Source organism: Hordeum vulgare, chromosome 5H, assembly GCF_904849725.1.
Source record: "Hordeum vulgare subsp. vulgare chromosome 5H, MorexV3_pseudomolecules_assembly, whole genome shotgun sequence".
Lineage (NCBI taxonomy): Eukaryota > Viridiplantae > Streptophyta > Magnoliopsida > Poales > Poaceae > Hordeum > Hordeum vulgare.
The window spans coordinates 240,938,209-241,009,992 of NC_058522.1; the positions used below are offsets into that span (position 1 = coordinate 240,938,209).

General features: G+C 43.2%; 3 protein-coding genes, 2 long non-coding RNA genes and 1 other non-coding gene across 6 annotated transcripts; 3 read left to right on the forward strand and 3 right to left on the reverse strand.

Annotated features, from left to right (window-relative positions):
* The first annotated feature begins 10,415 nt into the window (after positions 1-10,415).
* LOC123395712 lies at positions 10,416-11,465 on the forward strand. The gene is made up of 2 exons (XR_006609815.1): positions 10,416-10,764; positions 10,863-11,465. It is a non-coding gene; the product is annotated as an uncharacterized LOC123395712 (long non-coding RNA).
* A 25,180-nt stretch (positions 11,466-36,645) lies between these two features.
* TRNAR-UCU lies at positions 36,646-36,718 on the reverse strand. Its single transcript has one exon. It is a non-coding gene; the product is annotated as a tRNA-Arg (tRNA).
* A 4-nt stretch (positions 36,719-36,722) lies between these two features.
* Positions 36,723-37,360, forward strand: LOC123395769. Its single transcript, XM_045090798.1, has one exon. It carries the CDS (start codon positions 36,922-36,924, stop codon positions 37,111-37,113), a length of 192 nt encoding a protein of 63 aa, XP_044946733.1. The 5' UTR covers positions 36,723-36,921; the 3' UTR covers positions 37,114-37,360.
* A 215-nt stretch (positions 37,361-37,575) lies between these two features.
* On the reverse strand, positions 37,576-39,491 carry LOC123395768 (nifU-like protein 1, chloroplastic). The gene is made up of 4 exons (XM_045090797.1): positions 39,324-39,491; positions 39,164-39,248; positions 38,736-39,046; positions 37,576-37,982 (listed from the first exon to the last, which is right to left on the reverse strand). Exons 1-4 carry the CDS (start codon positions 39,393-39,395, stop codon positions 37,791-37,793), a joined length of 660 nt encoding a protein of 219 aa, XP_044946732.1. The 5' UTR covers positions 39,396-39,491; the 3' UTR covers positions 37,576-37,790.
* LOC123395771 lies at positions 37,870-41,023 on the forward strand. The gene is made up of 2 exons (XR_006609823.1): positions 37,870-37,958; positions 40,451-41,023. It is a non-coding gene; the product is annotated as an uncharacterized LOC123395771 (long non-coding RNA).
* On the reverse strand, positions 40,859-49,025 carry LOC123395767 (transmembrane 9 superfamily member 1-like). Its single transcript, XM_045090796.1, has 12 exons — positions 48,791-49,025; positions 46,801-46,993; positions 46,562-46,666; positions 46,428-46,445; positions 46,252-46,340; positions 45,961-46,113; positions 45,662-45,796; positions 45,371-45,537; positions 43,134-43,228; positions 41,987-42,360; positions 41,432-41,705; positions 40,859-41,344 (listed from the first exon to the last, which is right to left on the reverse strand). Exons 1-12 carry the CDS (start codon positions 48,905-48,907, stop codon positions 41,277-41,279), a joined length of 1,788 nt encoding a protein of 595 aa, XP_044946731.1. The 5' UTR covers positions 48,908-49,025; the 3' UTR covers positions 40,859-41,276.
* Positions 49,026-71,784: the final 22,759 nt, after the last annotated feature.

Consider the following 71,784-nt stretch of genomic DNA (forward strand, 5'->3'; position numbering starts at 1 on the left):
AAAGTTTCATCGAAATCAATTCCTTCAACCTGTGTGCAGCCTTGAGCTACAAGTCGTGCCTTATTCCTCACCACTTGACCATCCTCATCTTGCTTGTTTCGGAAAATCCACTTGGTGTCGATGATATTGTGCTTGCAAGGATTTGGTCGTTTGACGAGTTCCCACACGTCATTTAGCTTGAATTGAAGAAGTTCATCTTGCATGGCTTGAATCCACTCAGGTTCCATGAAAGCTTCAGCAACTTTTGAGGGTTCTATGATAGACACAAAAGAGAAATGCCCACAAAAGTTAACTAAGTGTGAAACTATTGAGCGAGTGAGAGGACCTGGCGCGGTGATGTCATCGAGGATTTTGTCAAGTTCTACTTCATTTGCAATCCTCGGATGAGCTGGTTGAGGATTTTGTTTGGGATGAGGAATTTGTTCTGGAGCAATTTCCTCAGGAGCACCTTCTCGAATTTCATCAGTGTTGGGGATGATTTCTTCAGCAATTTCCTCAGTAGGAACAATGTCTTCATTGGCTTTGAACTTGATTGCTTCCTCGGGAGACAATTTATCTGGCACAGGAGGCAATTGCTCTCTTTGCGAGCCGTTAGTTTCATCAAACCGCACATCTACAGTTTCAACAACCTTGCTGTGATGGGTGTTGAAGGTTCTGTAGGTGTGCGAATATTTTCCGTAACCAAGCATAAAAACCTCATGTGCTTTAGGTGCTAATTTTGAGCTATGGTAAGGATCTCTAATCCAGCATCTTGCACCGAAGACTTTGAAATAACTTACATTAGGTTTCTTCTCAGTGAGGAGTTCATATGAGGTTTTCTTGAGGAATTTGTGAAGATATACCATGTTGATGATGTGGCAAGCAGTGTTGATTGCTTCAGGCCAGAAGCGATGAGGAGTCTGATATTCTTCAAGCATAGTCCGAGCCATTTCAACCAGAGTCTTGTTCTTTCTTTCAACAACGACATTCTGTTCAGGAGTATAAGGAGCACATAATTCATGAGTAATACCAAGTTCATCAAGATAATCATCCAGACCAGTGTTTTTGAATTATGTCCCATTATCACTCCTGATGTGTTTGATCTTGACGCCGAAGTTCATCGAGGCCCTTGAGGAAAATCGTTTGAAGACTTCCTGCACTTCAGTTTTATACAGAATGATATGCACCCAAGAATATCTAGAATAATCATCAACTATGGCAAAGCCATATAAAGATGCTGCATTTGTTAGAGTAGCATAATGAGTAGGTCCAAATAGATCCATGTGAAGCAATTCAAATGGACGAGTAGTAGTCATGATGGTCTTCGAGGGGTGTTTGGATCTGGTCATTTTTCCAGACTCACAAACACCGCACAGGTGGTCCTTGAGGAATTTGACTGATTCGATGCCAATGACATGCTTTTTCTTCGCGAGCGTGTGCAAGTTCATCATGCCTGGATGACCAAGTCTTCGATGCCATAGCCAACCTTCTGAGGTTTTTGCTAGTAAGCATGTGGCTGGTTGAGGACCTGTGGAAAAATCAACAATGTACAAATCTCCTCTCCTAACACCTTCGAAGACTTTGGATCTGTCTGATTCCATGATGACTACACATATATATTTTCCAAAGATAACAACCATATCAAGATCACAAAGCATTGAGACTGACATGAGGTTAAACCCAAGGGATTCAACAAGCATCACTTTGTCCATATGCCTGTCCTTGGAAATAGCCACTTTGCCAAGTCCCAATACCTTGCTTTTACCTTTGTTAGCATATGTGATTTGCTTCAGTGGTGATGGAGTCAGTGGCATATTCATCAGCAAGCTACTATCACCAGTCATGTGGTGTGTGCAGCCACTGTTAAGAACCCACTCAGTGCTTTTGGGTTTGTCCTCCTGCAAATGAATTAGTGCAGCTTACCATCTCATATGCTTCACATATGAAGAATATGATATCAATTTCATCAGACAGGAATTTCATCATAAACAGTAATTTGGAGGACGTGTGAAATGTTATCATTTCATCAATTTTAGCTTGCGTCCAAACAAGTATTTTCCTCAGGTCTCTAGCAAATTCTTCATATGATGATTTTCATCTGGAGACCTAACCTGCAGAAGTGATTAGTTCAATTTCTTCACCACCCACATCTGAAGGGGTGGCAAAGAGTTCATCATCCTGCGAGCACCATATGAGAAAGGGGGCATTGAAGCTAATGCACTTCTCTTCACAGTAGGGGGTTAGAGTACTCAAATGAATAGGCGGAGAAGTTCTATGAGGATTTATGAACATAATGATTTGAGGTATAACGCTCATATTCATATCCCTTGTAATTTCCCTGCATATCAGAAGCATTAGCACGAGTACGAGCATAGTTTTGACCAGTTGAGGATTTTGATCCTCTTGAAGACTTTGGTCCTCCTGAGGAATTGGATGTGGGGTTCAGATTCTTCACAAGTGGTGTCATGAGGACATTCACGTGAAGATTTTCCAAGCAACTTTTGGGGACCCAGATTTTCTTCAGCGGTGGTCCATTCCTGCAGTTAGTTCCAATATATCGAGCAAATACTTCACTAGATTGATTTTTGAACAGTTTATAGTTGGAGTAAAATGACTCATCTGAGGAATAGGATAATTCACACACAAAGCCTGTTAGATTGGATGGATCAACAGGAGGTCCTTTAGCAGCAACCCATGAGGTTTTCAGATACTGCTCAGGTTTCCAGTATGATCCATCAGCATTCAGTTTCCTTTCAAAGGCAATTCCTTCTTTCCTCGGGTTCCTATTCAATAACTGCTTTTTGAGCACATCGCAAAGGGTTTGATGCCCTTTGAGACTTTTGTACATGCCTGTCACATACAATTCCTTCAACCCTGCATTTTCGTCAGTGACATTTGTGGTTTCCTCAAGTGAGGAATTTGATACCACATGAGCAGTTGAAGAATTTGTAGCAATAGAACCATTTGATGATTCTGGTGAAGAATTGGCAGTTTCATGCTCGATGCATTTGAGACATGGTGGAGTGAATTCAACCTGAGTGGCACTGGTCTGTTGAGCAAGTAATGAATCATTTTCCATTCGAAGATCATCATGAGACATCTTAAACTTCTCAAGATCAAGTTTCCTTTGAACAAATTCATACGAAAGTTTCTCATGATCAGCCAAGAGTCTGCCATAATGATCTTGAAGACTATCAAATCTGGACTGAAGAATTTTTCACATCTTCAGTGAGGATTTGGGTATGATTCATTTCATCATTCAACAGGTCATCGCTTCTGTCTAGCAGTTTTTGAAGCTTTTCAATGACACTTTGTTGCTTAGTTGCAATGTTGGCAAGTTTACTGTAACTGGGTTTTTTATAATCATCAGGTTCACAGTCACTTGAATCAGAGGAGGAAGTGTCATTCGATACCTTTGAACCTTTTGCCATGAAGCAATAGGTTGGAGCAAAGTCATAAGCATAGTCATTAGTGTAGATAGCGTTGTCATTTTCTACAAGGTTGAAGATTGACTTGCTCACGAATGTGGTAGCCAGTGCAAGACTTGCCACACCAGACTATGAGTCTTCTTATGAACCTTCCTCTTCATCACATTCTTCGGATTCTTCCTCAGAATCCATTTCTTTGCAAATGAGTGCCCGAGCCTTTCTGAAACTAGTCTTCTTGTGCGATGAGGACTTTGAGGATGAGGATTTTGAAGACTTCTTCTTTTTCTTCGAGTCATCAGAACTTTCATCCTTGTATTTCTTCTTCTTTGATTCCTTCACCCAGGGAGGACAATCAACAATGTAGTGACCTGATTTCTTGCATTTGTGGCGGGTTCTTTTCTTGTAGTCCTCAAATGAAGATTCTGATTTCCTCATATCTCGTCTTGAAGATTTACCAAACTGGCCACACCTTGTAAACTTCTGGAATTTCCTCACGAGCATTGCAAGCTCCTGTCCGAGTTCTTAAGGATCACCAATGCTGCAATCTGAGTCTTCTTCTTCAGATGAGGAAATTGCTTTGGCCTTCAGCGCACGAGGTCTAGAGTAGCTTGGTCCATACAGATCTCTCTTTTCTTCCTGTTGGAACTCATGAGTATTGAGTCTTTTGAGTATATCAGCAGGATCAAGCATCTTATAGTCTGATCTTTCTTGAATCATCAAAACAAGTGTATCAAATGATGAATCCAAAGATCTTCGCAGTTTCTTTACAACTTCATGGTCAGTAATGTCTCGAGCTCCTAGTGCTTGCAGTTCATTTGAGATGTCAGTGAGGCGATCAAAGGTATCTTGGCAGCTTTCATTGTCAAGCCTCTTGAAGTGATTGAAGAGATTGCGAAGAACATCAACACGAGAGTCACGCTGAGTTGATATTCCTTCATTGACTTTGGACAGCCTATCCCAGATAAGCTTCATTGTGCCCAAATCACTCACTCTGCATACTGACCTTTGCTCAGATGGCCACAAATAATATTCTTCACTTGAGAATCAAGTTGCTTGAATTTCTTCACATCACCGGCACAGACAGTAGCAGCGATGGAGGGAACGCCATGTTCCACAATGTACCAGAGATCATTGTCAATAGCTTGAAGATGCATCTGCATCTTGGTCTTCCAGTAGGGAAAGTCCTTTCCTTCGAAGGTAGGACATCCTGCAGTAATCTTGATCATGCCTACAGTCGACATAACTAAAACTCGAGGAGGTTAAACCAAAATCACACGGCACAAGGGAGTACCTCGCTCTGATACCAATTGAAAGTGTGTTATATCGACTAGAGAGGACTGAATAGGCGATTTTTAGAATTTCATCGCTGAGGAAATTCCTTTTGAGGAAATTCCTCACTGATGAATAACCTGCAGCGGAAATAGCGCAAGATCGGAGGTGCAAAGATTACAACAGCAGTTTTCTTGATGAAGATTATGAGAAACGGTTTGCATAGTATGCAGGCACAAAATAAGCACATGAAGATTAACTGGTATGAAGAATTTGAGGTTGAGGAAATTCAGAGAAAGTCTTCAACAAATTCTTCAAATAGAGACAATAAAAGTCTTCAACATACAATATTGAGGAATGGAAAGAGTTTAAGAAATAGAACCCGTATCACGATGAAGACAGTTGTTGATGACCCAGTTCCAACTGTTGTGATAGTCGTACGTCTGGTTTGGAGCGGCTTGGTATTGAAACCAAAGGACACACAGTCCCGGGACACACAGTCCCGACCGTATTCTCCTTGAGCTAAGGACACACAGTCCTCGCCCAACACTCATGGTAAGTCTTCACGGCAGACTTCCAAACCCTCACAAACTCGATCACCCGGCGATCCACAATTGACTGCTAGATTGCTCTAGACCATGACGCCTAACCGTCTGGAGGATGCACAGTCCTCAAAGGTAAAAGGCTTCGGTTCCACACAGGAACCAATTATTCAGTGATGCTCAATCACTTGGTTCTTGGTTTTTGGTTTGGTGTTTGGGGTATTTCCCCACTGATGATTTACTCTCGAAGACTCTGAGGAATTTGGGTTTCTCTAAATGACGAGTGTCAGTTTCTCACGGTCAGCCAACCAGCTAGTGGTTGTGGGGGCGGCTATTTATAGCCTGGGAGCATCCCGACATGATTTGACATAAATGCCCTTAAATATTATGACCGTTGGTGTGGATAATATCGGTGAGGTGGCGCGAATCATGGCAACGGTCAGGACTCTCAACTCTGAGAGTCCTCTTGTCTCTCATATTCCTCACTTGAGGCTTTTGTAGGTTTAGGCTTGGGTTGAGCATCATGAGGAAATTCATTCCATAGTATTACCTCGACCCCCTTTAACAGTACGGTGTTCCTATGACTCAAGAGTAAAGAAAATGAAACAAAAATAATAAATCTTCACGCTTCAAAGTCTTCGGACTGATTTTCTTCAGAACGCACCGAATTCCTCATCATCAATATCTTCATGAGGAATATCAATTTTATCGCAATTTCTTCGCGATCAAAGTCTTCGGCATAAGACCAATTTCTTCAGCCAAAGACATACATTTTTAGGGGTCGATATTCATCATATAACTCAAACTCCTCAGTGACTTATAGAGCCTGTGTACACTTATAAACACATTAGTTACTTAACCTATAAGTCCTCAAACCACCAAAATCACTAAGGGCACTAGATGCACTTACAAGTTCGCTACGCCTAGGGAGCATACTCGAGCGTCATTTCAATATGACAATCCAATGTACGATCGAGCCCGTGCGAAGCTATCCACAAAAATATCGTACGAAATCTGTGTCATATATTTGTTTTGGCTTGTTTCGTAAGCCTCATCCTTTGTTTTGTTGGAGTATGGTAATTCGAGTTTCTTCTATGTCAAGTGGTGATTTCATATCTTTTCTAAGTGGTGTTCTCATATTTATATGAGAGTGCTAATTCCTTTGCTCAATCAAAGTGTCTTATCAACTCTTGTCAACCGGAGTCGTCATGTCAATTCTTTCATACCGGTGTGCTTCTCTGAAGTAATTCTATCCTCTTCAAAATTTTGCAAGATCAATCTCTCATTCATTTCAGAGTTCATCTCATATGTCCCAAGTTGTCTTTGTTTCTCCCCACCCGCCCGCCCTTTTTCTTCAATGTTTTAATTATCATCTGAATATCTTCCTTTCATTATTGCTTCCGCTGTCTTTTATTTTCTTTTGTTCCCGGTGATTCATTGTGAAGATTCTCAGGAGTTCCGTGTTCATCATTTTTCTTTCTTTTTTTCTTTTCCAGTGGATTCAATTCAATTCAAGCTTTCATTGTTCATCAGATCCTTTTCATTCGTTCAATGATCTCTCATGTTGGAAATTCTTATCAAGTCTTTCTTGGTTTTGATCTCTCTCTATTCTATCCGGAGTGTTGAAGATATCTCAGAACTTTCTTGTTTTCATTCCAATTCTTTTAGTTATTTTGATGTGCTCAACCTCATCAAGTTTTTCATTTATCCGGTGCTATCTTTCTTTCCAATCAATTGTTTCAACGGTGGTTTTTTTGAGTGGGACCATAACCCACAGGTTCTTCTCTAGGATCTTACCTGGCTCTTCTAATCTTTTTTGGAGATATCTAAATCTTGTTAAAGGTGATGTAAGAATGATTTCCATCAGTCATATTCCTTCTTCAAGATCGCTTCAATTCATTTTCATCATTGGCTCAACCTTTTCCGTATTCTTATTCGGAGTGTCTTAGTTATTCTTGATGGTGTTCCTCGCCATCTTTCTAAGCTCGAAGTTCGAAGGAGTGCCTCACTCAATTCTTGTCCGTTCTTTTGAAGATTGTCATCTCAGCTTCGTGTTATCCTCTCATTTGTTTTCGATCATGTTAAATTCCTTCCGTAGTTATCCGGTGCATTTCAGTGTTGTTTTCATTTCTTGATCCTCCGAAGGCCATTATTTCAGAAGATTTCTTCGTTCTCAGCTTTTAGCTTTCGTTCTCAAATTCTTCTTAGTTGTTTTCTCTTTGTTCGTATCTAAATTATTGTGGTGTCTCATCCAAGTTTTTTGTTAGGCGGATCAATATCTCTTTGTTCCCATGTTTTCCATCCCTTTCTAATAGCCCCATATGTTCTAAACTCTTCAGGTTGATCATGATCTCTTCGTTCTCATGTATCTTCATCCATTCATGGTATTCCCATTCATTTGCAAATTCTTATCGGTGGATTGTTCAAGCATTATCTAATCAAATCATGTTCTCCTTGTCCTTATATAGCCCAGTTCCTTTGTATTATCCTCTTTCATTCCAAATTATTACCAGTGTTTCTTTCAAGAATTCTCCAAGTGGTGCCTTATCTATCTCTCTCTTCAATCTTTTTTAAAGAATAATAAGTGATATGTTAAATCCGTTGCTTATCATCAATTTAACTTGATGAAGGATGAGCATAACATAATTCTTATTCTTGTTTCTTCAAGGTGATTTCAATTCTTCTTCCGGAGTGGCTCATGATATCAATTTTATATTCTATGTTGTCCATCTTCTTTTTCCGGAGTTCCAAGTTTTCTCAAGCATCTCTTCGTGAAGCTCCGTCTAAATCTTTGCAAGGCCTTTAATCTTATCTTTTCATCCTTTCATTCCGGTATTCTTTAGGTGGTTTTCATGGAGGTCCTTCAAGGTTTCAATTCATTCTCAAGGTGTTCTTCAAGAATCTTGTGGTAGTACCTCAAGTATTCTTTCTCTGCATTTCCAAGTGCAATTCTTCATCCGGTATCCTTGAGGTGGTATTATAGCATTCTTGTTAGTGGAGGAATCTCGAAAAGAAGTTGTTTCAAGAATGAAATATTTAAACCAGCCAATTATTTGATCATGAGATATATTTTTAACCCATATTTTCTTCCACTAAGCTACCTTGGTTTAGATTTCACCTAAATCTTTTCCTAAGGATTGTTGCTATTATGGTGATTATCGGTGATCCAAGTTCTCAATGTATCCTCTTGTTGCAAGAAGTTCTGCATATCTTGTTGCATCCAAGCAATCCTTGTTTTGATTTGTGGCTGATTATCACCTTGTTATTTGAGATGGTTTTCATAAGTCCACTACAAGCTTCTTCCTTTTGTTGTTGATTTCCAACAACTCCGTTCAATTCTTCTTATCAGGATGCTCTTCTAGTTCAATTGTGGTAGAATGTGTCATTTTCTTCTCCATTCTTTTCTTCCATTGCTCTAGTTTATATTCTCTTGTTCCAGAGATGTTGTGATGTACTCTTTTATATCAATCATCTCGGGTTGTCAAGATCATGTTCTTTCCTTGCTTATCAATTTAGTTGGTTTCTTGTGAATCTTGTCAAGATCTTTCCATCTTATCAAATTTTTGTCCTCAATTTCCTACCGAAGTGTTGCCAAAATTTCTATTCAATTCTTGGTTGTTCTTCATCTCTTTGCAACCTTCATGGTTCATTGGTTTCACTCGTTTGTCAAAGAAGCGACTAAGTTTTATCTATTACTCTTTCCCTTCCTCTTCCCCTTTTCATTCTTAGATCTCGGGGTGAGATCTCTTGTTAGTGTAGGAGAGTTGTAACAGCCCGATACCGATACTAAGTTTTATCTATCATCTGCATAGCATCGGGACTCCGTTGATGTCTGTTTTCAAAACTTGCATCCGTTAGAAGTTGTCGGTTCTACCCGTTTCTGTCGTTGACCATTTAGAGACCAACCACGCACGCACACATCCGCGACATCATTTTTTTAAGTGTGTATAAAATTTTCTCGGATTGGTTTGAAGGTTGGCGTCCGGCATTAATATGGTGTAGGTAGGCCGCTTGCCAAATTTCGTCGCAATCGGAGTTTGTTTGATACCCGAACCGTTAACCTATAGCGGCACTACAGCCGGTCAATTGTCGGACGTTTCGGTATTTTAAACTATGTCACCGGGTTGCCCGTTTTCCCTCTCATCCCCACCTAGCCCTCTCCATAGTGCACCGACCTGCCCGCAACATAGTCTGGAACTTCCCCCGGATCCGAACCGGGAGGTCGTGACCGTTGGATCCGGATCAACCCCGTTGTACCGCAAACCGTCATCGGTTTGTCCACTTGACTCCCTAACCTAGCTATTTCCGACCATCCGATTTAATCAGAGGGTCCTAACCCTAATATATTTTGTTATATGTTTACCACCTAGTCTAACCCTAGACCAATCCCTATAAATTCTCCCCCCTGTCCAACCGCCGCCGCCACCCGCACCTGGTCTCCTCCTTCCTCGGGATCCAATCCCGTAACCGACCAAACTCCTCGTGCCGAGGACATGCCTCCTCTCCTCGATCCTCTTGGCTAGTGGATTAGCTCGCTGTAGCACCAGCGGACGCGTCTAGTTCCCCATCTCCCCGCTGTGCAAGTTTGTCGCGTCCATGAGCTCCAGCCTCGAGCTCCTTCCATGGAGCCCCATCTCCCTGCATGGGACGTCCTCCTCGGCCTAGACCAAAGCTGGCCAAATGGGCCGTGCTTTCTGGACCGGCCCGAAAGCATGCCAGCCAGGCACGACTTAAACGGGTCGTGCCAGGCACGCGGCCCGCCTCGGGCCGTGCCTGGGCCTGAGGGCTGGGCACGCGGGCCGGCACGGCACGGCCCGTTTACCATTTTATTATTTATTTATATATATATAGGATAAAAATAACCTAACAGACCAAAATCGTCCCAAAACACAGCTCAATATATTAAAGTCGGCCCAAAAAATAGCCTAACGGGCCAAAATCAGCCCAAATAACAACCTAAAAAACTAGCAGGCTAGCGGGCTTGGCGTGCCTACGGGTCGGTCCGTATAGCCTTCGTGTCGTGCCTCGGTCGGGAGGCTGCGCCAGTGGGCCGGCACGGCACGACCCGGCTAATAATCAGGCCCAGGCGTGCCGTGCCGTGCCTGGCACGATTGTGACGGGCCGGGCCGTTTGGCCAGGACTAGCCTAGACCCCATCTCCAGCAGGCCAGGACCCCACGTCCCTCCGGTCCACTTCTCCTCGTTTCCCTCCCCCTGCTCTCTCCCTCTCTCTGTGTGTTTTTCGCAGCTACAGGAGTGCCACGGGGCATGGCCATCCCCGCCTCTACCGCTGCTGCAGGCTGGCTCCGTCCCGTGCAGGTCCAGCCAAGCCACCGTGGCCGATGAACTCCTCAAGTCCGGTGCAGCCAAGCTTGTCATCGACTCATCCTCCGTCAACCCTGATTCGGCCTGGTTCTGTAGCCTTCCCATGGTGTCGCACCCGTCCGTCGCCTCCCTCAACAGAGCCGTCGCCTCCCTCAACAGAGCCGGCCATTGGACCCGTCGCCGGCGGCCAGGCCGTGTCCTCGGCAGAGCCCCGCGTCACCGGTGCCCGCCAGTCCACCCCGGCATCCCCTATCTCTCCTTCCTCCTCCTCTATCCGTCTCTCTCTCTCACCTTGTTTGTCTCTTTGTTCCTCTTGTCAGGTAGAAACCAGGACCATGGACAGGAGCCTGTCAGCGCCATGGAGCTCCATCACCAGTCGGGTTTGGAGCCCCGAGGATCGGATCCGTCCATCCCCAGCTGCCCTCGCCATTTTCTCAACCCTTCTCCGTCATTCCCTGCAGTCGTCTCACCATGGAAGCCGGTCTAGTTGTTTCCCTGATGTGAGCAAAATCCCCTCGTAACTGAAGTTGTTTTATTTTAGATCTGTTCTGGCTGTCATAGTGTCTAAGTATGGAGCTGCTTGTTGGCACAAAAGCATTGCTAGGCGAGCTGACCATACCAGCGTGCTATAATTTGAGGGGTCTGGGGTTTGAATCCGAGGCACCCATATTTGTCTTGTTGTTGTGCATAAGATTTAGCTTAGGTTTCACATATGTTCGTCTCGAATTTTTTTCACAAGCACATGTCCAGCCAAGCTGGCTAGCGCACGCACCCTATATCCATGGGGCATGAGGTTGGAATTCCATGAGCCCATGCATAATATCTTGTGTTGCTCGTATCTTTTAGTCCGTAACTTCGTTGGAGATGAGCTATATATGTAAACCGACTAGAATTCCGTGAAAAATCACATGCTTCGCCTCTTGCCATGCTTAAACAACATTTAATATTGTTGCGTACCTAAATGGGAGTGAACTAAATAATTTGTATGTGGAGTTTCGTCAATATGCAACTCGTTGCATATTGAGCGTCACTTAATGTGTAGTGTTTGACTATTCTGAATTGTCATGTCATGCCTTGCATAATTGAAATGGACGTGTGTGACAGCCCGAGACCGACGCCCCAGAAGATTTCCCCTTCTATTCCGTTTCCGTCGTGTGTTATTTTTATTTGTTGCATCATCATTTAGGTTGCATCGTCGCATCATGCATGGCATCTTGCATCATCTGTCGCGTATGGTGTTTTGAGTGTGTGTGCTTCAAGTGCGATAGTAACACCCTTCTCTCCTCTCTATTCTATTTTGTGGTTGCGTAAAAGATTTCAGTTTTAACCCCCTTTAAAAAGTTTGTCTTCTTTTAAAAATCCTTTTATTAGATGTGGGGGCAACCCCTTGGGTTTTTCTTTTATTTCTTCTTTTGTTTTATTTCAAAACTAGAGTCGCATTTTATTTATTAAAGGGGTTTTATTTTATTCTTTTGTAAAAAAGGGTTTTATTTTATTCTTCAAAAAGGTTTTATTATTATTCGTTAAAAAAATGCCCAATCTATTTTATAGTTGGGGTTTGTTTTAAAGGAGTCAAAAGTATTTTTTTCCTTTTCTTTCGTTTAATTTTTTTTCCCATTGTGTGTGTTTTCTGATTTAGAAAAAACAAAAGAGGGAGGGGAGCCTCCCAAGGCCCAGCCGGCCCCTCCAACCCTAGCGAGCGAGGCCTTCCTCCCGATCCCCTTCCCCCGAGCCGTCATCCTCCTGTGCCCGATCCCCTCGTCCTCCCTTGTGCGTCGTTGCCCCCTCGCCTGATCCCCTCATCTCGTTTCTCCCTCTCTCCCGATCCCCTCCGACCCCGAGCCTCCTACCCCGCCGCCGGCTTGCCCCTGGCCAAGGTCTCCCCGCGCCATGGCCGCGCCGTCGCCTCCAGCAGCTGTCCCGTCGCGCCGCCTGTGCCGGTTGCCCGCCTCATCTCCCGCGCCCCGCCGGTACGCCGCGCCCGCCTCGTCGCCTCCCCGCGTCCCCTGTCGTCGCCGCGCCTCCCGTCGTCGCGCCCGCCTTGGCCGCCTTGGCCCTGCTGTAGGTCACCTCGCCCCTGGTCTCCCGAGCTTCGCCTCTCCCATCGTCCTCTCCAGCGAGCCGCCACCTCTGACGACCGCTTCGGGCAGGCCGAGCAGTAGCAGATCGCCTACGCCGCCGTCCCTCGCCTGCGCCGCCGTTCCTCACCGTGCCGCCGTGCCCGGCCTCCTCCTCCTGACTGCTACGCCGCCATGCAGTTGTTGTGCCGAAGCTGCTGCAGTAGTTGCTTGTCTGCTTGCGCGGTTGCTATCGCGTGATGCATGTTGCCGGTTGTAGCTGCTGATGTGCTTTGCCTGCCGCTAGCTCTTGCCTCCTGCCGAGCTTTTGCTGCTGCCAGTTGCTGTTGGGGATGCTTGCCTGCCGCCGATGCTCTTGCTGGTGCCTGCATGCTGGTGTCACCGATAGTTGCTTAGGTGTTGTTTGCCATGTTGTAGATGTTAGTTGTTGTGCCGTAGGTTGCTGCTAGTAGCTCCTGCCTGCTGCCGCTTTGTCTTGCTAGTTGCTGCTTAGCTGCTGCGTGCTGTAGCTTGCTGCTGCTTGTAGTTGCTAAGCTAGGTTGCTAGATGTCAGTTGTTGCCGCTTCTAGTCGTGGCCTCCGCTCGCCTTTGCCTGTGCGGCCTGCCGCTATGTTGCCCGTCGCCGAAGACCCATCTTCTGACGCCTAGTGTTCGACTACCGGCGAGAAGAACCGTGATCGTCTACCGTCGCGAAGGCCCGTGTACCGACGCCAAGAGTACGACTACCGTCGACCATGACTTCCACGACGTCTGCTACGAACCTATACGCTCCGACACGCACGCTTCGATGGTATACCGATGGGATGTGTCGTGTACCGAATGCAAATGTTGTATGAGTTGAACCGTATGTATGTGCCTATATATGTTTGCTCATTGCACGTTGTCTTCCTTTTTGTCATGCCCTCGACACATGGGAACCCAGTAGCGGGATCACCCCATCTTTATTTGGTTCGTCATGCACGCGCTCCCTATACGTTGACACCGATATCTCGTTGAGTTATTGGGATAGGACCGTTGCTGAGGCATCGTTTCTGTTTTGCCGCCATGGTTCCCTCTCGCTCGCCGTGGCGACACATGCTTCTTTATCTTCTTGCCCGTGTTGTCGTGAACTTGCATGCATGACACATTCATGGCATAATTATCATGTGTTGCACGTCTCTTGTAACCGTAGATCCGTTCTAAGTCCCGCGTGTTAACCGACTAGGATGACAAGTAGAATCACCCGCTTCACCCCTTGCCATGTTAACAACAATTTAGTATTGCCGTGTAAATAAACGGGCCTGAACTAAATAATTAAATGTGGAGTTTCGTCGATATGCAACACGTTGCATATCGACCTTAACTTAATGTGTAGTGTTTGCGTGAGGTGAATTGCCATGCCATGCCTTGCATCATTGATCTGTTCATGCATCATAGTAGGTTGTGCATCATGTTGTGCATCGTGTGGTGAATTCCTGTGTTGATGTTTGTTTCCGGTTTGCTCATCTCGATAGAGTTCCGCAAGCGTGTCGGAATGTGAGGACCCGTTCGTCTACATTGGTTCGCCGACTTCACGAGTCATTCTTCTTCCAAGCGGGATCTCAGGCAAGATGATCATTTCCCCAGATACAATTATTATCATTGCCATGGTAGTTTTATCGCTTCTACCGATTATGTCTTGTTGCCTACCACATGTTAAATATCAGCCTCTCAACAATGCCATGATACCTTCTACCTGTTCGACCTAGCAAACCACTGATTGGCTATGTTACTGCTTGCTTAACCCTGTTGTTAGTGTTGCTAGTTGCAGGTGTAGTTGCTTCCATGTGAAGACATCGGTCCCTTGTCATATCACCATATTAAATGCTATTTAATTTAATGCACCTATATACTTGGTAAAAGATGGAAGGCTCGGCCTTTCTAGCCTGGTGTTTTGTTCCACCTTTCCCCCCTTAGTTTCGGCTACCGGTGTTTTGTTCCGTAAATGAGCGCTCCTAACACGATCGGGGTTTCTATGGGGACCCCCTTGATAATTCGTTTTAGATTAAAGCTGGTCTCGCAAGGCCCAACTTTGGTACTACATTTGCCTAATAACTAATGAATTGCATAGGGAGTAATTAACCCGAGGATAATTTAATCAACCCCCGGGCCAGTGCTCCTCATGAGTGTTGGTCCAAAACAGAGCAGCTTATTAATGCTACCCGGGGCAACTCGGCGTTTGGCATGGTAACCATCGCTCATCCGTCGTGTCGTGAGAACGAGATACGCGGCTCCTATAGGGATCGTCGACACGTCGGGCGGCCTTGCTGGATTAGTTTTACCTTTGACGAGATATCTTGTGCATCGGGATTCCGGTGATGCTTTGGGTAATCTCAGAGTTGAGGTTTTCCACTAGGGAATCCGACGAGATCGCGAGCTTCGTGATTGAGGATTTCTATGCGGCTTGTGGCAATTTGTGATGGACTAGTTGGAGCACCCCTGCAGGGTTAAATCTTTTCGGAAAGTCGTGCCCGCGGTTATGTGGCAACGTGGAAACTTTGTTTAACACTGTTTCTAGATAACTTGAAGTTAACTTAACTAAAACATGTCAACTGTGTGCATAACCGTGACTGTCTCTTTCGTGAATTCCTTCTCCGATCGAGGACACGGTGGGGTTATGTCTGACGTAGGTATGTGTTCAGGATCATTCATTTGATCATCAGTAGTTCACGTCCGCTATGCGTAGATCTTCCCCCTGTTATTTCTTGTACTCGTAAGTTAGCCACCATATATATATGCTTAGCCGCTGCTGCAACCTCACCACTTAACCATGCCTCATCTATTAAGCTTTGCTAGTCTTGATACCTTTGGAAATGAGATTGCTGAGTCCCCTGTGGCTCACAGATTACTACAACACCAGTTGCAGGTACAGGTAAAGGTTACTTGACGCGAGCGCGTTGATTGTACATTTGGAGTTGCTTCTTCTTCTTCTTCATCGATCTAGGATGGGTTCCAGGCCGGCAGCCTTGGATAGCAAGGATGGACGTCGTTCTTCTTTTCTCGTTTGTTTTCGTCTGTAGTCGGACCCTGCTCTTATTCATGATGATTATGTATTGTACTGCTGTGACTCTGATGTAGCTTGTGGCGAGTGTAATCCAACTCTTTATATATATCTCTTCTTTTCAGTACATGTACTTGTAACGATATCCATTCTTGCGACACGCAAGATGCGCTTCCATCCCTGACGAGGCCCTCGTGCCAAATTGAGGATACGATCGCATCTTGGGCGTGACAAGTTGGTATCAGAGCAGTACCGACCTAGGAGCCCCCTTGATTGATCGAACTTGGCCGAGTCGAGTCTAGTGAAAAACTGCTTGAGTCTAGTTATATATCGGAGAGTAGGATTCTTTTTTCTCCTTTTCTATGCTCTCGTGAGGAATCTTGACGTAATATTTTAATTCTACTCCTCTTCTCACTAAAAAAATTAGGATCACGCGGATATTTTGGGATCTATATGATGCCGATGTGACGGAGTTCTGTCTTGGTGCCTCCTGTCTGACTTGATTTCTTCCGGGGACTTGAGCTCTAGGAAATTCTCGAGCACATCGTTATCATTCAGATTTCTGAGTATCTCAGAACGAAGGATGTTCGTAATTGCTTCAATACTAGTAGTAGCGAGATAACCCCGATGTCCCCAGTACTGGTGCAGATTGTTCGGGAGTACTGCCATACTTTGTATCGTTATGATCACGAGGGTCTGTTGTAGATGAAGGTCCGAGATTCTGGTTGTGTGTTGACAGATGTGATACAGGTGACGGGTTAGTATAGGAGTTGTGTGATTATTACTCCTTGTATCCGTGTACCAGATTGCATGACCAGATATTTCGGGAATTCTTAGGTGGGAATTCAAGTAGTAACTTATAGGACAATCTTCCAACAAATGCATGATGTTAGGTCGGGGTTCGACATCTAGTGGATTCGTTTGGTGACGGTCGACTTACAGCGGTTCTCGTTGTGTCTTAAAGAGTCCTTGTAGCTTGCTACGACTCGGGGACGCTTCGTATGTTGGGTGCACTGCCTTACACTTGATGGCTACTGTAAGGTTCGAGCCCGTGCGATCCTGTCCACGAAAATATCAAACGGAGATCTTTCTCATGAGTTTGTTCTGGCTTGTTTCATAAGCCTCATCCCTTTGTTTTGCTGAATATGGTAATTCAAGTTGCTTCAATGTCAAGTGGTGATTTCAGATCTTTCCTAATCTGTGTTCTCATATTTTTATGTGAGCGCTAATTCTTTTTCTCAATCAGTTGTCTTATCAATTCTTGTCAACCAGAGTTGTCATATCAATCCTTTTCCACCCGGTGTGTTTCTCTCCAAGTGAATTCTATCCTCTCTTATTTTGCAAGATCAATATCTCTTTTCTTTTCGGAGTTGATCTCATCTGTCCCAAGTTGTCCTTGTTTTCCCCGCCCTCCTGCCCTTTTCTTCAGTGATTGGATGTCATCCAAGTGCATTTCATTTCATTGTTCTTCCGCTGTCTGTTCTTTTCTCTCTTAGCCGGTGATTCATTGTGAAGATTCTCAGGAATTCTAGTGCATCATTCCTTCAATCGTGTTATCTTTTTCAGTGAATTTAATTCAGTTGTCTGTATTCATTATATCCTATTCATCCTTGTAATTCCTTCCTATGTTGGGAATTCTTATCAGCCTATCATGTTATTCATTCATCTCTTTCCTATCCGGAGTGTTGAAGATATCTCTGAGTTTATTGTTTCAGATCTCTCATTATTTCGAGGTTCTAAACCTCATCTACTTCTCTTATACCGGTGTAATATCTCTCTTCTAAGAAATCTTTTCTAACGGTGATTTCTTTGAGTGGGCCCATAACCCACAAGTTCTTTCCCAGGGTCTCTCCTGGCTCTTTTAATCTTTTCCCGGAGATCTCTAAATCTTTTCAACTATGACGTAAGTATGATTTCCATCAGTCATATTATTTCTTCAAGATCTATTTGAATTAATTCTCATATTTGGCTCAACCTTTCATTATTCTTTATTCCGGAGTGTCTCATTAATTCTTGGTGGTGTTCTCCTCTTCATTCTCAGCTTGGAAGTCTGAAAGAGTGTTTCTCTCAAGTCTTGTTCCATTCTCGTGAAGATTGTCATCTCAGCTTCGTGTTTTCCTCTCATTTGTTGTCATTCATGAGCAATCCCTTTCGTCCTATCCGATGCTTTTCTGAGTTGTTTTCATTCTCGATCCTTCGAAGGCCATCATTTCAGAAGACTTCTTCGTTCTCAGCTTGCAGCTTTCGTTCTCTAATTCTTCTCAATTGTTGTATCTTCGTTCGTCTCTCGATTATTCTGGTGCCTTGTTATAGTTTTCTCTCAGGTGGCTCATCATCCCTTCTTTCTCATGTTTTTCCATTCATTGATGGTTGCCTCGTTCATTTCAATTCTCACCGATGTTTCTTGTATAAATTCTTCTAGTTTGTGCTCATATCTCTCCTCAATCTTTTTAGAAGATTAAGTTGTATGCTAAATCCATTGCTTGTCATCAATTTAATTTGATGAAGGATAAGCATCACATAATTCTTATTCTTGTTTCATCAAATGGTTTCAATTTTTCTTCCGGAGTGGATCATGATGTCAATTCTTTCTCAAGTGTTCTTCAAGATTCTTGTTGGAGAACCTCAAGCATTCTTTCCCTTGCATTTCAGTGCATTTGTTCTTCTTTTATCCTTTGAGGTGGTATTATAGCACTCTTGTTAGTGTAGGAGCCTCGAAGAGTTTTCCTTTCAAGAATGAGATAATTAAACCCACCAATTCTTTGATCATGAGATATTTCAACCCATGATTTCTTCATTGAGCTATCTTGGTTTAGACTCCACCTAAAGCTTTTCCTATGGACTGTTGCTATCATGTTGCTTGTCATTAATCCCAGCTTTCAATGTGTCTCTTGGTGTAAGAATTGTTCATATCTTGTTTCTCCCAATCTATCCTTGTTTCTTTTAGTGGTTGGTTGTCACCTCATAAATGTTGAGATGATTTTCGTAAGCCCACTACTGTATTGTTCTTCGTTGTTGGTTTTCCATCTACTACGTCAATCCTCTGTCCGGAGGCTCTTCAACTCTATTGTGATGATAGTTGTCATTCTTTTCTTCATTCTCTTCTTCCGCTTGAGCTAGTTCCTATTCTATTGTTCCGGAGGCATTGTGATGTTGCTCTTTTGGGTCTATTTATGTTGTTCTATCAAGATCATGGTGTTCCCTCGTTCTATTTAGTTGTTTGTTATGTATATTGTCTAATTCTCTCTTCTTATCGAATTTTTTATCCCATTTTCCTACCGAAGTGTTGCCGAAATTTTCTGTGAATTCTTGCTTGTTTCTCATATCATTCTTCATCGCTTTGCAACCTTCAAAGATCGTTGGTTTCACTCGTTTGTCAAAGAAGCGACTAAGTGTTTACCTCTTGTTCTTTCTCATCCTCTCCCCCCTTTCATTCTTGGATCTCGGGGCGAGATCCTCTTGTAGTGTAGGAGTGTTGTGACAGCCCGAGACCGACGCCCCAGACGATTCCCCCTTCTATTCCGTTTCCGTCGTGTGTTATTTTTATTTGTTGCATCATCATTTAGGTTGCATCGTCGCATCATGTATGGCATCTTGCATCATCTCTTGCGTGTGGTGTTTTGAGTGTGTGTGCTTCAAGTGTGATAGTAACACCCTTCTCTCCTCTCTATTCTATTTTGTGGTTGCGTAAAAGATTTCAGTTTTAACCCCCTTTAAAAAGTTTGTCTTCTTTTAAAAATTCTTTTATTAAATGTGGGGGCAACCCCTTGGGTTTTTCTTTTATTTCTTCTTTTGTTTTATTTCAAAACTAGAGTCGCATTTTATTTATAAAAGGGGTTTTATTTTATTCTTTTGTAAAAATGGGTTTTATTTTATTCTTCAAAAAGGTTTTATTATTATTTGTTAAAAAAATGCCCAATCTATTTTATAGTTGGGGTTTGCTTTAAAGGAGTCAAAAGTATTTCTTTTCTTTTCTTTCGTTTAATTTTTTTTTCGTTTGTGTGCGTTTTCTGATTTTAAAAAAAACAAAAGACGGAGGGGAGACTCCCAAGGCCCAAGGCCCAGCCGGCCCCTCCAAACCTAGCGAGCGAGGCCTTCCTCCCGATCCCCTTCCCCCGAGCCGTCATCCTCCTCTGCCCAATCCCCTCGTCCTCCCGTGTGCATCGTTGCCCCCTCGTCTGATCCCCTCCTCTCGTTTCTCCCTCTGTCCCGATCCCCTCCAACCCCGAGCCTCCTGCCCCGCCGCCGGCTTGCCCCAGGTCGAGCTCTCCCCACGCCATGGCCGCGCCGCCGCCTCCAACAGTTATCCCGCCGCGCTGCCTACGCCGGTTGCCCGCCTCATCTTCCGCCCCGCTGGTGCGCCGCGCCCGCCTCGTCGCCTCCCTGTGTCCCCTGTCGTCGTCGCGCCTCCCGTCGCCGCGCCCGCCTTGGCCGCCTTGGCCCCACTGCAGGTCGCCTCGCCCCTGGTCTCCCGAGCTTCGCCTCGCCCGTCGTCCTCTCAAGTGAGCCGCCGCCTCCGACGACCGCTTCAGGCAGGCCGAGCAGCAGCAGATCGCCTGCGCCGCCCTCCTCGCCTACGCCGCCGTTCCTCACCGTGCCGCCGTGCCCAGCCTCCTCCTCCTGCCTACTGCGCCGCCATGCAGTTGTTGTGCCGAAGCTGCTGCAGTAGTTGCTTGTCTGCTTGCGCGGTTGCTATCGCCAGATGCATGTTCTCGGTTGTAGCTACCGATGCGCTTTGCCTGCCACTAGCTCTTGCCTGCTGCCGAGCTTGTGCTGCTGCCAGTTTCTGTTGGGGATGCTTGCCTGTCGCCGATGCTCTTGCTGGTGCCTGCATGCTGTTGTCACTGATAGTTGCTTAGGTGTTGTTTGCCATGTTGTAGATGTTAGTTGTTGTGCCGTAGGTTGCTGCTAGTAGCTCCATCGTGCTACCGCTTTGCCTTGCTAGTTTAGTTGTTGCGCGATGTAGCTTGCTGCTGCTTGTAGTTGCTAGGCTAGGTTGCTAGATGTTAGTTGCTGCCGCTTGTAGCCATGGCCTCCGCTCGCCTTTGCCTGTGCGGCCTGCCGCTATGTTGCCCGTCGCCGAAGACCCATCTTCCGACGCCTAGTGTTCGACTACCGGCGAGAAGAACCGTGATCGACTACCATCGCGAAGGCTCGTGTACTCACGCCAAGAGTACGACTACCGTCGACGAGACGATGACCACGACTTCCACGACATCCGCTACGAACCGATACGCTCCGACACGCACGCTTCGAAGGTATACTGATGGGACGTGTCGTGTACCAAATGCAAATGTTGTATGAGTTGAACCGTATGTATGCGCCTATATATGTTTGCCCGTTGCACGTTGTCTTCCTTTTCGTCGTGCCCTCGACACATGGGAACCCGGTAGCGGGATCACCCCATCTTTATTTGGTTCGTCACACACGCGCTCCCTATACGTTGACACCGATATCTCGTTGAGTTATCGGGATAGGACTGTTGCCGAGGCATCGTTTCCGTTTTGCCGCCATGGTTCCCTCTCGCTCGTCGTGGCGACACATGCTTCTTTCTCTTCTTGTCTATGTTGTCGTGAACTTGCATGCATGACTCATTCATGGCATAATTATCATGTGTTGCACGTCTCTTGTAACCGTAGATCCGTTCTAAGTCTCGCGTGTTAACCGACTAGGATGACAAGTAGAATCACCCGCTTCACCCCTTGCCATGTTAACAACAATTTAATGTTGCCATGTAAATTAACGGCCCTGAACTAAATAATTAAACGTGGAGTTTCGTCGATATGCAACCCGTTGTATATTGAGCTTCACTTAATGTGTAGTGTTTGCGTGAGGTGAATTGCCATGCCATGCCTTGCATCATTAATCTGTTCATGCATCATAATAGGTTGTGCATCATGTTGTGCATCATGTGGTGAATTCCTGTGTTGATGTTCGTTTCCGGTTTGCTCGTCTCAATAGAGTTCCGCAAGCGTGTCGGAATGTGAGGACCGGTTCGTCTACGTTGGTTCGCCGACTTCACGGAGTCATTCTTCTTCCTAGCGGGATCTCAGGCAAGATGACCATTTCCCCAGATACCATTACTATCATTGCCATGCTAGTTTTATCGCTTCTATCGATTATGTCGCGTTGCCTACCACATGTTAAATATCAGCCTCTCAACAATGACATGATACCTTCTACCTGTTCGACCTAGCAATCCACTGATTGGCTATGTTACTGCTTGCTTAACCCTGTTGTTAGTGTTGCTAGTTGCAGGTGTAGTTGCTTCCATGTGACGACATGGGTCCCTTCTCATATCACCATATTAAATGCTATTTAATTTAATGCACCTATATACTTGGTAAAAGGTGGAAGGCTCGGCCTTTCTAGCCTGGTGTTTTGTTCCACCTTTGCCCCCTTAGTTTCGGCTACCGGTGTTATGTTCCATAAATGAGCGCTCCTAACACGATCGGGGTTGCTATGGGGATGTAATGCCCCAAGTGTAGGACTTTCCCTTTTTGTAACCTTCCATGTGGGACCACCTTGACTTTGACATGAGAGTTTCTATGCATGTATGATTTCATGTGTCACCTTCTATTTTGCTTTTGCATGCATGCATCCATGCCATATCATTCCTTGCCATACCTTATGATTGCATGTCATGATCATGTTTGCATATGTTCTTACTAGGAGTTAGTTTGTGGTGTTATGATTGCATGTGATCTTGCTAGGTGTGATGTTGTGGTTTGGTAATTTCTTGTGTTGATGCACATGTGATGATGGTGTGTGGAGTGTAGGAGTGAGTGCTATGTAATCTCAAAGTTCCTTGCTATTTCAAACCCTTTTCCTTTCCTTTTATCTCATGTCAAAATTCTATCTTCCCAAAAGTTGCTCTAAAAATGTCTTGTGTTTAGGGATTAAGGTGAGTGTGTAGTTATGCTAGTTTGGTGATTTTTGAGAGTGATTTATACAGGTGGCAATGACACAAAACAGCAAACTTAATGTTGTTTTGTAAAATATTTGCCTACTCTAAAAATCTTGTTCTTATTTTTTTAATTTAGGTCATATTTTTCTATAACCAGGGGATTTTTCCTTTTAATTTTATTCCCACCAGATTATTTGTTTTATTTATTTTCCTTCTGGTGTTTCTTTTGTTTGGGAAAGGCCACTGGGGCCTTTCTTATAGTGGTCGCCTGTGGGCTTCCTTCCACTTTGCTGGCCCAGCTGCTCTCCCTCCCGGCGCTAGGAGCCCACGCCAGCAGCCCCCTCCTTCCTGACGCCGTCACTCCTCCCCGCGCGTTTTCCTTTCCGTCAGAACAAGAGAGAGAGAGGGGGGAGTTGACGCCGTGAGCAGCAACGTCGAGGTCCCCCTTTTAAGCGCGTTGGCGTTCGTGCCCTCTTCCCTCATCTAGGGTTCCTCCTTCCCTCCCATCTCGCGCCGCCACCATCTCGTTCCCCATCTCTCTCCCACTCTTCTCTGTCAAGTAAGGCAGTGGTAGGAGTAGCATAGAACATAGAAGGCCATCGCCGGCGACCGTCGCACCCCCGCCTCCGTTCGTCGCCGTCGCCATGTCCGGGCGCTCGCGGTGGATCCCTGCGATCCATTCCCGGCGCTAGAAGCCCCGGAGATCGGCCACACCGATGACCCCGAGCCCGTCGAGGACGTGCCCGCGGTGTCTCCTTCCTCTCCTTCGGTTCTGCAGTGCAAGAACTTCTTCATCGACGGCCTTCTTCCCCTCCGTCGCTCCTCCTTCCCGTTCGGCGCCCCCTCTTCTCCCCAAGGTGAGGATCATCGCCCCTTGCCTCCTCCTCCTTGGTTCGGTCAAGATGCGAAGTAGGGTCTACGTTTCTTCTCTGTTCCCGTTCGTCAGGTAGATAGCGAGTTGTGCGTGTGCGTAGTGGTGTGGTGGGGTGTCGCTGCTGTTTGGTAGAGGTAGGAGCAGGAGCTCGCCTCCATCCAGCGCGATGAGCCGCTGCAGCAGAGGGCGTGCGCCTTCTTCTCTGTCGCCAGGCTTCTGTCCGTCAGGAACCAAGGCAGCAGTTGTAGCGGGTGTTTCATTTTTTTCAGAGCGACTGGTAGGCTCGAAGCAGTAGAAGTGGATCTCCCCCCTCGTGCCAGCAGCGACGCGGACGGGGTGCTTCCCTGTCGACGTCAGAGTGAGCAGAGGGGTCTGCGTATGTGCCTGCTGTGTCTCTGTTGAGTAAGGTAGATCAGAGGGCAGATCAGATCGAGAGTATCCCTTCATTTTCTTTTCTCCCACGTACCTGTTCAGACATCGATCCGTAGTGCAGTGGTAGCGAGTGTTTGTGCCTGATGAGAGGGCGCGGGTTCGATTCCCCCCTCGGCCTCTTTTAATTTTGCTATTTCTTTGCACACTCATCAGTGAATCAGCTTACTCTGTTTCCTTCCTCTATCCTGTCGACTAGATGACAGTGGTGTAGTGGTTTGTTGCTGTTGCTCGAACCAGAGGTTCTGGGTTCGAGTCCTAGGAGCCTCTGTTTCTTTCTTTTGCTGTCTTTTCTTTTCTGCCTAATTCTTTTCTGTTTCTCTAACTCTTATACAAAGTGACTTGTTAGTTCTGTTAATTCTATTGTTTAGCTAACTCTTTTACACAGTGGTGTTTTATTTCTGTTTCTGTGAGTATAGTTAGGGTAGATTTAATTGTGTGTGTGTTTTCCACACTAGTGTGTGTTAGATGATGTTGCTACCCTTGTGATGCTTATGGTGGTTGCACCTTTGTGGTGTGAAGTTACCCTTGATAGGGGTTGATGCTAGTTGTTTTGCTAATTGTGTGTGTTGTGCTTTAAGGTGTGGAAGTTGCACTAGTTAATCATGTATAGCCCCATCTTTGGAGCTTTAGTGTGGGCTAAGTTGTTCCTGTAGTCTTAATTTCTTGTATAGGTTTAGTGGGGTGTGGATGCCTCCCCCCCACCACATGTATTTGATGTGATGTGATGCACTAGGTGGCTAGCTATGATAGCATGTGAAGGTGGAGCTTACTAGATAAGCAAGGGTAGATTGTTGTGGGGGTTGCACCTTGAGGATGACATGATTCCTAGTGTGATCCTAGTGATGCATGTGAGAGTGTGTACCATCACATGCCCATATGTGAGGGTGTGCAAACTCTCTTGTTAGCATAGGAATTATATTTTGTTGGGCTTGATGCTAGTGATATTGTGATATATGAGTGGGTGTTGTTGATGTGCATGACACAAACATGGGGTTCAAACCCCCATGTCACTTTGTCATTGTGCACATGAAACTCATCCTATGTAATTGTCATCTTAGAAGTATATCTTATGGAGTTGCATTTACAGTTTTGTTGGAAGTTTGGTCCTTGATTCCATGATATATATGGAGCCCAAGGGCATGGGGTTTGTGTGTTAATAGTAGGGGTTTGTGCTCAACACCATAGTGGTTTCAGTTACCTCTTGGTGACATGTGTGTGCAAACTATGCCTAGACAAAGTGGGCATGTGGCTGGAAAATTCCAGATTTTTGAACTCTGAAAATTTCACTAAGTCTGGGATGCTGGAAACATTTTCTTCCCCTGTAGATGAGGATGTGCTGGTCATTCTGTTGAGAACTGGCCTTGGTTCAGTGCTAGTATTTTGAACCTGGTATGTTTGTGAAGCTTCCTGTTAATTTTCCAGTCATTTGGAGTCCAGTATCTTGTGTGTTTATTGCTGTCAAAAACCTTCAGAACAGAAACAGAAACTCAGGTGCAGGAATTTTCACTAAGTCCCTGAGATCTGATGGTTTTGGGAAAGTTTGTGGCCTTGTATCTTCTAGAGTTTAATTACTTTTGCTGTGACTCTTGCTGGGGCTTGTGGTGTTCTTGGTTGGCAACAGACACATATATTATTTGTCATGTTTGAAGACCTGTAGCTATGTTGCATGTTGCTCCCAAACAGCTAAGATGCAGAAACTGGCAGATTATGTAGTTTTGCCATTTTGTTCAAAGTTTGTGCTTAATTGATGTTGTGGTGTTCTACCTTGTTCCATTTCATTCATGTTGGGTTATTACATGTCTTGGCAACCTGGGAATACCAGATTTGTGCCAATTGTGTGTGTGGTGTTGAATCTTTCACGTAGAGCTTCATACCTTGTTTCGTTGATTCCCGTTGATCCGTAGCTCCGTTTGCAATGTACTTTATATGGTTTTGCACCATTTTTACGAGCTGCATCTGTTCATGTCATTCCCATGCATGTCCAAATAGTTTAGTGCAAGGTTCTGTCCAGAAACTTGTTGTAGCTTATTTTGCTTGGGCTAGTAATAGAAATAGTAGTGCATGCTCAACTTTCATCTCATGCATCATGTGATTGTTGCATTTTGTGGTGCTGCTGTTCATTGGCTGTTATTCTTATGTTGGGTAGCACGGGGAGCGGAGATCGAATACGTGGAGTCAGGAGAGTACGTGCAGGACAATCCAGAACCATTCCAAGCTGAGGATATCACACGCAAGATGATATGACCTTGATTCCATCTCTAGACTTGTTATGTTAGTTTCGATTCCATGTCATATTGCTCGCTGCCTACTACTGAAATTAAATTGCCTCCTCATATGTCGTGAGCCTAAACACCGTACTCTTTCCTAGCAAACTTGCATGGCTAGGTAGGCTTGCTCAGCTACTAATGTTAGCATTGATAGTTGCAGGTGTTTTAAACTCATGTGGTGGCATGAGCTTGATATCATTATATTAATTCTGTTATTTAATTAATGCACCTATATACTTGGTGAATGACGGGAGACCTAGCCTTTTGTCGGGTGCTTTGTTCCGTTATTGCCGCCTTAGTTACCGGTTACCGGTGTTTGATTCCATAATGATCGCTCCTAACACGTTCGGGGTTGTTATGGGGACCCCCTTGATAAATCGCGTAGTGCTAAGGCTTGTCCGGCAGGACCCAACTTTGGTGTTAATTTGCTAATCACTTAATAATAAACTGCATAGGGAATAGCTACCCCGAGGATTCTAATCAACAACCCGGGCCAGTGCTCCTCATGAGCGTTGGTCCAAACTTGAGTCGTGTGCGGGGCCAACCCGGGGCAACTCGGGAGATGTCTATCAGGCCACCGTACATTGTGCTCATCCGGCGTGTCCTGAGACTGAGATACGCGGCTCTTATCAGGGTCGTCGACACGTCGGGAGGTCCTGCTAGCCTTGTCTTACCTTAGCGGTATATCTTGCGTATAAGAATCCCGGTGAAGCTTTGGTTTCACCCAGAGTTGAGGTTTTCCTCTAAGGAATCCGACGAGATCACGAGATTCGTGATAGAGGATGTCTTTGCGGCCTGTGTTCGTTTGTGATGGACTAGTTGGAGCACCACTGCAGGGTTAAATCTTTCGGAAAGCTGTGCCCGCGGTTATGTGGCAACTTGGAATATTTTGTTAACATCTGGTATTAGAGAACTTAAACATAAACTAATAAAAGATGCCAACTGTGTGCGTAACCGTGACTATCCCTTCGAAGATCTCTCTTCGTTCGGGAACATGGTGGGGTTATGAATGCCGTAGGTAGGTGTTCAGGATCACTTTCTGATCAAGTAATCCCGACCGTTAACGTAGACCACCTTCACTTCTCCTTTGCGTAAGTTAGCCACTTATTCGTCCATAGGTTGCAGCAGCCTGAAACACTTCATCCCTTCCTTACCCAATAACATGACTAGTTCTGGCACCAAGGTCCTAGATTGCTGAGTCCCCGTGGCTCACGGATTCCTCCGAAACTCCCAGCAGGTACAGGTACCCCAAAGACAGATGGTCCCGACGGCACCGAGCTGGCGTGGCAGTACGACGAGGAGACAGATCGCCTTTACGTGAACTATCCAGAGGACTGAGCCGTGGTCGTGATCGTGGGCCTGCAACGGGTAGCATAGCATTTTCCTTGTTTTGTAGTCCGTACCGGAACTACCTTGTTTGTATCTGCGTTGTACTCTGTATTATTAATAAGAAGACAGTTGAATCCCAGATTGTCTACTGTAATTATTATTATTCACTATGTTTACTTGCTTGCGAAACGCTTAGATGCGCTTATTTCCTATTCGGGGGCCTCGACCCCCAGATCGGAAAGGACCGCATCTTGGTCGTTACAGGGGACCCCTTGATAATTCATTTTAGATTAAAGCTGGTCTCGCAAGGCCCAACTTTGGTACTACATTTGCCTAATTACTAATGAACTGCATAGGGAGTAATTAACCCAAGGATAATTTAATCAACCCCCGGGCCAGTGCTCCTCATGAGTGTTGGTCCAAAATAGGGCAGCTTATTAACGCTACCCGGGGCAACTCAGTGTTTGGCGTGGTAACCATCGCTCATCCGTCGTGCCGTCAGAACGAGATACGCGGCTCCTATCGGGATCGTTGACACGTCAGGCGGCCTTGCTGGATTAGTTTTACCTTTGACGAGATATCTTGTGCATCGGGATTCCGGTGATGCTTTGGGTAATCTCAGAGTTGAGGTTTTCCACTAGGGAATCCGACGAGATCGCGAGCTTCGTGATTGAGGATTTCTATGTGGCTTGTGGTAATTCGTGATGGACTAGTTGGAGCACCCCTGCAGGGTTAAATCTTTTCGGAAAGTCGTGCCCGCGGTTATGTGGCAACGTGGAAAGTTTGTTCAACACTGGTTCTAGATAACTTGAAGTTAACTTAATTAAAACATGCCAACTGTGTGCGTAACCGTGACTGTCTCTTTCATGAGTTCCTTCTCCGATCAAGGACACGGTGGGGTTATGTCTGACGTAGGTAGGTGTTCAGGATCATTCATTTGATCATCAGTAGTTCACGTCCGCTATGCGTAGATCTTCCCCCTCTTATTTCTTGTACTAGTAAGTTAGCCACCATATATATATGCTTAGCCGCTGCTGCAACCTCACCACTTAACCATGCCTCACCTATTAAGCTTTGCTAGTCTTGATACCTTTGGAAATGAGATTGTTGAGTCCCCTGTGGCTCACAGATTACTACAACACCAGTTGCAGATACAGGTAAAGGTTACTTGGCGCAAGCGCGTTGATTGTACATTTGGAGTTGCTTCTTCTTATTCTTCTTCGATCTAGGATGGGTTCCAGGCCGGCAGCCTGGGATAGCAAGGATGGACGTCGTTCTTCTTTTCTCGTTTGTTTTCGTCCATAGTCGGACCCTGCTCTTATTCATGATGATTTTGTATTGTACTCTTGTGGCTCTGATGTAGCTTGTGGCGAGTGTAAGCCAACTCTTTATATATATATATATATATATATCTTCTTTTCAGTACATGTACTTGTAACGATATCCATTCTTGCGCACGACGAGATGCGCTTCTATCCCTGACGAGGCCCTCGTGCCAAACTGAGGATAGGGTCGCATCTTGGGCGTGACAACGTGTATCATAATTGGTTGTGCATCATATCGTGCATGTGCCGTGGTGAATATCGTGTGATGATTCTTGTTTCCGGTTTGCTTCTTCTTGATAGAGTTCCGCAAGCATGTGGAATGTGAGGATCCGTTCGACTACTTCGGTTCGTCTGCTTCACAAATTCGTTCTTCTTCCAAGCGGGATCACACGCAAGATGACCATTTCCCTAGATACCATTACTATCAGTGACATGCTAGTTGTCTCGTTTCTTTCACCATGTCTTGTTGCCTACCACCTAGTTAATAAGCCTCCCAACATTGCCATGAAACCTCTAACCTTTTCCACAACCCAGCAAACCACTGTTTGGCTATGTTACCGCTTGCTCAGCCTTCTTATAGCATTGCTAGTTACAGGTGCAGTTGCTTCCATGTGCCAACATGGGTTCCTTCTCATATCACCATATTATTGCTTTTTAATTTAAAGCACTTGTATACTTGGTAAAAGGTGGAAGGCTTGGCCTTCTAGCCTGGTGTTTTGTTCCTCCTTGCCGCCTTAGTTTCGGCTACCGGTGTTATGTTCCATAAATGAGCGCTCCTAACATGCTTGGGGTTGTTATGGGGACCCCCTTGACTTTCTTTTGGGATAAAACTCGTCTGGCAAGGCCCAACATTGGTGCTATATTTAACCAACATAATAAAACTGATATTAATCTGACGCATAGGGAGTTAGCGCTACCCGAGGAGTAATTTAACATAATACAGGGGGCAGTGCTGCTCGTGTTGGTCCCAAATAGAGCCACTTGTGGGGCCACCCGGGGCTACTCGGGGGATTTCTATCCGGCCACCCTATGTATTGCTCATCCGTCGTGTCCTGAGAACGAGATATGTGGCTCCTATCGGGATCGTTGACACGCCGGGAGGCCTTGCTGGGCTTGTTTTACCTTTCTCGAGCATCTCGTGTGTGGGATTCTGAGGATACTTTGGGCTATCTCGAGGTTGAGGTTTTCCAATAGGAACCCGAGGAGGTCACGGGTTTTCCTTGATCGAGGTCATTCCACGCAGTGTGTGGTGGTTTGTGATGGACTAGTTGGAGCACCCCTGTAGGGTTAAATCTTTCAAAAAGCCATGCCCGCGGTTATGTGGCAAACTTGGAAACTTTGTTTAACATCCGGTTCTAGATAACTTGAGGTAAACTTAATTAAATTATGCCAATTGTGTGTGTAACCATGACTGTCTCTTCTCGTGAGTTCTGCATCCGGAAGAGGACACGATGGGGTTATGTGTGACATAAGTAGGTGTTCACTTCACGATCATTCATTTGATCATCATTAGTCATGTCCATTATGCGTGGATCATCCCCTTCTTATTCTTGTACTCGTAAGTTAGCCACCTCAAATAAATGCTTAGTCGCTTGCTGCAGCCTCACCACTTAACCATACCTCACCCATTAAGCTTTGCTAGTCTTGATACCTTTCGAAAGGAGATTGTTGAGTCCGTGTGGCTTAGAGATTACTACAACACCAGTTGAAGGTACAGGTAAAGAGTTACTTGGACGTGAGCATGCTGATTGTGCTATTTGAAGTTTCTTCTTCTTCGATCTAGGATGGGTTCCAGGCCGGCAGCCTGGGATAGCAAGGATGGACGTCGTTCTTTTATCGTTTGTTTTCGTCCATAGTCAGACCCTGCTCTTCTACATGGTGATTGAATATGTTGATGTATTGTTGTGATATTGTTGTAGCCTGTGGCGAGTGTAAGCCAATTCCATATACTCATCTCTTCAATACATGTACTTGTAATGATATCAATTCTTGCAAAACAACGAGATTCACTTCTATCCCTGTCGAGGCCCTCGCGCCAAAATAAGGATAGGATCGCATCTTGGGTGTTACAATAGCCTACAAAGAACATGGTGAAACCAGAACTTGGGTTACATTATCTCGAACATGATCTATATGGAAAGCCAAAGGAGAACAACAACAGAGTGTGCAGGTGTGAGTTGTTGGAAATATGCCCTAGAGGCAATAATAAATTAGTTATTATTATATTTCCTTGTTCATAATAATCGTTTATTATCCATGCTATAATTGTATTGATTGGAAACACAAATACATGTGTGGATACATAGACAAAACATTGTCCCTAGTAAGCCTCTAGTTGACTAGCTCGTTGATCAAAGATGGTCAAGGTTTCCTGACCATAGACAAGTGTTGTCACTTGATAACGGGATCACATCATTAGGAGAATCATGTGATGGACAAGACCCAAACTATGAATGTATCATATTTATCGTGTCGTTTTATTGCTATTGTTTTCTGCGAGTCAAGTATTTGTTCCTATGACCATGAGATCATATAAGTCACTGGCACCGGAGGAATACCTTGTGTGCATCAAACGTCACAACGTAACTGGGTGACTATAAAGGTGTTCTACAGGTATCTCTGAAGGTGTCCGTTGAGTTAGTATGGATCAAGACTGGGATTTGTCACTCCGTGTGACGGAGAGGTATCTCGGAGCCCACTCAGTAATACAACATCACACACAAGCCTTGCAAGCAATGTGACTAAGTGTAAGTCACGAGATCTTGTATTACAGAGCGAGTAAAGAGACTTGCTGGTAAAGATATTGAAATAGGTATGCGGATACCGACGATCAAATCTCGGGCAAGTAACATGCCAAAGGATAAAGGGAATGACATACGGGATTATATGAATCCTTGACACTGAGGTTCAACCGATAAGATCTTCGGAGAATATGTAGGATCCAATATGGGAATCCAGGTCCCGCTATTGGATATTGACCGAGGAGTACCTCGGGGCATGTCTACATAGTTCTCGAACCCGCAGAGTCTGCACACTTAAGGTTCGATGATGTTTTAGTATAGTTGAGTTATATGTGTGGTTACTGAATGTTGTTCGGAGTCCCAAATGAGATCGAGGACGTCACGAGGGTTTCCGAAATGGTCCGGAAACGAAGATTGATATATAGGATGGCTTCATTTCGTTACCGGAAGGTTTTCGAGCATTACCGGGAGTGACGAATGGGTTCCGGAAGTTCACCGGGAGGGGGGCAACCCTCCCCGGGGAAGCCAAAAGGCCCTGGGGGTGGCGCACCAGACCTTAGTGGGCTGGTGGGACAGCCCAAAAGGGCCTATGCACCAAGGATAGAAAACCAAAGAAAAAGGAAAAAAAGGTGGGAAGGAAGAGAAGGACTCCACTTTCCAATCCTAGTTGGACTAGGATTGGAGTAGGACTCCTCCTCTCCTCTTGGTCGGCGCCTCTTGGGGACTTGGTCCTCAAGGCAAGCCTCCTCCCCCTCCTTCCTATATATAGTTGTGATTTAGGGCTGATTTGATACAACTTTTGCCACGTGCAACTCAGATCTAGGCACCATAGTTTCGCCTCTAGATTGTATTTCTGTGGAGCTCGGGCGGAGCCCTGCAGGAGTAGATCCTTGACCACCACCGGAGCGTCGTCATGCTGTCGGAGAACTCATCTACTTCTCCATCTTGCTTGCTGCATCAAGAAGGCCGAGATCATCGTCGAGTTGTATGTGTGCTGAACCCGGAGGTGCCGTCCGTTCGGCACTAGATCAGAACGGATCATGGGACGTATCGCGAGACAGTTCGTGGGACGGTTTGCGGGGAGGATCGAGGGACGTGAGGACGTTCCACTACATCAACTGTGTTTCTTAACGCTTCCTGTTGTGCAATCTACAAGGGTACGTAGATCCAAAAATCCTCTCGTAGATGGACATCACCATGATAGGTCTTCGTGCGCGTAGGAAATTTTTTGTTTCCCATGCAACGTTCCCCAACATGAGTGTCCCATGCTAATTCGAATTATGAGAGCAGCCGGTAATAGTTGGTACATAGTTGATCACATTGAGAATCATAACCACTCTATGTCATTGACTCGGGGAGAAATTTCACTGCCCATCACACTAAGAATCTGATAAAATAGTTGAGGGGAAATAAGGTGAACTTTGGTAAAGTTTATAAAATCATAGGATGCTTCTTTGGGTCAGTGGACAAAGTACCATTCATGTAAAGAACTTTGACGAATATATGTGGAAAGATAAGTCGTGAACAAGCAAAATATGACGTGGGGAAAACCTTAGAGGGTTTTGCGTGCATCGTTGCTGGAGACCCTGATTGTACATACAAAGTTCTAGCATATAGTGAGAGTGGGATTAGGAATTTGATGCAGAAAAATGGTAGCAACACGATGCAGTACAATTTATTTGGTGATGTAGTCACTTTGATACTACGTACATGACGAATCTGTATGACATGCCTTTCGGTCTTTTTGTTGGGGTGAACGACCATTTCCACAGCATTATATTGGTTGTGTCTTGGTAAGAAACGAGCAAGCAGAAAGTTTGAGTGGGTGTTTGCGGAATTTTTTATGATGGGTGGCCCAGTTTCGAAAACAATACTCAAAGGTTGTGCTTTCTACATAGTTTGTGTAGTACCCCTCCGATCCAAAAAAAAGCATGACACTTATTTTGGATGAGAGGGATTACTATTTTTAGTTCTTATTGGCTTACATTTTCATCTTGCTGAGTATTTGTGGTGTCAATCTTTGCAGATCGCAACAAAGCTATGGAGATGGCAAAGTTGACTCGGATGACATCCGTAAGATAATGGACTCCAGGCTAATGGGATACAAGATTGAGTGGCGAAAAAGTTAAACCCATATGTCTCCCGTGCATCCATTTAGTTTGGATGCCCTCACATTGATGTGGTAATGTTGCAAATACTTAATTTCTGTTTATGTTCTTGTTACACTTCATGGATTGTTGGTCCTTGTATATCCTCGACACGAAGAAGACCTTCATGGTGTTGCACCCGACTGAGACACAACAAGTGACCATATGGAAAGGAAACACAACACCTTTGCAAAGAGATTCCAACGCCGAGTATGCTTCAACAATATGTTCAATTGATAGTTGGTTGACGTGGATGGATGGACTTTCGTGTATCCATTGGTGTCCAAGCATGATCCTTGCACAAGGTAAGTGAATGTCAAGAGCAATTTTTCGACTGTAGTATAAAAGAACATTGTGCAGTACATCCATGAGTTCAATAAGTTGTACATGTGGTCTCCATTCAGTAGGGTAAGAATCAGGGCGTCTCATTTCATTAATGTTGCAGTATCTTGTGACGAACATAGGATAGAGTAATATGTGATCTCATTTGTGTGGGCAGATATTGTTTGATGATTTGATGAATTGCATAAAAGTATTGAATATGAGATCATGACTATGAGGGGGAACCAGGTGACCTGCCAAGTTTATGTGCTCCAAAATCATAGACTGAAGGGGTGAAGTTAGAATAGTTGCAAGGTAGCCTTATCTTTTGACCCTATTATCTGTGTGTTGCATATCGTAGTTTATCATTTTTTGTTTTCCGACATGCATTGTAAAACCAAAGTGTAGGTGTTGTGAATGACGGATTTGAATGTATAATGTTGGACCTAAAGTGCTAGTGGAATGTTGGTTTCGCATCATTTCCTTGAAATTTCCGTGAAATGTTGAAGTCATACCTAAAGTTCTACTATATATAAAAAAGGACGGGTAGTGGTGTGTCCGTTAAGCAGTCTATGGCTTCCCCGTGGAACAATATAGCTCGGGATTAAACCTGAGCCGCGTGGGACGGGTTGTTTCCATCTGGATGGTGAGGATGCTTATCGCAATAAATGAGCCAAGGGCTCATAATATTTATATATCACGTATAGCGCAAATACCAGATGGACTACAAGTTGTGACGCAAACCCACATGTGACTGGGCAGTTGAGATATATCAAGTTCAGATGAACCCGATCTCATAAACAAATATTCATAATGACAACCCTCTTGTAATTCGTTTCCTTGACTCACAACCCTCTCTAATTTGTTTCCTTGACTCCTATGTTGTTACATTATAATGTTACCCAATCTCGCCCTCATGCAACCATATATAAGGAACCACGAATAACCAGGGGACAAGATGCAGAGTGGTTGTTCAATTATAACAAACAAAGGGCATGTTCGGGCGTAGGGAGGAAAACGGGGGATTGGGTGGAAACGGAGGAAATGAAAAGGAGCAAAAGTACAAAACAAAGGAAAGAAAAGCGATGTACGACACTACAAAGTTGGCGTTTGAAATAAATAAAAAAGTAATCCCAGAAAATCAACCAATGTGTGTCCCATCTGGCATCTTTTAAATGCTATAAGGACACTCCTAATGCATTGGCTCTTAATGCCTCGTCATAGGTAGTGAAAAAATGTAGAGACAGTCACCACAATGCATTTTCTCTTATGTGTTATATCTAACTAATACTCACTCCTTTACCTAATGTTGTGCCTATATATTTTCTGTAAAGTCAAAGTTCACAAACTTTGCATTAGATTTGTGTAAGGATTGTATTTTCATCTCAACCTTATAGCCTAAGTGTGTAAAGAGAGAAATGAGTGAAAAATAGGAAGATAGGCCACAACAATGGAGTAGAGGATTGATTACACTGCATAGAAAAACAAGCTAAGAGTCGTGTCTCCACTAATATAAAACTTCAATTTCTCGTGTTTAAATACAATGTCATCTCAACATTTTACCTATGATACAGTGTTAAGAACCAATGACTAGGAGTGCCCTGACTGATCAATATATGCTTCAATTTATGTCTATGTGGGTCCTAACATGCATAACTCAACAGAATATGGGTCCCAATTTGCATGTTTCATCGCCTTTTTTCCTTCCACTACCTCGAGCTTGTGTGAAAACATGCCATGTGGGTGGATATTTAATTTCCTAAGGAAACGCGAGCTATAGAAATTTCCACGTGAATGATAAGGATGATTCCTAACGGTGCTAATGATGAAGATATAAGGATGATTCCTAACGGTGCTAATGATTAAATTTAACAATTTTCTTCTGTTTTTCCTTTAGTTTTTCTACTTTCAAAACATGTGACACAAAAAAAAGACCACTACAAAAAAAAAGTACAAACAGAGCCAAGCTAAGGGATAGAGCTATGATCGAGCATCAAAGAACCACCATGAATTAAAAAAACTTAAATTTAACTCTCGGTCCTATAAATTTATCTTTCACACAATTAATGGTATGGCCTTCATAAAGCTTTTGGACCTACGGTAGAGGACGGCTCAAGAAAAGAGATCGAAGCTAAGATATTTGAAGGAGTACCTATCGTCCGGAGGATAAAGAAAGCAACATGATTACATACATTCATAGAAAAGTGTTTAATACATCAAATGAAAAACAAGGCAAATTTCTTAAGAGATTTGACTGGATGAAATTTTCTACAAGATTAAATTAAAAAAGTACTCCCTCCATCCCAAAATAACTGTCTCAACTTTATACTAGCTCTAGTATAAATTTGTATTAAGCTTTTTAATACAAAATTATACTAACCTTAAGACACTTATTTTGAGATAGAGGATGTACTCGTAAAAAATCTTAATAATTTCAATCAGATGAATAGAATATCGAAACGTGCACTAATAAAAACAACAAAATAAAAGTTGACACGTTTAGTGGGACTCGAACCCACAATCGTACTTTCTCCATCCAAAATAAGCTCTCTAGTATAAAATTGTTCTAAGCTTAAGATAATTATTTTAAATCTTAATAATTTCAATCAGATGAATAAAAATATGGAAACGTGTACTAGTAAAAACGACAAAAGAAAAGATGACACGCCTGGTGGGACTCGAACCCACAATCGTCTGATTAGAAGTCAGACGCCTTATCCATTAGGCCACAGGCGCAGATATGATTTCGTCGAACCCACGCATATTCTTCTTTTGTTTCCTTTGTTACGCAGATCTACGCAACAACTGCCCCGCCGTCCTCTTGAGTCTTGTCGTCAGATCCGCGTCATATATCCAATACACCGCCTTCCCCGTCGTCTCCGATCTCATCACATCACCGTCGCCGGAGCGAGGTGGAGAAGAGGTCGTCTGCGCGCGGGATGGAGTCAGCGGCGAACAAGCGCAGCAGCATCGAATCCGGCGCCACGGCGGCCGAGGAGGAGGAGAAGGGCCGCAAGAGGGGCCACGGATCCACCGCGCTGTTCGTAGCGGTGGACTACGCCTTCCTGCTCGCCTTCGCCGGGTTCCTCTCCTACCTCGTTGTCTCCCAGATCCTCCCTTCCGCCACCTAGATAGGTCGCCCGTCGCCGTTTGCTTCTGGACGCGATGCGTGTGAAATCCCGAGATCTTGGCTCGGGATACGGTCACCTCCTCCTTTGCCTCGTTTGATGCAATGGATTCTGCCTCTGTAACAATCAAAATATGAGATGACAAGTAGCTCTGATGCTGTTTCTTTGCTATTTTGCATGACGAATTGTGATGCTCCAGTCTTCCCGTGTTCTAGTAGAATAATAAAATGCTCCAGTGTTCCTTTGTTCATGGCTTGAACTCTTCACTGGATGGTGTCCACTGTATATCAGATTGATTGTTCATGTTTACGTTATTAGTATGTTGGAGATGGATAATATTTCCAGGAACAAGAAGCTCAGGTGAATCTGAAGCGTCCCTTCTTCAGATGAGCGCACAAGGCTTCCTGCTTTCCGCCTTTGGTTCTTTCAAAATCGCGCAATTTTTTAGGCAAAGCAACGACTTAATTTCGACCAAGATTGACCTTTTCCATTTCCTTCCCAAGGGGAAGAGACCAAAAGAACCTTGTTACAACATTTCACATCAATAGTCGCATAATATCTGACTAGAGATGAGAAACTCTCCATGAGGCTACCAGCTAACAGCTACGGTGGTGATTTGATCAGTTAGCACATTCATAGCATTTTCCTGGATAACCACAGCATTGTTTTGCAGTTGAAGTCTAAGGCAATAGCTGAACAGCTGAGATGGATGGGATCTTCTCTCTGAGCTTCTGTGCTACAGCAACTCGGATGGCCGCCACACCTGCTGCAGGGCCCCTGAGTTGGACTTTCACGAAGAATCTGTTGATCGCGACAAACCTGAGATTACCGCCTCCTGCGCCAGTGAGGTATGGCCTGATCTCATCGAGTACCTGCCATTGGGTGAAAGGATGGAATTTTCAAATAACTTTTGTTGGTCTGGTTTTCGCCCATATTATGGAAAGGGCAGATAAAAGTTAGATAATCTCAAGGTGTAGGACAATGTGCAACAAGGAGACAATGTATAATGTCCAACAATTACTTGCACTATTATATTTATTTGGTATTGTAGATGTTGATAATTTTTAATATGAACTTAGTCAAAGTTTTGACTTAAGAGAAACCTAATACGTGGAGTAAAAAGAAATGGAGGGACTGCATGTTCTGCATTCTGTGCTGGAATGTCATTCTAAGCAAGGATGGACGACAAGCAACCACATGGAACAGTCATCAATTTGCCACAAAATTTAACAGACGAATGGCAAATCCTCTTATCAATTGAAGATGGACGGGGATACTGTCCATGGCACGAGGGTTGTTGCTCCAGGTATATAGTCCCCACTCCCCAGAATGGTATGTGCAATTAAAGACAACACATGGTATGCTGTTGCATAAAAAAAACTGCAACACTAGCATTCTATTTGAAGATAACAACCTATGTTTAATTTAAGAAACGCTTTTGGTAAACTATTCCTAACTAGCTCAAACTGACGCTGCAAAGACCCTCCTACAACCAGAGAATCTTTATTTGCATTTCATATATGTACCTAGTCGAATTGTACGTGAGAAAAAAAGAACTCAAATTGTCTGCACAATTAAAATTCTGATTATTCTCCATGGTACCATAACAAGTACAGTAACAGTACCTTCTCAACATTCTCTTTCTTCAGCTTAAGCCCAGCCTCGTTGTCCGTGATAGCTTCAACTGCAGCAATCTCTGGTATTTCATCCATCAAACGCCGCTGAATGCCCATCCTCATGGTCATCACGGAGCCCGGGCACGCCCCGCATGCTCCTTGCAGCTTCAGCCTCACCACATTCCCGTCGATCTCATGCAAGGCAACGTTGCCTCCGTCTGCCATGAGATACGGCCGGACTTGATCCAGAACAAGCTCCACATTTTCAGCGGTTAATGACGAATCGACCACTGGATTCGGGTCGGCAATGGGTTGAACAACTGCAGCAACAAAGCGTGATAGATGGAACTTTGGAATCCACCTCTTATAAGGACCATCATACTGAAGTATCAACTATGCAAAAGGGGGAGAAGCTGCGGCAAGGACGGAAGCCTCACCTTGTGGCGGCGCGCGAGTGGACACGGCTACCGAAGTTGCCGCGGCAGAGGGCGTTCTCCCGCGCAAGCGCGACGAGACGACGACCTTGAAACGAGCAGCTCCTCATTAGACAAGATGAAGCGGACAAGCAAGAAGAGACGGAGGAACAAGAGGCCTGACCTTGAAGGAGGAGGAGGAGGTAGAAGGCGAGGTGGTCGGCGCCCACGTCGACGCCGCTACCGCCGCCTGCATCCCCGGTGCCCGACTCCAATCGGCCCTGGAGATGCCGCCGCTGTTGGCGTGGCCTGGGTGGCGGGTGGTATTTGTGTGCCCGCATTCCCGCTCCAGCGCTCGTTTCTTTTGCTAAATTTTGTGCGGTAACCCAAAGCAAGCTGATGGCCATGCAGACATGCTACGAACGTGCTGCTCTCTAACCAAACATACAATATGTCAACATACAATATGTCCCGTTTTGCAAACTACTTCCTCCGTTCCTAAATATAAGACTTTTTAAAGATTGCATTATAAACTACATACGGATGTACATAGACATATTCTAGAGTATAGATTCACTCGTTTTGCTCTGTATGTAGCTTTCTAATAAAATCTCTAAAAGGTCTTATATTTTGGAACGGAGGGAGTAGGTCAGGTGGGGAGACAGGGGGTACAACCTCTGCAATATTGGCTCGTTATCGGAGTATATTTATTACTCCTTCCGGTCCAGAATATAAGATGCATTAGTATATATATACAAAGTCGAACTTAGGTATGTTTGATCAAAATCATATAATAAAATATTAACATTTACAATACAAAATAAAAAAATATGAAATACTTCTTATACGTAGATTGAAATGAGTAAACAAACACACTAAAACTTGTCTACATGCTCCCTTTGTTCCAAAAGACATGTTGTGGTTTTAGTTCAAACTAAAATCATGATAGGTATTCTGAAAGGGGGGAAGACATTCAATTGAGAAAAAAAGTTGAAACGTCTTATATAGGAAAGGTAAGTAGTTCCTCTGTAAAGTCATTACTTTAGTGATCTAAACATTTTTTTTTATGGAGGGAGTAGTTTGGAAGGTTAGTAGTTTGGACTTTAGAGGGGCGTAATTGTGTGGGGATCACAAGACTTGTCACAATGGAAAGTATAGTACACTAATATCTTTCATATGACATATATCAGTCTACATACTGGTACTACTTTGTAGTGTGTGGCATCATATGTTGATATTTTAGATGACTTATTTACAAAGTGTCAAAAAAACGTCTTGATAGCACCGTACTTATTATGCACACTGATGCAGAGGAGGGCGGACTGATCCAGGACGGCGCATGTCATCAAGGACTTAAGCTGCAACGGCGCCGCCTGTCTATGTAAACGTGATGCAGGAGAGGGCTGTGCATGGCTTTGCCACGCTTGGCAATGGTTGTGAAGATCCCACCAGGTGATCTGGGAGCAAGACGGTTCCAACTTTGTGTTGCTGTAATAAGCTGTAGTGGGCGAAATGCCCCAGTTGCTTTAACCTCCAAAAAGTGATTCATGCTTAAACATGTTTCTCATCATAGAAACCCCCACAAGGTGGAAAATCAAATGTCACTCAAGTTACCTCAAAAGTTACAAATAAATAGACATCACAGTTACAAAAGCACCGCTACATCGAAAGGATTTTCACAGAATTTTCCCAACATGATAGAGGACACACATACTCTCATGCATTAAATGTTGATATATATAAATACACAGATCTCACGTAGTACATGATATCCTTGAATTGGACGCAACAATTCAGAGGGGAAGTCCAGACAGTGCCGCATGGATACTCACTTCCTATTTCTGATTTGAAAAGGAGGAATGCAACAAAAGAAACAAAGAAAAATAAGAACCTGCACCAGGCACTTGTACTGAACTCCTAAGCTACCACAGATGTATACACTATGAGAGCAGCTCCAGGGAACAAATAAGTATGCAAAAAGAAGGGGTGTGATGGAATAAGCGAACGGGGCGTAGTTCTGAAACCCTAATCAGGAACTAGCATTAATCCATTTTGAAGGCCTCACTTCCAAAGCAATGGCACGTATATGATTTCTTCTGATACTGCTCCGCCCCCACCCCACATATGTAGCAGGAAATTAATCACATTTGATGTTTCTGTAGATTCTCCTCACAAAAAGAGTTGACCCTACATAGCCAATAGCACCTGAATCACCAAAATAGATGTCAGAACATCAAAGTGGCCTTTAAATATTGCAATGTATAGCAATCATTAGTGGTAAAGAGAGCTTACCGCAAAGTATGCCCAGACCAAGACAGAACATCAATGTGTAGCCAAAGTAGAAACTTGTCTGGAAAAAGCCGGACATCTTTGTCTTCACATGATAGTAGTAGATGGAGTACAGATACACATATAGCGCTGTTGATGCGGCAGAGAAAAACGAAGTCCATTGCCAATGATAGTTCTCAGCATTCAGCAAGAAATAAGTACCAACAATTGTGACACAGATTGTAACTATTAGAAGAATGACAAAGACCAGCAACATGAAGCCGTAAACATAATACACCTGCCAAGAACCAAATAACATTGCATAATAAGATGCTCATACAATGGAAATTGCAGGAAGGTGCTTCAGAATAAGGCATGGACAAATGTAATATGAAGCAAGGACAGTAAAATCCTTTCCACACTGATAAGTGGCTAACATGATTTTGATGATTAAAAAATACTACTCCGTCCCATAATGTAAGACGTTTTTTGACAATACACTAGTGTCAAAAAACGTCTTACGTTATGGGACGGAGTGAATAGTATTTTGTACAAAATGTCTACAATTTCCTTATTTACCTTGTAGTTCCAGAATGAGGTGAACACAAAGTACATCTCGATGAAGATGCTGCCAAAGGGAAGAAGCCCGCCCATCAATGAGATGACAGAAGGTGTAAGGTACCACTTCCTCTCAGGAATAGGCCGTGGAATAGTCTTTACTCGGCAGGGATTGTTAGGAGCCCCACTCCAGTTTCTACCAACGACCGTTCCCAAAAGTACCAGCGGAAAAGATATGAAAGCCCAAAGGACAAACATGACAACCATTGTACCAAATGGTATTGCTGCTAATGACCCGTAGAAGATTGCAATTGTATTCAGCGCAAAGCCAATGGCAAAGTGCAAGAATGGAAAGAGGGATGCTGTAAGGATCATAGCCTTTATCCAGTTTTTACCTGCCATGGAATCAAGTCAAGGAAGTGAGAAAATCGTATAAAAACTCTAGAATCTTCTAGAAAAGAGTTAGATGCCATGATAACATGATGAAACTAGAAAGAACAAATCAGAAGAAAGCTGAGACTGTCCAAACAAATACTGATAGTCTAAGAAAGAAAGAAGGGTTTTTATCATTTATGCCACTAGTTGTGCCCCCACTACTCAGTTTTGCCATTAGAAGTTACAACTGCTCAAAAATGCCGTCGTTCTGTAAGATGCTTGCTCAAAAATGCCATTAGATATCTCAAAAATGCCATCGTTCCATTAGATGTTTGCTCAAAAATGCCATTAAACATCGTTATTGTCAGGTCAAAGCCATTGACCATGTTATATGACAAAATTACCCCTAGACCCACATGTCAGTTCTCTCTATCTCACAATGATAAGTGTGGGGCCCACTTGTCAGGAGTAAGGAAGCAAATAATTTTAGAGGAAAATGAGAATGCTGGTGGGATCAAGTGAGACCCACACTTTATTGTAGTGAGATAGAGGGAGAGCTGCCATGTTGGTCCATAGGTATTTTGGTCATTATAACATGGCAAACGAGATTTGAGCTGACAGTAATGGTGCAAAGTGGCATTTTTTAGCATGCGCCTAAAGAAGGGATGTCATTTTTGAGAAGTTGAAATTCTTAATGGCAAAACTGAGTAGTGGGACGTAACCAGTGGCATAAATGATAAAATCCCAAGAAAGAAAATTGTGCGACTTGTCAACAAGAAGTGAAAGACCATACCGCCATTCCTCGAGTAAAGACCAGCACTAACATATCCAGAAATAAAAGATGTAAGAGCATAGCACACGATGAAGGTTGTGATGATAGCCCCTCGCCTGAGAAACATTGGCATGTAAGTTAAAGAATGGGAACCGCATGCTCAACATGCAAGAAAAAACACTCCATGCTAAAAATAACGAAGGCTTTTTGTAAAACAGCATAGGTTTTTTGACATTTCAGGATTCGTTCACTTCTCGGTACCCTATCTCCATGGGATCAGTGCATCTCAACAGGAGGATATAATACCGCCACTCCAATTTGCGGAACTGAATACAAGGTGATTTTCAGATAACCAAAAGCAGGATTTATTTTCCTGAACTATTTGTGTGTCTAGAGGAGAAAGGAGAAATAGTACACTATGTTATACAGTAGTTTATTCAAAAGGTTCTCGCCCAAGCAGAAAGATAACAGTTAACTGGAACTGGCAGGAGGTTTAGGCGGCACGGTGTTGCGGTGGGGCAAAACAGTCTAACAAGGGGAAGGGAGGGAGGGACAGGGACGGGGTATGGGAAAAACCATTGACTTGAATGGATAGGCCATTGTCATATCCTACCAGCCTAACACATATGTCCAAATTTATCTCATCATCCTAATTTAACTTGAATATTACCTTTTAATAAAGACCAAACTTCTACAGCACTTTCACGTGTTGCCACCGATCCATGTGGCCAACAACGGCAGTAGCGTCGGCCCCACATGACACAAAATTAACTTTCTGTGCTTAAAGCCTTTCAGACCCAAACAAGTTGGGGTAGGCTAGAGTTGAAACCCATAAGATATTGAAACCAAATCATGGTTCTGGCACGTGGATAGCTAACATACACGCACCCCTGCCCATGGCTTAGTTCTTTGGTGATATTCCAGCCCCTACAGCATTATTGGTGCAACAAATCCAAATTGCAAGTACCATGCCTTGAACCTGGGTGGGTGGAAAGGTATCAACCCCTTTCCACCAATAGGCTATGCCTTAGTCTGCGATATTCCAGTCCTTCGGATCTCTCTTTTACGGATTCCTCCCATGTCAAGTTTGGTCTACCCCAAACTCTCTTGACATTATCAGCTCGCCAAGCCTATCACGACCCTCCTCCTTTACCCGGGCTTGGGTATCAGCTATGTTATTGATCCCTTATTTCAAGTAACGTGAAACCCAACGACAATAAATTGTAGTGCCATCCTACTGTTAAGAGAGGGGGGTTGTTAAGTATATTATTACTCCTCTTCCTATCAGATGCCGATGCTCACTGATACTTAAGCAAGTACTTTACTCTACGCATGTGTGGAGTACTCCAGAACACTGCATGCAGGTTTTTAGATGCTCAAATAGGAGTACAAAACAAAACAGTGAATACTATCTTGAACAAGTGTTATATGCAGTAAGGAACAGATCAGTGGCAATTTTCAGTACCAGCGCTAAACAAAGAGAAATGTAACGTTAGAGACGAGAATCTTCTTCAGTCCATCAATAATGCTACCTAATCAATATATTATATGTAATACATTTTTTTATTTGCACATGCAATAGTTTAGAAGTCGGTGTTCATTTTTTCTCATTGATTTGTGAATAGTTTTTTCGGGTAGAAATAAATTTAACTAGAAGAGATCAAAATTCAATCCAGCAGGTACGAGAATGTTGTCAGCATTAGAAAATAGACACGACATTACATTGCCACATTCCTGTCAAGGGACCATTAAAAATAGTAGAAACAGACAGCCAGCAGCAATTTCTGGTTAAAGCAGTCAAGAGGAAATTAAATCCCAGACACTTCTACACTGATCTTGAGCCAACTTTTTTATTTAAGTTACTGTATATACAGAAAGATACTCCCCCCGTCCCAAAATAAGTATCTTTGCTTTTGTACAAGTTACTACAAAGTTGTACTGAATCAAAGACACTTATTTTGGGACGGAGGGAGTAAATCATAATCGCAAATTTGCAAATGATTGGCAGTCAAGATTTCCTAAGAAAAGTACAGGATCCGAAAGGCTCCTGGCAAATTTCTCGCGAACAAGTTATGCTCTGGTACTCTGAATGCTGGTTCAGCTCATTTTCAAATATCCCTTCATTCTTCTTTTCACGTATTCTTAATACGGTATGACCATGCCACTTTTTAAGCTTGTCATGTATTTCAAGCCATGTGTTCTGTATGCAACGAAAGGCAGAAAGGAGGTGAAAAGTACGTGTATGATTTTGAGCATACCCAACATATAACATGCCAACGATGGCCAATACAATCACAAGTAGGATAAGAGCTGCCAGCTGGGTGCCGATACCAACAAGAGCAGAAAGAAGTGTCAAGCTTCTAGGAGGACGAAATACATCACCATGGACAAGTTTCCACCCAGATTCCTCATTAACATCTCTCTCCTAATAAAGCAAAGTCATGAGTTCAGGCAACAGTTGAGTGGCAGTGGATAAAAACCAAGAGAGTTAATTTGGTTGGAATAATATTCAAGTACAGCAAAATAGGCACCAGAATTCAGATGCTCACCAGTGACTCTAGATCATCATCATCGCGAGCATATTTTGCATAATCATTTCTCAGTGTTCGCATCAATATCATTGAAACCAAACCAGTGAGAAAAATAACCATCATGAAAGAATTGAAAATGGAGAACCAGTGAATCTGAACATGAAAATTAAGAAACAATTAGAACCTTCCAATGGTTAGTTCAAAGGGGAGATGCAGTTCACTATTGTTGAATTGAAGGGTTATTCCCATTAGCAGGGAGAGGGTTGTGTGCTACGCATACTGGGTTCTTTTCCCGAAAAGCAATCATTACCATTTACCTGGTGTTCAAAGAAAGGATAGTCCAGGTAAACTTCAAAACGGCGTGCAAATGAAACATCTGTTGGTACCCACTTCACTGAATATGTCAGTTCCAACTTCTTGCCAGCTTCAAGAAGCTTCGGAGACTCTTGGGTGAGATTAACATGAATTATCTACAAAATCAAATCAGATCCACTTATATATTGATCTTCAAATTATGTGTTCAGATATCTACAAAATTAAAATCAGATTACTTATACAATCTTGTCCAAATTATGTGTTAATGTTCTGAATCAATGGAAGATACATACCCTGTTATCGTTGTACTTTACAAGAATATTCTTGTGTGTGTAAAGATAGTGCTTGTTTTCACTGTTTTTGTCAGTCTCTCCAACGAAACCTGTCAAAGCATATAACAACTGTCTTGTTAAGCAAAATAAATAAAGATAAAGAGTAGTAAGAAAATACTAAGTTGACAGGAACATACCCCAAAGAGGCAGATCATCTAGGTGGATGGTGCCACAAGCAATGCAAAAACCAGTGAAAATGTTAGAAACAAGACATATGACAAAATTAGTGTAATACAACAAAATGTAATGCATAATATATTGATCCACGTACCTATGAAAAATTCAAACCAGTACGAGCTTTCAATGGCATCAGCAAATTGTTGAATCTTTTTGGAATCTAGTTCCAGTGTGCAAATGGACCCCCTTTCCACATTTTCTAAAGCAAAGGCAACAATAACATTTATATAATTAATAAGATAAGCAAAAGCATACCAAAAGAAAATTGCATATGTCAACATTCAGTAAATCATAAATAGATACAAGGATGGTCTGAGAACAACATGAACATACTTAAGAACTTTATGTCAAGCTGACTATCAATCAACTCGTTCCCACCCAGGACTTCTCCAAGACCACCCCACTTGTGCCCAGGGTTCTCAGATGGCTGACAAAATGGGAGGCTGTGATAGTTGTAAGTTTCTTGAGGATTATTGTAAGGTCCAACTTTATTCACCCAGAGCTTAACTGAATCTCCAGATTTGTACTGCATGTAAGAAACATAAAGCGGTTGAGAACTTCAAGCCATGCGAAATGCTCATAGCACATGCATTTAGCATAACTAATCTAGAAAGAAAGCATAGTTCAAGATAATACAGAATGAAATAAGTGTATGATGTAAATCTGCAAAACATTAGTAATTTGCAGTGACTTGATCGGGATTGGGGGGTTGATGATGGCTAACGGTAAGGTACATTATGGAGAGAAGAAAGGAGCCATGGGATATCTTTCATCATTACTCAGTCCTAAGTTAAGAAAGCATTTTCTTAATTTTCATATAAGCACTCAAGTTTGATCAACTAAAACATTCCAGTCCCTAATAATGCAGTCAACTAAGTCCTCCTATATAAGAGAAAGTATATGTACTCCCTCCGTCCCAAAATAAGTGTCGCACATTTAACACTAAGTTAGTACAAATTTTGTACTAGAGCAACGACACTTATTTTGGGACGGAGGGAGTAACAATTATTAATCAATAATAAGAGATCAGTTTATTGATCTATTATCTATCTCGTTCCTTCTCCCTAACATATGTTCTACTCCCCAATCCCTTGCACCGTGCGATCCGTCCATCTTCATGGCAGTAGCAACCTAGGTTATTCCAGGCTACATGTCAATGAGGCATGGAGTAACATTCTCACTGACATGTGGGCCATGAGGCTAAATGTCAGATTGTGAGTGAGGCATGGAGTGGTATTTCGAGAGTGGTGACAAGTCCAGATCAATCTACATCAAGAAACCAATATACAACTTCTCTCTAAAATAAATATACGACCGTCAGCAGTGCATTTGATTTTCTCTAATGTTCAAATATGATCGCACAGACAGAGTACATGAGTTGCAGCATCATGCACGATCAAGACCATTGGCAAGGAATTATTATCCTAGTTGCATGGACAACTGAATGTCTTGTAGTCCCATTTATTTCACCAAATTGAAGATCACGATGATAGATGCATGAAAGCTAGAATGCAAAATATTATCCTACTAAAAGTTATTTGACGACAGCTAAAAAAAAAGTTATTTGACAATTTTCATGATAACCAAATCAAATCAATTCATATTGATCACAAGGGTACAAATTAACAAAAAAAAAAAGATGCACACATATATTTGACGAGATTATGCTCTTGCTGCTCACTCCTTAGATTATAGCCTGCTATTTCCACCAATTGCTAGCAAAACAAGTTATAGAACATTTGTAACAAGACGAGACTAAACTGTCAGCATCTCTCTGTGAACCAAACAGTAACTATATCCTGAATCTAAGAAGCAGAAGCCACAATGCAGCCTTCACTACACCCTACAGGAACATACACTACAGCCTCAAAATACCTGGATGTAAGCGAATTTCCTCCGATCAACATCAAGTTATTATATATCTAAGTTCCGAGTATCAGGCACCACCACGGGTACCATTCCGATCAGGTCCCACACACATCGATCTCATTTGGAACACTAACCCAGTAGCACTTAATACTGTTACCACCACCGTAAGCTAAGCTATGATGAATCATCCGAAGATTTAGAACCTCCTCCGTCGTTGAACACCAAGATTATCGCGTCACATCAGCCACCACCTCCAGACAACCGAACTGCACTAAGAGCTCTAGAACTAAAACCTCAGGACGCGAGGGCTGGAGAAACCAGCGCGAGATCGCGCCGATGGGCGTTCAGATCTGACGCCGCGGAATGAGAGCAGCTAGAGCGATCAAACTGAGGGGGCTGACAGAAGGTTTTAGATCCAAGGGAAGATAAGGCGGGGCGGGGCTGAGCAGCGCACCTTGTGGTCGGACTCTGAGGCGGACGCGCGGTGCGGAGAAGCGAAGGCGAGGACGGCGGTGAGCGAGAGGACGAGGACGAGGCTTCTGCGGCCGCTGCCGCGGGGGGAGGGGAGCATTCCGCCGCCGGAGAGATCTGAGGATGAAGAGGAGGCGGTCGCGAGCCTTCGGTCGGGTTTGGCCCGAGAGAGCTGCCGCCTCGCGATTTCACTGCGGTTTTGGACGGTCTCTGATGTATCTATGGGATCTATTGGCCGTTGACTCTTTGATAAACAAATGGGCAGGACAGGCAAATTCAGTAATTTCTACGCAAAATAAAGTTCTTTTTCCCACAAAATTACTACTCCCTCCATTTCAGTTTATAAGTTTGGCACGTGTATCTAGGTCATCAATTTGACCTCATTAAAAAATTTAGATGTTCTATTTTTTAATGATATAATTTTTATATTAAATAATAGATTTTATATAAATCAAATTGACAACCTAGATACGTGTGCGTGCCTTATAAACTGTGACGGAGGTAGTAGTACTTACTACTATCAATAAATAATGATGCTTTGAAAAACATGACAGTTAATTTCAGACCGAGTACTTGAATACACCTTTGCAACTAGTGGCGAAGTCAGAAATAATTGTTAGGTGTGGCGAAATTTATGGATGAGAAAACTATGTCACCACTCTCGAAATACCACTCCATGCCTCACTCACAATCTGACATTTAGCCTCATGGCCCACATGTGAGTGAGAATGTTACTCCATGCCTCATTGACATGTAGCCTGGAATAACCTAGGTTGCTACTGCCATGAAGATGGACGGATCGCACGGTGCAAGGGATTAGGGAGTAGAACATATGTTAGGGAGAAGAAATGAGATAGATAATAGATCAATAAACTGATCTCTTATTATTGATTAATAGTTGTTACATATACTTTCTCTTATATAGGAGGACTTAGTTGACTGCATTATTAGGTACTGGAATGAATGCTCCATTCTATGCAGGTAGTGGCTTGAATGTAATAGTTATTATTCTGCGCGATGAGAAGAAAAGATTTATAACAGCTCAATGCATCATCATTCACAATGCAACGGATGCAACAACGGTACAACCCATGGCCATGCGTGATGGCTTAAACTTGGCAAATGCAATGGGTTTCAATCGAGTTGAGGCGGAATCAGGATCATTAAATATGATGAACTATTGCCAAGAGCAAAGTCAATGGTGGAACTGGGCAGCTGTGATTTTGTTGAATGAATAGACATAACTACTTTAGTAGGAAAGGTCATCTTTAGCCATTGTTTTTATGATGCAAATTTTGCTACTCATGAGCTAACAAAATTTAGTTCTTGTAATAAGAGCATATACAAACGGATCTTGCAAATCCGGCCTGCGGATGTGATACGTCCATTTTGCATCATGCTTTTATATTGATATTTATTGCATTATGGGCTGTTAATACACATTATGGTACTATATGTATGTCTTTTTTTACAAGGTTTACATGAAAAGGGAGAATGCCGGCAACTGAAATTCTAGACCGGAAAAGGAGCAAATCTAAGAGACCTATTATGCACAACTACAAAAGTCCTGAAAACTTACGGAGAATTATTTTGAAATATATAAAAATATTGGGTGAAAGAAATACATCAGGGGACACACCAGGTGGCCACAAGCCAGGGGCGCGTCCTGCATACTTGTGGGCCCCATAGCAGGCATCTGATGCCCATCTTCTGCTATATGAAGGGTTTTGACCTGAAAAAATCATATCAGAACTTTCGGGGTGAAGCGTAGCGGTCTCGAGGTGGAACTTCGGCAAAAACAATCTAGAGCTCCAACGGAGCTATTCTGCCGGGGAAACTTCCCTCGCGGAGGGGGAAATCGAAGCCATCGTCATCACCAACGATCCTCTCATCGACAGAGGGTCAATCTCCATCAATGTCTTCATCAACACCATCTCCTCTTCAAACCCTAGTTCATCTATTGTATCTGATCTTTGTCTCAAACCTTAAATTGTTACCTCGGAGTTGCTAGTAGTGTTGATTACTCCTTGTAGTTGATGCTAGTTGGTTTACTTGGTGGAAGATCATATGTTCAGATCATTAATGATTATTAATACTCCTCTGATTATGAACATGAACATGCTTAGTGAGTAATTACGTTTCTTCCTAAGGACATGGGATAAGTCTTGCTACAATTAATCATGTGAATTTGGTATTCGTTCAATATTTTGATGAGATGTATTTTGTCTCTCCTCTAGTGCTGTCATGTGAACGTCGACTACATGACACTTCACCATTATTTGGGCCTAGGGGAAGGCATTGGGAAGTAATAAGTAGATGATGGGTTGCTAGAGTGACAGAAGCTTAAACCCTAGTTTATGCGTTGCTTCGTAAAGGGTTGATTTGGATGCATATGTTTCATGCTATGGTTAGATTTATCTTAATTCTTTTTTCATAGTTGCGGATGCTTGCGAGAGAGGTTAATCATAAGTGAGATGTTTTTCCAAGTAAGGGCAGCACCCAAGCATCGGTCCACCCACATACCAAATTATCAAAGTAACGAACGCGGATCATATGAGCATGATGAAAACTAGCTTGACAGAAATTCCCATGTGTCCTCGGGAGCGTTTTGCTTTATATAAGAGTCTGTCGAGGCTTGTCCTTTGCTATAAAAAGGATTGGGACACCTTGCTGCACCTTTGTTACATTTGTTACTTGCTACCCGTTACGAATGACCTTATCACAAAACTATATGTTACCGATAATTTCAGTGCTTGCACAGAATACCTTAATGAAAACCGCTTGTCATTTCCTTCTGCTCCTCGTTGGGTTCGACACTCTTACTTATCGAAAGGACTACGATAGATCCCCTATACTTGTGGGACATCAAGACTCTTTTCTGGCGCCGTTGCCGGGGAGTGAAGCGCCTTTGTGAGTGGAACTTGGTAAGGAAAATTTTATATATTGTGCTGAAATTTACTGTCACTTGTCACTATGAAAAATAATCCTTCGAGGGGCTTGTTTGGGGTATCTTCACCCCGGCCAAAAGCACAAAGAGATGCTCCTCAACCTGCTGCACCTGCTGAAAATATTTATTATGAAATTCCTTCGGGTATGATAGAAAAATTGCTAGCTAATCCTCATGCAGGAGATGGAACACTACATCCTAATTTGCATCTAATGTATGTGGATGAAGTTTGTGGATTATTTAAGCTTGCAGGTCTGCCCGAGGATGATGTCAAGAAGAATGTCTTTCCTTTATCTTTGAAGGAGAAGGCGTTGACGTGGTATAGGCTATGTGATGATATTGGATCATGGAACTACAACCGATTGAAATTGGAATTTCATCAGAAGTTTTATCCTGTGCATCTGGTTCATCGTGATCGGAATTATATTTATAATTTCTGGCCTCGTGAAGGAGAAAGAATTGCTCAAGATTGGAGGAGGCTTAAGTCAATGTTATATTCATGCCCCAATCATGAGCTCCTGAGAGAAATTATTATTCATAATTTTTATGCTCGGCTCTCTCGTACTGATCAATCCATGCTCAATACTTCTTGTGTTGGTTCCTTTATGAAGAAAGATATTGAATTCAAATGGGACTTATTGGAAAGAATTAAACGCAACTCTTAAGATTGGGAACTCTGCGAAGGTAATGAGTCAGGTATAAGCCTTAATTTTGATTGTTTTAAATCCTTTATAGACACCGATGCTTTTCGTGATTTTAGCACTAAATATGGACTTGATTCTGAGGTAGTAGCTTCATTCCGTGAATCTTTTTCTACTCATGTTGATCTCCCCAAGGAGAGGTGGTTTAAATAACATCCTCTCATTGAAGTTAAAGTAGTTGAACCTATTAAAGTTGAAGAAGAAACTATTATTTATAATGCTGATCCTGTTATTCCTAGTGCTTATATTGAGAAACCACCCTTTCCTGTTAGAATAAAGGAACATGCTAAAGCTTCAATTGTGGTTTGTAAGAGTTGTACTAGAACACCTATACCTCCTGAACAAATTAAAGTTGAACCTAATATTGATATGGTTAAATATCTCTTGGTTGATAATATTGATGGGCGTGTCATTCAGTTTTGTGATGAAGCTGCTAGAATTGCTAGACTTGATACTAAAAGTAAACATATACCTATTGTTGGCGTGCCTGTTGTTTCTGTTAAAATAGGAGATCATTGTTATCATGGGTTATGTGATGTGGGTGCTAGTGTGAGTGCAATTCCCTTTATCTTATACCAAGAAATTATGAATGATATTGCACTAGCTGAATTAGAAGAAATTGATGTTTCCATCAAGCTTGCTAATAGAGATACTATTGCACCAATTGGGATTGTTAGATATGTTGAAGTCTTGTGTGGGAAAATAGAGTATCCTACTGATTTTCTTGTTCTTGGTTCCCCAAAAGATGATTTTTGTCCCATTATATTCGGTAGACCCTTCTTGAATACTGTTAATGCTAAGATTGATTGTGAGAAAGAAACGGTTACTATAAGTTTTCGGGATGTGTCTCATGACGAGTTGATGGATATACTTCTCGCACCTTGTTGGTTACCCCAAGTGGAAGGTGGATATGTAGTCAGCAGCAGATTTCCCTTACACTGGGACTATAAAGTTTATCGAACCAGGAGGACTCCGAGGATCAACAAGTAGGTGTCCGCTACTATGGCACTAGCAGAAGACGTGGACCCGCGCACACAACAAATGACTTTGCTCCCAACGAGTACAGAGAGGTTGTCAATCTCTCCGGCCTTATAGTTTGCAAAGGATCAAACACAAGCGGGAATAGTGATATTGATTGCAACGGAAAAGTAAATAAAGCAGTAAATGGTGGAGGTGTAAGCAATGGTGGTGATATGGACCTGAGTCACATGATGTTCACTAGTGATGTCTCTCTCCCAAAAGACGATAAAAAATTATGCTTGGGTAAACAAATTATATCTGGGAAACTGACAGAATTATAAGCGCACCGCAATGCTAATTATGCTACTTGAAAGTTAGAGGCTCAATAGCAATGGGCAATACGCCAAGACAAGTAGACCGTTTATTCATCAGGATCTACTTACTGATCATCCACCTTGAGATATCTATCCAGAACATCTCGCTGGTATTAAGTCGCGAGCCCCACCCAAAGTGTAAACTCAAAGCAACGGACAACTGCATTAACAAACTTTGCGTAAGGTAAACAATCCTTGCAACCGCGATCACAAGCACCATTGTTTTCTCCCTGGTGGCAACAACACATCCCCTAGTCTCATGTTTCTGTCACTCAAGCTAGACATCAGGGGGCATGAACCCACAATCATGCATAACGCTCCCTCTTGGAGTTACAATCTACTACTCGGCCAAAGCAATAAAGAGCAACGGAGAATATGCATGAATCAATAAAGAACATAATATAAAAGGATAATCAAATATATAACTCATCACAATCTGAACATAATCTCATAATCCATCGGATCCCACCAAACCGAACATAGCAATAGTAGGAAAATTACATAGATGCCTTGATCATTAGGGCAGCTCACAAGGGCTAATCACTGAAGCACAAGATTGGAGAGAAGACATCACATAACTACTAGTCATGGACTCATGGTCCAAGGAGGACTGCTCACGACACGTCCGGAAAGCATCCATGGCGATGGAGAAGCTCCCGGAGGTCAATCCTCCCTCCGGCAGGGTGCCCGAAAGAGATCTCCTGACGCTCCCGATCTCGGAAGCGCCGCGGCGGCGGAACGATTGAGAAAATCGCGATTCTGGATCTAATGGATGGGTTTTCGATTGAAGAGGTAAATATAGGATGAAGGAGGGCACCAGAGGAGGTGGGACCCACCCAGGCGACCTGTGGACGCGGCCAGGGGCCAGGCCGCGCATGGAGGCCGCCTGGGCAGCCCCTGGCTCCCTCTGGCCCATCTTCGTGCTTCGTGAAGCTTCTGTCACGCTGATTTTTATATATTTTTCTCGGGATTTTTGGGGCTCTGGAATTTTGGGTAAAAGCTCCTGCAAAAAAGACATCAGCAGACATAAACTGGCATTGGGTGCACTGAGTTAGTAGGTTAGTCCAAATGTGTGTAAAAAGATATAAAAGTGTAGCAAAACATATAACAATGTAACCCAAAAGATCATGGAACAAGCAAAAATTATATATACGTTTGGGACGTATCAACATCCCCAAGCTTAATTCCTGCTCATCCTCGAGTAGGTAAATGATAACACAAATAATTTCTATGGTGACATGCTAACACTCATATAAGAACTTCAAAGTAATGCAAGTAAGATATGCAATTCAAGTCAAGACAATAACAAGCAAGAGTCTACATTTAGTATTGAAAATAGCAAAGTAAAAACATAAAGGTGCAAGAGCTCTCGCTGTGCATGACTCGAATGTCTCCAAATGGTGTTTGCGTGCAAGAAATGGGAGATGGGTTTAGAGCATAAAAATATTTTTAATTGAGAACTCAATCTACTAAACTTCACACTTGGTCTCCTTCGGAATATTATTTTGACTCATCCCTAGACCACTAGTCAGGCACAAGTCAAAATGATCCTCTCCCTTTCGACTTTAAGCACTCATGCAATGGATGAGCGCAAGCAAGATATGTTGGCACTTAGTATGTCAAATACAATAATGATGGGGAAGGAATACAAAAAGGGTGTGAAAGGCTCGCATCAATGAGGACAACCATAGGCGAGAGAAAGCCAAACGATAGATATGATGTGAGGAGTAGGGATTGCCATGCAACGATGCACATATGAGCTAAGGTAAGCTCTCTAATGGAACTAGTGGGGGTGCATCCAACTTGCTTGCTCATGAAGACCTAGAGCTCATTTGAGGAGGCTCATTATTGGAATATACAAGCCAAGTTCTATAGTGTGAGAGTCCCCACATAGTTATGCATGAATGATAATCTCTATGGAGTACAAATATAACTATGGAGTACGAGTGTGGATCTTTCAAAAAGAATAGTAATGTTGCCCCCTTCTCTCTTTTTATTTATTTTTTATTTTTTGTGGCCTCTTTGTCTCTTTCTATTTATCTCTCATTTGTCCTCTTTGGGATCTTTTAATTTGTCCTCTTTGGGATATTTTAATTTGTCCTCTTTGGGATCTTTTCCTCACTTAAGGGCAACACTCTATGTTCTACAAGAATAAAAAGAAGATCATCACAGTCTATAAGAAGTACTCACATGAAGACAAATGAAAGCTATCATGATGTATGCAAATGTATGCCTCTGCCAGTGTAGCAGGATATGCAATGATACTAGCACGTCATGTAGCAACAATAAGGGCAAGGCCCAACTAGCATGCGGCTCCTCAATCAAGGAAAAGCATGTATGACATGAAGATCAAGTCATGAGATGGTGGATGTCGCATGGCAATGTATCTCATAAAGGCTATGGAAATGCCTTAATAGGTAGGTATGATGGCTGTTTTGAGGAAAGATATAATTGGGCTTATGATGACAGAGCATACCATGCCAAGGGTTTGGATGCACCGGCGAAGTTTGCACCAACTCTCAAGATGAGAAAGGGCAATGCGCGGTACCGAAGAGGCTAGCAAAATATGGATGGTGGAAGTGCCAACAATCGAATACTCACATTAGTCCGAAGAACTCATGCACTTATTATCGGTAACTCTCTATCTAGTTAGGAGATTCACAAAGATACAAGTACCCCGAGGAGGAGTGTTTGGGGGTTTGGTTATCCTTGCGCATCCTCAACCCATGGTAACGTGAGGGTACTCTATATATTCCAACCCCTCCAGAGGTTAGCGATCAATCTAGTAGCTAGAGTTCTCAACTAACTTTTTTAGTTTTGAAAAACACACGGATTTCCCAAAATACGACACCTGTCACTAATAGGCTCAAGGTCTTGGCACTGATATTCCAAACATTACTCAAATCAATACCTCAAAATTATTGCAAGTTACTACTATACTTAAATAGCAACCTCAATTACCTACTCATGCAAGACACACAACTCAGTGGAACAAGCCAACTCTCTAAACAAAATAAGCATGATAACTCAAGAGAGTTCCAAAAGCAACCTAAATAAAAGCTCTTAAAAGATATAGCATGAAAACTAAGAGCTAAGCATGACTACAACTATGAAAAGATAAAGAACACACAAAAAGATAAGCATGAAAACCTATGTTGTGTTCTAGAGTGGAATGGAGTGTGTTTCTCTCCACAAACAAAGAAGGCTAGGTTCCGACTTGTTATGAACAACAAGCAAAACTAAAACAAACTAAAAAGTAAAGAGCGGGACGCTCCAAGCATATCACATAACATATGAAGTGATAAAAATATAGCATGGAGATGGACGAACTGATGATTGTTGATAGAGAAAGGGATGCACGGGGGCATCCCCAAGCTTAGACGCTTGAGTCTCCTTGAATATTTATTGGGGTGCATGTGGGCATCCCCAAGCTTGAGCGCTTGACACTCCTGGATCTTCTTTCATCATCTTCCATCGCATACTTGAGAACTCCCTTTATACGAAACTCATCATAAGCTGATTAGAGTGGTTAGTACCCATAATAAAATAATTTATTCCCTGTTGAAAATAAATATTTTCATGAAAAGGTATTGTTTCTCATGATTTACAAAAGTTTTTTTCAAAGGAAAAGCAAGCATAAGATTTGCAAAACGATGAAAATGCAAAACGTGGCAGAATCTGTGAAAAATAGAACCGCGGGTAGTAAATAATTTTTTCAGGGCACTTCTGCAGCGCAAATAAAAAAACACAAAACAAACGCCAGAAAGACAATTATATAGAGAATACTTTCAAAACAATTTAGATCAAAAAGATGATCTGGTGATTTTTGGCGATTTTTTTCGTCAAGCAGACATAATCTGTTTCTGGAGAGCATGTCACAACTTTTGAACTTTCTTGCAATCGGAGGCTAAAATTTGGCACAAAGCTTGAAAATAAAGATACAATGATGTTGCTACAGTAGTAACAAGCATCAAGACCACTAAAACTGAAAGTAAAAAAACAAATTGGGTTGCCTCCCAACAAGCGCTTTTTTATGCCTTTGAGCTAGGCATGATGCAAAAAGATCAAGTATTATCAACTCCATAAGAATAACTTGCCCGAATAACAGACTCACAAGGTAACTTAATCTTATTTCGAGGGAAGTGTTCCATTCCCTTTTTAAGGGGAAATTGGAATCTAATGGTCCCTTCTTTCATGTCAATGATAGCACCAACGGTGCGGAGAAAAGGACGTCCCAAAATAATTGGACATGAGGGATCACACTCAATGTCCATAATAAGAAAATCAACGGGCACATAATTATCATTGACAACAATAAGAACATCATCAATTCTCCCTAAAGGTTTATTTATGGAAGAATCAACAAGACGAACACCAAAAGAACATTGATCAAAATGTTTCAAATCAAGCATATCATGCATTCTTTTGGGCATAACAGAGGCACTAGCTCCAGCATCACATAAAGCAAAGCAAGAGATATTATTCAATTTAATATTGACCATAGGATCCCAACCATCTTCTAGTTTTTTTTGAATATAAGTCTATAGCTTGATCTTCTCCTCCCTAGCTTTGATAAGAGCATTGGTAATATGCTCGGTGAAGGCAATATTGAGTGTACTAGTGTGGGGCTCTTTTGCCATTCTTTGCAAAAAAGTGATAACTTCGGAAAGACTACAATTGTCAAAATCAAGATTACTACCATTAATTAAAGTGGTGGTAATGTTATACAAGCTCGTTCTTTTGGTAGTCACTAAATTCAAAGGACCTTCTTGTCCTAAAATAGAGGTATTAATGTCACCATTAATAGGTCCATCAGGACTAGGTATGTGATGGGTGCTAATAGTTTTGAGATCCTCAACAACTTGTATAGTAGCAAGGGTAGTGTGTGTAGGAAGGATCTTAATCCTATCTTCCTCTTCTTTTTCTCTAGCCCATCTATCCTTAAGTTTGGCTAGCATTCTTATGTTCTCATTAATTTGGACTTGGATAGCATTTATGGGTGTGGTGTTCCTTTCCTCAAGGGGGGGGGTTCTAATTTTAAGCATCTCTACATCATGAGCTATGTTGTCTACCTTCAAAGAGAGACTATCTATTTTTTCTAATTTCTATTCTACACTCTTTTTGAAGGCTTTTTGAGAAGTGATAAAGTCTTTAAGCATGCTCTCTAATTCAGAAGTGGAGTTTTTGGTGCTAGGATAAGTGTTGTTGTTCCCATAGTTGTTGGATGGGAACGGTCTAGGATTGCTACCAAAATTACTCCTATAAGCATTATTACTAAAGTTGTTCCTAGAAATAAAATTAACATCAACTTGCTCTCTTTCTCTAGCAACCAAAGAATTTAAAGGAACATCATGAGGATCAATAGGAGCTTGCTTAGTAAGTAAAGTCATGATCATGTCAACCTTATCATTAAGGGAGGAGATCTCCTCAACAGAGTTTACCTTCCGACCTGATGGAGCTCTCTTGGTGTGCCATTGAGAATAATTTGTCATCATCTCGTCCAATAGTTTCGTGGAAACACCAAGTGTAGTTGACATAAAGGTTCCTCCCACGGCTGAGTCTAACAGATTCCGCGAGGTAAAGTTCAATCCTCAATAGAAAGTTTGTATAACCATCCAAGTAGTCAAACGATGTGTAGGGCAATTCTTAACAAGAGATTTCATACGTTCCCAAGCTTGGGCAACATGTTCATTATCCAGTTGCCTAAAATTCATAATGTTACTTATTAACTGGATAATATTAGCACACAGGTAATACTTCCCAATAAAAGCATCTTTGCACTTATCCCAAGAATATATGCTATTCCTAGGCAAAGATTGAAGCCATACTTTAGCTCCTCCTCTCAAGGAGAAAGGAAAAAACTTAAGTTTAACAATATCACCATCTACTTCTTTATATTTTTGCATATCAAAAAGCTCAACAGAATTATTCAAGTGCAAAGCAGCAGCATCTCCAGCACCGGAGAATTGATCTTCCATAACAAGGTTCAGTAAAGCAGGTTTAATCTCATAGGAGGTAGCCCCAGTGGCGGGAGCAGCAATAGGAGTGCAGATAAAGTCATTGTTGTTGTGACTAGCAAAGTCATACAACTTGGTGTTTTCAGTGGAACCCATAGCAGCAGCAACAAGCAAGAACAAAGCAACTATTTTTTTTGTGGTTTTTGGTATAAGACTCTAAGGCAAAAACTAGAAAGCAAACTAACAAGACTAAAAAGCAAAGGTAAATGATAGTGTGCAGCTCCCCTATCTTGAATACTGGAGTCCCCGGCAACGGCGCCAGAAATTTGCTTGATGACGAGTTGATGGATATACTTCTCGCCCCTCGTTGGTTACCCCAAGTGGGAGGTGGAGATGTAGTCAGCAGCAGATTTCCCTTACACGGGGACTGTAAGGTTTATCGAACCAGGAGGACTCCGAGGATCAACAAGTAGGTGTCCGCTGCTCTGGCGCTAGCACAAGACGTGGACCTGCACACACAACAAATAACTTTGCTCCCAGCGAGTACACAGAGGTTGTCAATCTCTCCGGTCTTGTAGTTTGCAAAGGATCAAAACACAAGCGGGAATAGTGATAGTGATTGCAACGGAAAAGTAAATAAAGTAGTAAATGGTGGAGGTGTAAGCAATGGTGGTGATATGGACCTGAGTCACATGATGTTCACTAGTGATGTATCTCTCCCAAAATACGATAAACAACTATGCTTGGGTCAACAAATTACAGCTGGGCCATTGACAGAATTATAAACACACCACAATGTTAATTATGCTACTTGAAAGTTAGAGGCTCAATAGTAATGGGCAGTACGCCAAGACAAGTAGACCGTTTATTCATCAGCATCTACTTACTAATCATCCACCTTGAGATATCTATCCAGAACACCTCGCTGGTATTAAGTTGCGAGCCCCACCCAAAATGTAAACTCAAAGCAACGGACAACTGCATTAATGAACTTTGCGTAAGGTAAACAATCGTTGCAATCGCAGTCACAAGCACCGTTGTTTTCTCCGTGGTGGCAACAACACATCCCCTAGTCTCATGTTTCTGTCACTCAAGCTAGACATCACGGGGCATGAACCCACAATCATGCATAACGCTCCCTCTTGGAGTTACAATCTACTACTCGACCAAAGCAATAAAGAGCAACAGAGAACATGCATGAATCACTAAAGAACATAATATAAAAGGATAATCAAATATATAACTCATCACAATCTGAACATAATCTCATAATCCATCGGATCCTAGCAAACCGAGCATAGCAATAGCAGGAAAATTACATAGATGCCTTGATCATGTAGGGCAGCTCACAAGGGCTAATCATTGAAGCACAAGATTGGAGAGAAGACATCATATAGCTATTGGTCATGGACTCATGGTCCAAGGAGGACTACTCACGACACGTCCAGGAAGCGTCCATGGCGGTGGAGAAGCTCCAGGAGGTCAATCCTCCCTCCGTCAGGGTGCCGGGAAGAGGTCTCGTGACGCTTCCGATCTCGGAAGCGCTGCGGCGGCGGAACGATGTAGAAATTCGCGATTCTAGATCTGATGGAAGGGTTTTCGATCGGAGAGGTAAATATAGGCCAAAGGAGGGCACCAAAGGAGGTGGGACCCACCCAGGAGACCTGTGGGCGCGGCTAGGGGGCAGGCCGCACAGGGAGGCAGCGTGGGCATCCCCTGGCTACCCTCTGGCCCATCTTCGTGCTTCGTGAAGCTTTCGTTATGCTGATTTTTATATGTTTTTCTCGGGATTTTTGGGGCTCTGGAAATTTGGGTAACAGTCCTGCAAAAAAGACATCAGCAGACTGAAACTGGCACTGGGTGCACTGAGTTAGTAGGTTAGTCCAAATATGTGTAAAAAGATATAAAAGTGTAGCAAAACATATAACAATGTCACCAAAAAGATCATGGAACAAGCAGAAATTATAGATACGTTTGGGACGTATCAGTGTCTCATGAGTTCAATTTCTCTATATTTCGTAGACAACCCCATGACAAAGAATTGCCTAGTAAAGATGGAATTATTGGTCTCGCTTCTATCGCTGTGCCTCCTACTGATCCCTTAGAACAATATTTGCTAGATCATGAAAATGATATGCATATGAATGAAAGGAATGAAATAGATAAGATTTTCTTTGATCAGTAGCCTATTTTGAAACACAACGTGCGTGTTGAAATACTTGGGGATTCTCCTCCACTCAAGGGTGATCCCGTGTTTGAGCTTAAACAATTACGTGATACTCTGAAGTATGCTTATCTTGATGAAAATGAGATATATCCTGTTATTATTAGTGCTAACCTTCGAGAGCATGAAGAAAATAGATTATTGAAACTTTGAGGAAGCACCATGCCGCTATTGGATATACTCTTGATGATCTTAAGGGCATTAGTCCCACTCTATGTTAGCACAAAATCAATATGGATCCTGATGCTAAACCAGTTGCTGATCACCAACGATGATTAAATCCTAAAATGAAGGAAGTGGTAAGAAATGAAATACTAAAGCTTCTGGAGGCACGTATAATTTGTCCTATTGCTGATAGTAGATGGGTGAGCCCCGTTCATTGTGTCCCTAAAAAGGGAGGTATTACCGTTGTTCCTAATGATAAAAATGAATTGATCCTGCAAAGAATTGTTACAGGATAGAGAATGGTAATTGATTTTAGGAAATTAAATAAAGCTACTAGGAAAGATCATTACGCGCTACCTTTTATTGATCAAATGCTAGAAAGACTATCCAAACATACACTTTTTTGCTTTCTAGACGGTTATTGTGGTTTCTCTCAAATACATGTGTGAAAAGAGGATCAAGAGAAGACCACTTATACTTTCCCTTTCGATACATTTTCTTATAGACGTATGCATTTTGGTTTATTCAATGCACCTGCTACCTTTCAAAGATGTATGATGGCTATATTCTCTGACTTCTGTGAAAAGATTGTTCAGGTTTTCATGGATGATTTTTCTATTTATGGAACTTCTTTTGATGATTGCTTGAGCAACCTTGATCGAGTTTTGCAGAGATGTGAAGAAACTAATCTTGTATTGAATTGGGAGAAGTGTCACTTTCTGGTTAATGAAGGCATTGTCTGTTTGTGAATGTTGCATGGGAAACAAATAAATTCCTACGCACACAAAGACCTATCATGGTGATGTTCATCTACGAGAGGGAGACTGGATCCGCATACCCTTGTAGATCGCTAAGCGGGGAGCGTTAAGAAACGCGTTTGATGTAGTGGTACAGCTTCGTGATTCAAATCACCGTCGTCCCACGATCCGTCCCACGTCCCACGATTCAAATCACCGAACGGACGACACCTCCACGTTCAGCACACGTACAACTCGATGACGATCTCCGCCTTCTTCATCCAGCAAAATAGACGGGGAAGTAGATGAGTTCTCCGGCAGCGTGACGGCGCGCCAGTGGTGGTGGGGATCTACTCCTGCAGGGCTCCGCCCAAGCTCCACATAAATACGATCTAGAGGAAGAACTACATGGTATAGGTTTGAGTTTCACGTGGAAAAGTTGTGTCTGAAAAGCCCTAAAACCACCAATATATATAGGAGGAGGGGAGGGGCTAACCTTGGGGCTCAAGGGAGCCCCAAGGGAGCCGTCCGAAGGGATAGGTGGACTCCCACCCCAATTTGCTTTGGGTGAAGGAGTCCACTCCTTCCTTCCCAGCTCCCACTTTCCTTTTTTTCTTTCCTTTGGTATTTTTCTCTTGTGGCACCATAGCCCTCTTGGGCTGGCCTCACCAGCCCACTAAGGGCTGGTGCGCCACCCTAGGGTTACTGGGCTCACTCCCGGGTGGGTGGGCCCCTCCCGGTGAATACCCGGAACCCATTCGTCACTCCCGGTACACTACCGATAATGTCCGAAATCTTTCCGGTGACCAAATGAAACCATCATATATATCAGTCTTCGTTTCCAGAACAATCCGGAAACCCTCGTGACGTCCTGATCTCATCGGGACTCCGAACAACCTTCGGTCACCAACACATATAACTCAAGTATACTAAAACATCATCGAACCTTAAGTGTGCAGACCCTGCGGGTTCGAGAACTATGTAGACATGACCCGAGACACTCCTCGGTCAATATCCAATAGCGGGACCTGGATGTCCATATTGGATCCTACATATTCTACGAAGATCTTATCGGTTTAAACTCTGTGCCAAGGAGTCATATAATCCCGTATATCATTCCCTTTGTCCTTCGGTATGTTACTTGCCCGAGATTTGATCGTCGGTATCCCTATACCTATTTTAATCTCGTTACGGGCAAGTCTCTTTACTCGTTCCGTAATACAAGATCCCGTGACTTACATCTGAGTCACATTGCTTGCAAGGCTTGTATGTGATGTTGTATTACCGAGTGGGCCCCGAGATACCTCTCCGTCACACGGAGTGACAAATCCCAGTCTTGATCCATGCTAACTCAACGGACACCTTCGGAGATACCTGTAGAGCACCTTTATAGTCACCCAGTAACGTTGTGACGTTTGATACATGCAAGGTATTCCTCCGGTGTCAGTGATTTACATGATCTCATGGTCATATGAATGAACACTTGACACGCAGAAAACAATAGCAATAAAATGACACGATCACATGCTACGTTCATAGTTTGGGTCTAGTCCATCACATGATTCTCCTAATGATGTGATCCAGTTATCAAGTGACAACACTTGCATATGGTCAGAAAACCTTAACCATCCTTGATAATGTGGGTGAATACTCACAACATAAGCCATGTGTAGGCTAAAGAAGGTAGGAACCGAAATGGCAACGGAGGGCGCTGGGGGCGAGGTTGGTACAAGCATGGAATGCACAATGTACCTAGTTCAGGGCTCTCCGTAGAGATAATACCCCTAGTCTTGCCGAAGTGTATGATATGTATGGATGGGATTACAAGGTCGCTCCTGGAGTTGTATTGCGGAGGAGGAAGAGGGAGCAACCGTCTCGTCTCTGCCTCTCCTATGTGGTTGGTGTGTGTGTGATCACTTGACCGACCCTCTGCATGGAGGGGGGCCGGGGGGTTTTATAGATGAATGATACGTCTCCATCGTATCTACTTTTCCAAACTCTTTTGCCCTTGTTTTGGACTCTAATTTGCATGATTTGAATGGAACTAACCCGGACTGACGCTGTTTTTAGCAGAATTGCCTTGGTGTTGTTTTTGTGCAGAAATGAAAGTTCTCGGAACGTCCTGAAAATTTACGGAGAATATTTTTGGAAAATATGAAAAATACCTGCGCAAAGATCCACCGGAGGGGATGGGCCAGTGGGCCACAAGCCCTGTAGCCGCCGCCCCCCTGGTGGCGGCTACCAAGCTTGTGGGGCCCACGTGGCTCTGCTGCCCCCAAACTCAGCTCTATAAATGCAATTTCGTCCCAGAAAAAAATCAAGAGAGAAGATTTCGTCGCGTTTACGATACGGAGGCGCCACCACATCCTGTTCTTCATCTGGAGGGCAGATTTGGAGTCTGTTTTGGGCTCGGGAGAGGGGAAATCGTCGCCATCGTCATCATCAACCTTCTTCCCTCTCCAATTCCATGAAGCTCTTCATCCTTCGTGAGTAATCTATTCGTAGGCTCGCTGGGCGGTGATGAGTAGGATGAGATCTATCATGTAATCGAGTTAGTTTTGACGGGGATTGATCCCTAGTATCCACTATGTTCTGAGTTTGATGTTGCTACTACTTTGCCATGCTTAATGCTTGTCACTAGGGCCCGAGTGCCGTGATTTCAGATCTGAAATTATTATGTTGTCACCAATATATGTGTGTTTTAGATCCGATCTTGCAAGTTGTAGTTACCTACTATGTCTTATGATCTGGCAACCCTGGAGTGACAATAACCGGAACCACTCCCGGTGATGACCATAGTTTGAGGAGTTCATGTGTTCACCAAGTGCTAATGCGTTGGTCCGGTTCTTTATTAAAAGGAGAACCTTAATATCCCGTAGTTTCCTTTTGTACCCCGCTGCCACGGGAGGGATGGACAATAGATGTCATGCAAGTTCTTTTCCCTAAGCACGTATGACGACACACGGAATGCATGCCTACATCACATTGACGAACGGGAGCTAGCCACATATCTCTCCGTGTTATAAATTTTGCATGATAAATATCATCCAAACAAATCACCGACCCATTGCCTACGAGTTTGTCCCACTTCTGATGTTACTTGTTTTGCTCTGCTGCTGTTACTACTGTTGCTGCTGCTGTTACTTGTTTTGCTCTGCTGCTGTTACTACTGTTGCTGCTGCTGTTACTTGTTTTGCTCTGCTGCTACTTGCTACTGTTGTTACTTGCTACTGTTGCTACTTGCTACTGCTGTTACTTGCTACTGTTGCTACTTGCTACTGCTGTCACTACTGCTGTTCCTTGCTACTGCTGTTCCTTGCCGCTGTTGTTACTCGTTACACTGTTGCTACCTGCTACAATACTTTTTCTCGCACCGTTGACGGGAAAGAATATTTTCCGTCCACGGTCAACTTCTGGCGCCATTGATACAATCGTTAGGAATAGTTTGCCGTCAACAGATCGTTTCTGGCACCGTTGTTATCATACTACTTTGCTGCTGATACTTTGCTTGCAGATACTAATTTTTAGGTGTGGTTGAATCTGACGCATTCAGCTGCTAATACTTGAGAATATTCTTCCACTTCCTGTCGGGCGAACCAACAAATTTGGGTTGAATACTCTACCCTCGAAAACTGCCGCGAACCCACGCGCTGGTGGGCCATTGCAAGACAATTGCTAGTTGTTGAGCAACTGGGAGCAGTTCTGGCTCCGTTGCCGTGGAGACATCAAGTCAGGAACACATCAACAACATTTCTCTAGTGCCATTGCCGGGGACTGCTAGCAGCATTTTTTCTGGCGCCGTTATCGGGGAAGGGCGATTGCTATATTCTTTGAGTCACTTGGGGATTTATATCTGCTGATCACTATGAAGAATCTGAAAGATCCAAAAACCAAAGTCTTGCCATCAACTACGAGGGGAGGTAAGGAACTGCCATCTAGCTTTGAACTTGATTCACCTTCAGTTATGAGTAAGTTTGCGACACCACCTCCTGCTAGTAATCTTGATATGTCGCGTGTGCCTGATACTGCTAGAGATGCTATGCCTGATACTGCTAGAGATGCTATGCCTGATACTGCTAGAGATGCTATGCCTGATGATGTTATGCTTGATACTGCTTTGCCTGATGATGCTAGAGATGCTACTTGCCTGATGATGCTATGCTTGATACTGCTAGAGATACTACTTTGCCTGATATGCCACTAGGGGTATTCCTTGATGCTCATATTGCTAGAGTTACTGCCAATGCTCGTGATGCTTCTGAAACTGCCGATACTATTGAGATAGAACCTGCTTTTGCTCCTGCTAGATCTAGCTCTCCTAGATATGAATTGCCTGATATACGTGAGGGTTATGTTATGGAGGGAGAGATAGCTGAGGATTTTCTTGCGTGTAAGGATGCCTATGACGCTGAGAAATTACTTCTCAAGTGGAAGAAAAAATCTCTGAAAGCTAGGATGAAATACGACCCGAAGTTTGCCACTTCACCTATCTTTATCACCGATAAGGATTATGAATTCTCTGTCGACCCTCAGATAATCTCTCTAGTCGAATCTGATCCTTTCCACGGTTATGAGTCTCAGACGGTCGTAACCCATCTTACCAAACTACACGATATAGCCACCCTTTTCACTAGTGAGGAGAAGATCCGCCACTACTATATCCTTAAACTATTTCCTTTCTCTCTAAAGGATGACGCTAAAGCCTGGTTCACTTCTCTTGCTCCTGGATGTGTGAGTAGTCCCTAGGATATGGTCTATTACTTCTGTGAGAAATATTTCCCTGCCCATAAGAAGCAAGCTGCCTTGCAGGAAATATACAACTTTGCTCAACTCAAAGAAGAGAGTCTCCCACAAGCTTGGGGGAGGCTCATCCAGCTACATAATGCTTTGCCTGATCACCCTCTTAAGAAGAACGAGATACTTGATATCTTCTATAACGGACTTACCGATGCTTCTAGAGACCACCTAGATAGTTGTGCCGGTTATGTTTTTAGGGAACGAACTATAGAACAAGCTGAGATTGTACTGAATAACATCTTGATCAACGATAATGCTTGGACTATTCCCGAACCATCGCCTAAGCCAACTCCTAAGAAAAGAGGTATTCTATTCCTCAACCCCGAAGATATGCAAGAAGACAAGAAATCTATGCAAGAGAAAGGCATTAGATCTGAAGATGTCAAAAATCTACCACCTATCGAAGAGATCCATGGTCTCGATAACCCGATACAAGTAGTAGAAGTGAATTCTCTGCGTAGGTTTGATGAGAGTGATATGCCTTTTGACAAACCTGCTAGCCTATGCTTTGATGAATTAGACAACTTAGTTGCCAAACAACAGAGTTTCAATGATTATGTTAGTAGACATTTGGAACAAAGTACTCGTATGCTTAGTCATTTAAGTGCTTGTGTAGACAGAAATGTCAATGATCTGAAGCTTCTGAGTAAACATGACTCTATGATTACTACTCAGGTACAAAAAGTACTTAAAGCTCAGAATGACTTGCTCAATGAATTAAATGACAACTCTGTCAGAGTCATTACTAGAGGAGGCAAAATTACTCGGGAACCTTTGTATCCTGAAGGCCATCCTAAGAGAATTGATCAAGATTCTCAAGGAATTAATGCTGATACACCCGGTCATCCTAAGAATAAGAAGGATGATAGAAACCTACATGTCAGTTCACCAAATACTGTCACACCTGAAGAACCAAATGATATTTATGCGTCTGATGCAGAAACACAATCTGGTGATGAACATGAACCTGGTGACAATATGGACAGCGATGTTCATAATGATGCTCAACCTAGCAATGATAAGGATGTGGAGATTGAACCTACGGTTAATCCTGATAACCCACAACCTAAGAGATGCGATAAGAATGACTTCGCTGCTAGGAAGCATGGTAAAGAAAGGGAGCCATGGGTTCAGAGACCCATGCCCTTCCCTCCTAAGCCATCCAAGAAAAAGGATGATGAGGATTTTGAACGCTTCGTTGAGATGATAAGACCCGTCTTTCTGCAGATGCGGTCAATTGATATGCTCAAAAGGTCTCCGTATGCCAAGTACATGAAAGATATCATGACTAATAAACGGAAGATACCAGATCTTGAGATCTCCACCATACTTGCCAATTACACTTTCAAAGGTGGAACTCCTAAAAAACTTGGTGATCCCGGAGTGCCCACTATACCTTGCTCCATTAAAGGAAACTACGTAAGAACTGCCTTATGTGACCTTGGAGCCGGTGTTAGTGTTATGCCGCTCTCTCTTTATCGTAGACTTGAACTGGATAAGTTGACACCCATTGAAATCTCTCTGCAAATGGCCGACAAATCAACTGATTTCCCTATCGGCATTTGCGAGGATGTGCCTGTTGTGGTTGCTAACACCACTATCTTAACAGACTTTGTTATCTTGGATATTCCCGAGGACGATGCCATGGCTGTCATCCTCGGAAGACCCTTTTTAAACACTGCAGGGGCCGTTATAGATTGCAACAAAGGCAATGTCACTTTCTATGTCAACGGTAATGAGCATACAGTGCACTTTCCGAAGAAACGATATCAAGTACATTGCATCAATGCTATCGAAAAAACTTCATCGATTCTTATTGGGAGCTTTGAATGCCCTATTCCTCGTGTCAAGATGAAGTATGATTTGCTTGTTGGGGAGATACATATCCCCATTGAGGTGACTTAGTGGCTATTCGACAATTCTTTGTTTCCTCTTGAGATTAGAAAAGGCTTTGTCATGAGGATTTGATCAACCCCATTGACGGATTTCTTTCGATGACCATGAAATGGATGAATCAAAGAGTCACATACCTCTGTTTTAAGCTTTCACTTTATGTTGCTTAGAAGAAAATTGATAGATTTAGTCTAGTTTTTCCTGTTTGCTGTTTTAGCGTCCCGGAGAAAATACCCCGAAAAAAAAGTCCTCCGATGGTCCTGAAAATCTAGTATGATTTTTTCTGGAATATTTGAAAAATACTGGGACTGAGAGCTGGCCTGGGGCCCACGCCAGTGGGCCACAAGCCCTGTAGCCGCCGCCCCCTGGTGGCGGCTACCAAGCTTGTGGGGCCCACAGGGACCCCCTCCACTCATTCCAGCTCCCATCCTCTTCTCCTAGCTCCAGAAAAATTTGTTTCGCAGCTCAAACCCGTGTTCTTGCTCATTTGGGTGTGATTTTCGATCTCCTTGCTCAAAGCACCATTCTTCAAACAGTTTTGGGGAAATTACTCCTTGGTAAGTGACTCCTCCATTGGTCCAATTAGTTTTTGCTCTAGTGCTTTATCCTTCGCGTATTCTTGCTACCTTGGTGACCCTGTTCTTGAGCTTGAAATGTTGATTTCAGCTGGTCCCAAGTAGTTTTAGCGTGTGATACGGTCTTTAGGCACTAGTAGGAGTAATTGCTACAAGGTGTGGTTGGTTTTCATTCACTTTTCTCTGTAACTTCAAAAATTTCAGCAAAAGGAAATTATGTTCAGGAGGAAGTTTCATGGTGGTTCCTCAAGTAAGAAGGGTCCCCGTCTTTCTTTTCGGGAGCCCGAACCTTATCAACTAAGGGATGCACCGATACAACCATGTGAATGGCCTTCCGATGAGTTCATGATCGAAGCAGGCTTCAAGGATGAGTTTGATACACTTGTCCGCAATGCCGGGTTAGAAGAATTCCTCTCAGATAAATGTGAATAGTATGCTATGCTCACTGCCTCTTTCGTGCGTAGATTTAAATTTTCAGTTGGCCGTGACTCATCCATATTGTTTGATCTGTATGATAAATCCTACACCATGGATTTGGAGGATTTCAATAGGATTTGCAAGATACCCGATGGGGATAGTCTTAATGATCCTGCTAAGTCTTCGGTTAGAGATTTTGTCTCTAGTATAACTGTTGGAGAAACTAGAGACATTACGCAAGCTACCATAGGAAGCATTCATTTCCCTGCCTTGCACTACTTTGCTCTCTTCATAGGTAGGTACATTAACGGCAAGGGTGCACACTATCACCTATGTGCATCCGACCTTAGTATCCTTATGAGCGCAGTAACATGTGACAGGAGCTTCAACATGGGAGCTATAATAGCAAGAAGGCTGAATAATAATGCCATTGATGGGGATTTCTTTGGTGGAATTTATGCTACGCGCTTAGCAAATTTTCTTGGAGTACCCATCCGTTCAGGAGACCCCCCTCTCCGTACAGCCTACCTTGATCGTGTCCCTCTAACACGCTACCAGTTCCTTGAGAGGGATGAATCCCTCCTATACCGTTTGATATTTAACCGACAACGTGTTTTGCATATTACCCTTCCCGCTCCTGCTTTCTTTGACTTTCAGGTAAAACAGAGATACTACATAACCATAGGAGAGGCAGAGGAGTATGAGAGGGAGGCGACGGTTGCCCGTCTTCGTGAGGCAGCTATTCAGGCAGTGGCTGCAGCACTCCCGTATAATACCCAGTATGATTTTGGGTTTCGCCAGGACCATCCATGGGAGTAGACCAAGCTAGGCCAAAAGCCTAAGCTTGGGGGAGTACGTGTTCTCACCGACCTTACATTCATGCTTATGCTTTCACTTTGTTAGCCGGTGTTTACACTTTGCCACTGTATTATCCATGCTAGTTTATTTTCGTTTTCTTGTTTTCTTTTTTTGTGTCCTTTTGAGAAAACCCAAAAAGATTTTCCTTTCTTCTTTTGCTTGTTGGGAGTATTCCCGTGTAAATAGTTTTCTTTTTCTTTGGGTCAAGGTAGAAGATATTGGTTACAATGTTTAGTGGCTCTTGCATGCATACCTGTTTAGCTTTCAAAGAGCCATATTACTTTGTCTTCTCCTTTGTGTTTGCGTGCAGATTCAGCTTAGTCCAATGCATGAGCACTCTTATTATTGTTCACATCGTTCGCTCGTGCAAGT

Coding starts and splice junctions, on each gene's coding strand:
- LOC123395769 (XM_045090798.1), top strand. CDS start 36,922: ATGGAGTCAGCGGCGAACAAGCGCAGCAGCATCGAATCCGGCGCCACG.
- LOC123395768 (XM_045090797.1), bottom strand. CDS start 39,395: ATGCAGGCGGCGGTAGCGGCGTCGACGTGGGCGCCGACCACCTCGCCT. Junction 39,249..39,323: donor CCTCCTCCTCCTCCTTCAAG/GTCAGGCCTCTT, acceptor GCTCGTTTCAAG/GTCGTCGTCTCGTCGCGCTT. Junction 39,047..39,163: donor CACTCGCGCGCCGCCACAAG/GTGAGGCTTCCG, acceptor TTGTTGCTGCAG/TTGTTCAACCCATTGCCGAC.
- LOC123395767 (XM_045090796.1), bottom strand. CDS start 48,907: ATGCTCCCCTCCCCCCGCGGCAGCGGCCGCAGAAGCCTCGTCCTCGTC. Junction 46,667..46,800: donor GCTTGACATAAAGTTCTTAA/GTATGTTCATGT, acceptor CCTTTGCTTTAG/AAAATGTGGAAAGGGGGTCC. Junction 45,797..45,960: donor ATCCTTTCTTTGAACACCAG/GTAAATGGTAAT, acceptor TTTCATGTTCAG/ATTCACTGGTTCTCCATTTT.